Raw genomic sequence first — 72,089 nt, forward strand, 5'->3', positions numbered from 1 at the left:
CAATCAATAAATAAATTAATGGAATTGGTTCCATTTAGTTCCATTCCAATTTGGTGAATTGTATACTAAATTTCAAACCCCTCCCATATTTTGATAAAAGATCTCAATTCTAAAAAGTGTAATTCAATCTTATCCCTTTATTAAAAGAAATGAATTTACTTACTTTCAACTCACTCTTATGCTGTTTAGTCAGACTCTTCTTCATGACCCCAATTAGGGTTTTCTAGACTAGAAAATATACTAGAGTGGCTTGCCATTTCCTTCTCAGCTACTTTAGGGATGAAGAAACTGAGGCAAACAGAGATAAATGGCTTGTCCAGGATTACATAATTAATAAGTGATGATGAATTTGATCTCATGTCTTTCCATCTCCAGGTCTGACACTGTGCTGCCACCTAGCTCCTCCTCCTATATACTCCAAATCAATAATGATCCTTGAATTTGATGTGCAATGTAAGGTCACTTTTTTTATATATATTTTGGCAAGGTAAATGGGGTTAAGTGGCTTGCCCAAGGCCACACAGCTAGTAAATTATTAAGTGTCTGAGACCGGATTTGAACCCAGGTACTTCTGACTCCAGGGCCGGTGCTTTATCTACTGTACCACCTAGCCACCCCGAGGTCACTTATTTTTGACATCAGAGGTTCTGAATTTAAAGTATAGCTCTGCTATTTGCTTCCTGTGTTACCTTGAACAAACCAACTCACCTCTTTGTAATTCAGTTTTCTCATCTATAAAATAAAGGATCTAGAATCAAATCAATCCAGCTATAACACTGGGTTAAATTAGAGGCTCTGGCTTCCAATTCCAGTCAGCTAACATTTTGTGTGAACTTGCATAAGTCTGGGCTTTTTGCCTTTCAAAAAAAAAACCTAAATAAAAAACAAAATAGGGAAAGATTGGGGAAAAAAATGATCTCAAAACTCGCTCTGACTGGCTTTACCAGGAGTAGTGGCTCCTTCAATATCTACTTTTGACCACTTCTTTTATAATCCTTTTTTTTTGCAAGGCAAAAAAGTGACCTGCCCAAGGTCATACAGCTAGGTAATTATTAAGTTTCTTAGGTCCAATTTAAGCTCAGGTCATCCTGACTCCTGGGCCAGTGCTCTATCTGCTGTGCCACCTAACCACTCCTAACCTCTTCTTTTAAAGTAGACAGTTTCTTTCGAACTAAACCAACAAATGGGGTATTTGCCTGATGATTGATGGGGTTAACCTGAACTTTTTCTCCTTTTACAGAGGGAATAAAAGAAAATAGAATAGCTGTAAATGCCCATTCTTAAAGATTTTGCCAAAGTGCCATAAGTGTTTACTGTGACTACCTTGTTTTGGGTTACAATTGACAAGAGCTTTTATTTTAAACTTTTTTAAAATGGAATACTGAAAAATAATGGATATACCATGTATGGCCATCTTTGTAAGGTGCTCAATAAGTATTTTAAGTAGAAAGATATTGGAAAGAATTCTGGGCTAAGAGTTATAAGTTCTAAGGTTTAGTCTTAGCTCTGCCTCTAAATAGCTTTGTGATTTTGGACAATTAAAATTAGATTGTCACATTTTCATGTAGCATCTGAGGGTTCTTACAACCAAGGATTCTCCATCAGTCATTCCATATTTATGGAGCCTTATGAATCGAAATCCTCTTCAAACCATAGCTCATGAGCCCCCACTGATGTATTTCCTTTTATTAACTCATCAGAGAACACATTTTGTTCACAGTAAAGATATTTTAATTAAATAACAATAATATCATACCATAAACTTTGAGCTTATACTCCCATGTGGGAAGAGACTCTCTGTAAGATAAGCAGGGCACATACATTTATGGAATAGACTTGACAAGGGCACATACATAGTGGGGCAATTTCTGTTTTTGACAATACACTCAGACATTTAGGATAATACCAATTATATAGATAATGTTTTGTATTTATATAACATATATATATTTAACATTACATGTCTAAGAAGGGTGATATTTTTAAGCTTTTTAAAATTGAATAATAAAGAATACTGGATGTGATTTGTATTGCTATTTTTGCAAGGTACTAATTCTTCAAAAGAAAAAGAAACTCAGTGAAAATATATATAGAAAGGAAAATCTTAATTACTCAATATTCTCCTTTATTTTATACATATAAGAATTTGGACTGACTAAAGAAGATGTATGTAAGAATTTGACCCACTTCTTACCCTGGTCTCTTCCAGGTCTCATTTTATTAGTAAGATAACTGAAAATCTAGAGAAATTCAGAGGAATGCAACAAACACCAAGACTGAGAAGAGCACCAAGAGCATGCCAGACGAAAGTTGTTAAAGAAACCAGGAATTTTTAGACAATGAAAGTAAAGATGGAGAGGGTGGGACAGAAATGATAACTATCTGCATATAATTGAAGAATTGTCATATGGAAGGTAAATTAAGTCCATTTTTTAAATCCTATAGGTCTTCAAATGAGACAATTTTAGTTAGTGAAGAGCTAGAAGAACTAGCCCCAGGGAGGCTAGGTGGCACAGTGGATAAAGCACCGGCCCTGGAGTCAGGAGTACCTGGGTTCAAATCCCGTCTCAGACACTTAATAATTACCTAGCTGTGTGGCCTTGGGCAAGTCACTTAACCCCATCTACCGTGCAAAAAAAACTAAAAAAAAAAAGGAACTAGACCCATCTAAACTCAGGATTGTGTGTCTCAAGAACTAATGTTTCTGCTAACTGGAGGTGTTCTACTTGTTTGGTATGTTGTAGAGGTTATTAGCTGTATGATCTTGGACAAGTTCCTTGCCTCAGTTTTCTCCTCTGTAAAAATCTGAAGAAGGAATTGGTAAGCAACCCTATTCTCTCTGACAAGAAAACCCCAAATAAGGCACAAAGAGTCAAACAGAACTAAAAACAACTAAACAAAAAGGGCTACTCTTATTCAGGTATGGATTCGGTTTAGTAGCCTCTGATGTTCCTTCTGACTCAGATTCTGGTATCACTGGGGTTCAGTTTTCTTATCGTAAAGCCTGGATATTGAGCACCATCACCTCTAAGTTACCATCCAAATTTAGCATTTTATGACTTTAATACTGACATTTTTAATCATTCATTTTACTAATGGAGAGAGAAATGAAATAAGGAAAACTGTTCATCATTCCAAATGCCAAGTTATCTTTCTTTTAAAAAACCCTCATTGTATCTATTATGACTAATGATGAAATAAAATCTATACCAGGGAGGAATAATTATCTAGAGCATTGATCAGGGTTCTATTTATACTTGTATTATGTTAGCTTAAGCAAAAGTCTATTCCTTGATTAAGACCTGATAATAACTGGTATTTATATAGCACTTTAGATTTGAAAAACACTTTACATGTATTATCTAAATTGAGATTCATAACAATATTCCTAGATAAATGAAACCAGCTTTAGTAAATCCAGTAATACAGATGAAGAAACTGAGGACCAGAGAGCATAGCAAATTTCTCATAGTCATGGACTTATTTGAACCTACATCTATGGGTCCAAATCCAGGACTCTTTCCAATGAGAACATTGTCCCTGTCTCTTCCTTAATAAGTCATCACTGGTAACACTCTAAAAAATATATTCAGCCATCATATTCTTTGAACAATCCACATTTTTGATTCTTTGGAAGTCATGGAGCTTTTCCCCCAATTTGTAGGTATATAGTATCACCACAGATGATAGAGAAATGAGTTTTGATATCAGGCAGAAATTTGTGATGAAAAGTTCTATAGATTTTTCCCACATGTAACATACTCCCTTTTTTCCTATTTAATTCTGATTCAACTATAGTCTACTCTAGTATCTGCCCAACATATATGTGCTAATGGGCTGTCCATCCAACTGCCTGTCACAAGTTGGGTATATGTTACCTTCATCCATTCCATCTTTTTTTAATGTTATCAATTGCTAGAATGACCTCAAGCAGCTTGATGGGAAGCCATCAAACACTGGCATGCTCTGGGACCTGATGCATAATCAAATACCTTGTTTGAAAAGTCTGAGGATTTGGAAAATGTGATCCACTGAAGAAAATCACCTTTACGAGTTCTATCACCTCTGAGAGCTGTCTGATTGATTCACTGTAAACCTATTTGGTTGGGGGGATTTTTTTGGCAAAAGAAACATGAGTGATTTATCAATTCCTTCTCCTGCTCATTTTACCTATGAGGAACTGAATCAAACAGGGGTAAGTGACATGGCCAGAGTCACACAGCTATTAAGTGTCTGAGGTGCAATTGAAGTCACATGCTGCTCTAAAAGTAAATAAGGATTGCTGATGTCCTTTTAAAAACTGAATTTCGTGAATAGGATAATAATAATTAGTATGCATTATATATATTATATCTATATCTATATCTATATCTATATATCTATATATCTATATCTATATATCTATATCTATATATCTATATATCTATATATCTATATATATATATATATATATATATATATATATATATATAATCACTCTGGGTTTTGAGGTAGCAGAGTGAAAATAGTGCCAGACCAGGAAGACTCTCGAATTCAAATCTGACCTCAGACACTTGCTAGATGTGTGACCCTGGGCAAATCACCGTTCTTCTTGCTTTATTTTCTAATCTGGAAAACAAGTTGGAGAGGGAAATGGCAAACCACTTCAGTGTCTTTGCCAAGAAAACCCCAAATGGGGACATGAAGAGTCAACCAGTACTGGAAAACAACTGAATAATGACAACATATAGCTCTCCAAGGTTTTTTAAATGCTTTACCAATATTATCTAATTTATTCTCACATCGCTGAAAGGTAGAATGTCATTGTTATTTTCATTTTAGTTGAGGAAACTGAGGCAGATAGAGGTTAAGTGACTTGCTCAGGGCCATAGAGCTAGTAGTTATCTGAGGCCGTATTTAAATAATGAGCTTCCTAACTCCAGATCTAACTCAATATATACAGGGTCACCTTGATGTCTCTAGCTGGGCAAGGGCTGTAGTAGTCAAGTCCAACCAGTGCATGAAAAATAATGCTTTCCACAATAAACCCAAACAGTCATTTGACTTTTGCTTGAGGACCTCTAATGAATCTGTACCCACCACCTGGGATAGTCCAATACTCATTTAATTGTTAATTATCATTAATTTTTTTCCTTACATCAAAACTGAATTTGCTTATAGGTAATTTCTGTCCTTTGTCCCATGTCTACCCTCTTGACTGCCTTTTTTTGTAATAATGTCATTTATCATCTTTCCCATGGAGATGGTAGGAAGAAAAGGGAGAAGAGAACTTATCTCAGAGTAATCTTGAAAATCAATCCCAGCATGCCTTTAGTAATTTCCTAGGGCCATTAATACTTTCCAGACATTGAAATATCATGTAATGGTCTTGGCATCTTCTTATGGATTCACACAGAGAATGAGAGCTGATTTCCCCTCTGCATGAACAAAATGACTCTCAGTAGCATCACTCCATTCCTTCATAGATGCAAGTACTTCTCTTCCAAAAAGGGCATTTGTTACAAGGGCAGAGCCTAGAGCCAGGATTATGTGGAGTTTCTACTCTCTCATGGCAGCCACCATTCAAGTCCCCAGAAAGTGTTGTCTCACACTGACTGGAAATCAAATAACAAAATGCCTTTGCCAGCAGCCCATGGAACTGCTGGCAAGTGAGAGATAATTCTGCCCTAGAGCTCAATATAAACCTGACTCTGGGGAGAATGTATGGGAGGGAGGCAGAAGGGGGCTCTTCTCCCCTCTGAGTCCATTGGGGCTCAGAGGGAAAAGTGAGCCCATTAAATGTTCTCAGTGTACACAACTAATAATGATTCTCAAGATTTGCCAGGAAACATTCATACATGCCCCTCCACTGGGGTTTATAAAGCACATATTTCCAAACTCCCCATTTTTTATTTCTCCGAGCAGCTGTTCCAAACCTTTACCACTCTTCACAAACCCACCCTCTAATCCACTCCTCTTTATTGGATAGCCCTTCTTCATTTTTTACAGAGATAAAGGTCATTCAAAGTAAGGGTCCTCGATTCTCCCCTTCTCCATGCTTCAAAGCTTCTCTGTGAAGCAGAGCAAGAATAATGAATCAAATAACATTTATTGAGCATCTATTAGATTCCAAGCGTTGCCATAGTCACTGAAGACAGAGAGACAAAAAGGAAAGACTGTTTGCCCTTAAGGAGCTTACATTCTATCAAGGGAAACAAAAACAACATTGCGGGGAGGAAAGAAAGAGAGAAAAAGGGGGGGGGGGGGAGAGGAAGAGAGAGAAGATAAGAAAGAGAGAAAATGAAAGAGGATAGATAGATAGATAGATAGATAGATAGATAGATAGATAGATAGATAGATAGATAGATAGAGGAATGGATAGCTAGGCAGATAAATGAATGGATAGAGAAAAAGATAGATAGTCAGTTTATATGAATGATATACAAAGAAAATTCAAAGTAAAATTTACTGGGAGGTAGAGTGACTTCAGTAGCGAAGGAGCAGCTTGTGTTTGAGTTTATTATAAAAGCATTTCCAAAGGCAGAGGTAAGGAGAAGGGCATTCTAGACAGAGGAAAACCTGTATAAAGGCACATGAATGGCAGAAGGAATGACACATTAGCTAGTTTAGTTGTGCTGTAGAGTCTATGAAGGGAAGTGATAAGTGATAAGGCAGTTTGTGAAGGATTTTTAGAGCCCCTCCCCCCAAAAAGGAATTTTAATAGGCAGCCAAAAAGGATGCCTGAATAGGGCAGTGGCATGGCATGCTTTATGCACATTATGATCTTTACTATCTATGTGAAGGATGGAGAGGAGAGGTGAGAAACTTAAAACTATTGTAATTAGCAAAATTGTATAATAGGACAGATAAGAGATGATGGGAGTTGAAACAGGAAATATGAGTGAAAGTGTCCTCTTATCTTCCATGATGAGCAAATTTTTCCAAATGAACCCCTGTCTCTGTCTCTCTGTCTTTGTTTATGTCTCTGTTTCTCTCTGTCTCTTTCTATGTGTACCTCTCCTTCTCTGTCTCTCTGTCTCTATCTCTGTGTCTCTGAGTCTCTGTATATCTGTCTCTTTCTCTATGTCTCTCTTATCTCTGTGTCTCTCTCTGTCTCTGTGAGTCTCTGTGTGTGCCTCTGTGTCTCTTCTCTCTCTCTCTCTCTCTCTCTCTCTCACACACACACACACACACACACACACACACACACATACATACACACACACAAACATTTTCAGTGAATTCCTTTCTATTAATACATTTCCCCACTACCTCCAAAAAATTCAAGGTCTTCCATCTCTAAATCATAGGATCAAAGATTTAGCGATTGAAGGAACCTTAAGAGTTTATTTAGCCCAACCTTCTCATTTTACAGATGAAGAAATTGAGATCCAGAGAGGCTAAATAAGCCATCCAAATTCACAAAGTACTAAGAGACAGAGTATTTCAACTGAAGTTCCCTGAATCTAAGTCCATCACTCAACTTTTCATCCTTGCTGATCTCCTTTTAAGCTGCAGGTTCCATTTTTCTCTTTCTCCTAAACTCCTAAGGGAAAAAATAGTCTACTTGCTTCCTCATGTCCTTCTCATGGCCAATTCTGTAGCTGCTTACAATTACTATTTTACTGAACTTTTAATCTCAGAGGTCAGCAATGATTTATTTTTATTAAATATATTTAAAAACAACAATGAATAACAATACAATCAAATAAATCACAAATAGTCATATTTAAGTTAGTTCATTTCAGTATGTGATATTTTAATAAGTTTTCCAGTCACTACCTCTGAGTCTTCAGCAAGTTCTTTTGTCCATTCATCTCATTCACTGTTCTTTTAATAATGTTTGTAATTAGTATGTAATTCTTTTTCTGATTTAAATATTGTTTTAATTATTTCATAAATGCCTTTCCAAATTTCTTTGCATTCCTCATCTTTATCATTCACAGTTGCATTATAGCACTCTATTATATTAATGCACTACCATTTATTTAACTATTCTCTATTGATGGACATTTATTTATTTTAATTTGCCAATATATACAAGAATCCTTAAACAGGTGGTTCTTTCTCTTTCTTTTTTGTTGATAAGGGGATGCTCCCAAGAATGGAATTATTGGGTCAAAGGAGATGATTATTTTTGTAACTCTTACTATGCTGCCAGATTGTTCTACAAAAAAGATTTTGTTTTCAATGCAATACAAGTAATGAATGAGTGTATACATTTCCCCACCAACTTCACCAGTATTAGATTTCATTAGATTTTTTATTTTTTGGCATGTGAGGTATTTTAAATTGCATTTTTTGATTATTACTGAGGTTAAGCATTTTTCAGATGATGATTAACAATGTATGTCTCCTCCTTTAAAAATTGACTGTTCAAACCTTTGATGCCATTTACATAGTCAATGACTTCTTAATTGCCCACTACCATGATCTCATACCTCATTCTCTTTGCCTTTTTTTTCAAAATACAATTCTGTTGAATACTCCTTCCTAAAACACTCATTTAGTGAATTGTGTGATACTCAGCTATTCCTATTTTCTCCCTAGTTCTTTAATTGCTCCTCTAGTTCCTACATTGGCATTTTTTTCCTTCCCCTAAATCCTAAAAGCAGGCATAATCCAAAACACACAATTTCTTCTTGTCATCTTTTCACCTTCTCCTTGGAGATTAAATCTTCACTTAGGATCATATAATCATAGATTTAGAGCCAGAAAAGACTTTAGAGGCCACCAGGTTCAATCCTCTCATTTTATAAATGAGGAAAGAGGCACAGAGAAGTCATAAGAGCTCCTATGTCCAGGGTACTATCTACCTTGCTGTATCACTTCTCCAAAAGTGCTACTTTTTTGCCAGACTTTAATTCTTTCCACTATGTAGATAACTCCTAAATCTTTCAATGTATATTTTCAATTACCTATAAACCATTTTCATCTGAATGTCTGACTTCAAATTAAACACATTTGAAAACAAAATCATCTTCCATCAAAAACCTGTTCCTTCGCCTCACTTCACAATTTCTCATGATGATATCAACATCAGCATCACCATTACCCAACGTGAGAATCTTGGGATCATCTTTGACTTTTGTACCTCCCTCCCGTTCCATGTACCAGTCACCCATTCTTAAGACTGTGCTAGTTTTCTGCACTCCTCTTCTATACATAAAATAACTCTATATTACAAGCTCCTTTGGCAAAGAGATTCTCTCTTCTTTCATATACATGCCCACTTGCTTAGTATTGGTTTGGCATACCAGAAGTACATAATAAATGTTCTTCTCCATTTATTGTTTTCATGAGAAACACAAGTTTCCCTTAATATATCAACAGATCACCTCTCTCCTCTAGCAACCAAGGGATCTGACTGACTGTTGTTGTCATTGCTGCTGCTGTCACTGTTGTTTTTGTCTTCTACCCTCTACCCTTGAAGATAGAGAATTGTTTTTATTTATCTTCATATCTTTCCAAGCACCTAAAGTCATATTGCTTTCATTTATAACAGCCACTCTATAAATGTTTGCTGAATGGAACTGAATTCAAGATTTTCCCTAAATTGGAATTATGCTGTTGAGTATATAGACTTGAGGGAGCTAGGTGTCTTAGTAAAGAGAGTACTGGACCTAGAATCAGGAAGATCTGAATTCAAATGCAGCCTCAGATACTCACTAGCTAGGTGACCTTGGTCAAGTCATTAACTGCTGTCAATTCACTAGAAAAGGAAATGGTAAATCACTCTAGTATCTTCACCAAGAAAAAAAATCTATAAAAGATCATGAAGAGATGACTGAGGGGTGGCTAGGTGGTGTAGTGGATAAAGCACCGGCCCTGGAGTCAGGAGTACCTGGGTTCAAATCTGGTCTCAGACACTTAATAATTACCTAGCTGTGTGGCCTTGGGCAAGCCACTTAACCCTGTTTGCCTTAAATAAATAAAACATTTTAAAAAAAGAGATGACTGAACAATTAAACAAGAATGTATGGATTCAAATAAAATATCAGAATATGTTTAACAGGATAGAAATGGAATATGTTTATCAATCCCACTAAATTGAAAACCTTTCAGAATCACTGAATACCTAATGATTGCCAGTAGGATAGAATTCATATTCTTCATTTAAAATTCTCCCCAATCTGCCTCTGACCTGTCCTTTCTGAAATTCCATATTATTCCCTTACGTTCCAAACAACTATTCTCATTTATAATTCTCCACACTCAGCATCCCATTTCCTACCTCTGGACATTTGTATAGGCTGTTCCTTATGTCTGAAAGACTATTCTTTCCTACTTGTGCCTCTTAGAATCCTTAGCTTCCAATCAGGCTCAGCTCATGTATCACCTTCACCCCAAAACCTTTCCTGAGACCTCTAGCTTATTCAAACCCTCTCACTCCTCAGATTAGAGTGCTGAATTATCCATTTATATTTTGTATTCTCAAGGCAGACATAAGCCCCTTGAAAGAAAGGACAGTTTCATTTCTGTTTTTTGTTTGTTTTTTAATCCTAGCACTTAGTATTGTGCCTCGAAAATGGTAGCTGCTCAATAAATGCTCATTGTTCAATTGAAATTGGTAAAAACAAGAAATCATTCTTAAGGTGTGTGAACAAAATTTGACATGTTATGAATTTAGAAGGATCTATGGTTTCTGGAAATTCAAATTTCTCTAAGCAGGAATTCCCTGCTGATGAAATCACAGAGAAGAAACCTTAGCTCCCTATATTCCCCTTACTCCCTCCAAAAAAGAAAAATTGAAAAGTTCATTTGCCTTCAATTTATATTATTATTGAAAAGATTAAAATCTCTACTTACCACTGAAGTTCTATTAAGTTGCCTTATTGTGATATAGAACTCTGACAGGTTGGAAGTCCTACAAAAATGAATGATTCTGAGTTTGATGCTGCTGCCAATGAGGCAAGTCATGAGATATCTGTTATACAAAAAATTTCCTTCAATATGAAGATTATTTAGCTGAAAAGAGCAAAGCTGTAATTTGTGTGTGCAGAAGGAAACACATCAAAAAATAAGCAAACAAAAAAGATCACTGAATAAGAAAGAATTTTAAGAAGTATATAATGGGATACCATGGAATGACAAGGCATGGGATAGGAAAGCATGGGCTAGGCTAGGCTAGGATTTGGATTAAGGAAAAAAATCATGGGATAAAACAGAATAGGACAGAATTGAGTAGGTAGAATCTCCAAGTCTGGAGGGGCCCTGGAGATCTAGGGATGTCTAATTCAATATTCTTTTGCCTTATTTCTCCGCTGACTCTCTTGTTATGTTCATTTGAGATTGGGTTGTTGGATATTTGAATCACAGAATCATAAGATTTGGATTGAACAGGGCCATAGAACTATATAGTCTGAGCCTTTCAGTTTACAGTTTACTTAACCCTTTCAGTTTACCTCGATGGCAATCAAAAAGAAAAAAGATGTCCGAAAGAAGGAGTTTGAGTTCTTAGGGCTTCAACTTTTTCTGGTCTTTCTGACCTTCAGGAAGGTTAATAGAAACAGGTAAGAAAACTGAGGCCCACAAAGGAAATGACTTCCTGTACTGTCTGTAGAATCAGAGGACTTGGGATCAAATTGTGCTTTTAGGCAACCCCAGTAATATTGGGCAAATCACTTGGCTTCCTTGTGATTCAATTTCCTCATCTCTAAAAGAAGGGGAGCTGCCCTAGAAAGCCCCTGAAATCTCTTCCAGGTCTGTATTTATGATCCTTTGATCTTCTGCCTCCAAAACCAACTGCCATTCCACAGGACCACTATCTTCTAAAGTTCAAAAGAAAGTCAAAAAATTTGCATGTGGGCAGGCAAGCAAGAGAACATAAGGAAGGAAGGAAGGAAGGAAGGAAGGAAGGAAGGAAGGAAGGAAGGAAGGAAGGAAGGAAGGAAGGAAGGAAGGAAGGAAGGAAGGAAGGAAGGAAAGAAGGGAAGAAGGGAAGGAGGGAGGAAAGAAGGGAAAAAGGGAGGAAAGAAGAAGGAAAGGAAATATTAGATACCTTCTCTGTGCTAGGCACTCTGATAAGTGCTTTATAAATATTGTGCCATTTTATCCCCACAAGAGCCATAGGTGCTTTTATTATCCTCATTTTACAAAGGAGAAAACCAAGGCAGACAGAGGTTAAGTGACTTGCCCAGGGTCAGACAGGTATCAAAATTACTGAGGCTGATTTGAACTCAGGTCTTTCTTACCACAGGTTCAGAAATATTAGATGATAAATGTTTGCTGAGTTGAATAAAAATTAAAAATCTTTTTCTTTGCCATCACCCTATAAAGATTTTAGGGCAAATGTGATTATCCTTGTTTTGAAGATGATTCCATTGAGACTCAAAGTTGTGAAATCATTTGTCCAAACATCTGATCAATGACAGGTCCAATATGCTGCTTGAATTTTTGACCCTTATTAAGTATAACATTCAACTTTTCTAAACCTCTTTACCCAACTATAAAGTGGGAATAATAATACTATAATATATCTACCTCACAACAACCCTTTGGGTACAACCATACTGAAAACTATCATTCAGATCCCTGAGCCCGGGGAAGCCAATCTGACATTTCAGGAAGGCAGGACCAGAGAGCTGAGAGGAGGCTGGGATTCTGACACGTCCAGTGCTTGGTCCCACCAGACTCTTTGATCTTCAAAAGATATTGTGACCTTTGAGTGAATGATTGAATTTGCAAACAATATTTGGGTTATAGAAGAAGCTTAATAAATGTTTGCTGATTAAACTAGTGAACTAATTTGATTGAACTGGTGAAAATGCCAAAGACTTATTTGCTAAGAAATTTTGCCATTTTTCTCAGCATTTTTAGGTATTGTATTTATAGGGCATGACATAGGAATTGTCCCCCAGATCACTATACCAAAATTTATGTTTATAGATATTGTACATATGCATATATATATATATATGGATATATATATATGTGTGTGTGTGTGTGTGTGTGTGTGTGTGTGTGTGTGTGTGATGTGGTGGCGACCCTGGATTTCTGAAGGATATGCCTTCAAGCTCTGGCTTTCAAGAATTATCCCAAAAACAGACTGAGTTTGCTTCATGAAGATCTACCCAGATATTTCCAGAGAAACTCATTATCTGTAGGCTGCCCCTTGGTGAGGGAATCTTTGACAAATAATGTAGTACAATATAAAACTAGAACATAATCTTACAACTTTTATAGAGGAGGAATTATGACCCAAAGAGTCCCTTGACTGAGGTCACATAGATAGCCATAGTCAGAATCAAGATTAGAACTAAGGTCTTCTGCTCCCTAACTACTGCTCTTTCTACCATGCCAGATCAAAATAAATGTTTTGTCCTAACTCCCAAGATGTCAGTGCCTTTTCCCCTCCCTCCTCAGAATTTACCTTATATTTATATTTTTACTCTTTTTAAGGTTTTTGCAAGGCAAATGGAGTTAAGTGGCTTGCCAAAGGCCACACAACTAGTTAATTATCAAGTGTCTGAGACTGGATTTGAACCCAGGTACTCCTGACTCCAGGGCCGGTGCTTATCCACTGCACCACCTAGCCACCCCATATGTTTACTTTTAATATATTTTGAATATCTTTATATCCAAACATGTTTTTTCTCCCATTAGAATATAAGTTCCTTCAGGGAAGGCCTATTAGATTTTTGTCTTTGTATTCCTGAAGCTTGCACAGTGTTAGTGCAAGAATATACATGTATTATTAATTATTAATATTAATTATTAATACATATTTAATGAGTCTGTGACCTTGAACAGGTCATCTCATTTCTTTGGAATATTTCTTCCTTTACAAAATGAATACACTAGACTAAATGATGTCTGAGATCTTTCTACCCTTTAATTCTAGGATTCAATAAATTGGGAGTCAGTTTTCACTCTCAATTAAAATGATGGTCTGCTATCAGGAATAAAAGAGAAGGGATTCCTGCTTTTGATAGGGAGTTTTATGAGATGATTAATTCATAGAATTTAGAGCATCCACCCCAACCCCATAGATTTAGAGATAACAAATGTGATACCCATTAAGGGAAAAGGAATAATTCCAGGTTTCAGTCAGTAGAAAGTTTCTGAGCAGAGACTTAAACCCTGGTCCTCTATTTCCAGATCAGTATATTTTTTGACAGGATGACAACTCCTTCCAGGCAAGGGATATTTCATTATTTATCTTCTTATTGGAAGCACCTAATCCAGCGCTATGCCCAACACATTGTTTATGCTTAATAAATATGTCCTGGTTGACTGATTATTTCCCCAGGACCCTATAGATTTCAAAGACCCCTTCCAACTCTGAGATTCTATATGCATCATCCCATGGTTAGACTGGTGATGAACCAAGGTTGATCTTTTAACCACAGCTGTACCATCCTTCTCTGGGACTGTGCTCATCAGCCTTGGTAGAACCTAGAAGAAATTATGTTCTATTGGTAAAATCTTTGAGATTCCATCTGACATGATGACATATCAGAAGAGGCCTCTAGAAAGGATCCACCAGGTCCAAGTCTCCAATGTCCTCCCCAAGATGCATGTGACCCGGGGAAAGTCACAGCTTCTTAATCTCCAACCCCCTAAGTTACAGATGAGTAGCCAATCTGTTTTAATGGAGGGAGACTTCTTACTGGGAATTCTCTACCGATGAAATCATAAATTTAATTTCCACTCCTACCACCGAAATCAAAAAGTAAATATTAATAGTAGAAGTTAAAAGGCCTCAACCAGTTTCTTCTTCTATAACATAAAGAAGGGTGGGAGGATAAGGAAGTGGACCAGATGGTCTCTCAGTACCCACTCCCATCCACTTCTAATGTTCTGTTTCTGTGATTCTAAAAAAGAAGCACCAATTTTTCCCAACCACATTCTGGTTTTTGGTATAAAAGCTTCCATTAGCATTAATAGTTCATGGGCCTCAATTCCCAATCCAATGTGCAGCTTATCACTGTGCCTGATATCTTTACACTTGTTATAACATTAAGACTGCAAAGTAAACAACTACTGGCCTCACACTGATAACTAAATGAAGCCTAATCATCTGCTTTGGGGCCCAATGAGAAGAGCTGAAAATATGGTAGGCCTTAAACATTTTCACAGATAAATAAATAACCCTTAAAAAGCAGAGCCTTTGATCAGGCTCTGATTAAGATTTTCAGAGCTTTAGGCTAAAACTCTCCTCTGTAGAGAGAGATCCTAAGAGCTTTTGAACAACTAGTGACATCTGAATCTCTACAGCCCACCCACCCCCAACCCCACTGTCCAATCTCACCAGATTTGGGGCATGAATGATGAGACAGAGTTTGCTAGAAAATATAGGATCTTCAAGAGGAAAGATGATATTTAAATAGCAATGGATTACAATTTCAGGGTCCAATAGGGGATCCACCACAAACCTTGACCCTTCAATCAAATATCATGGAATAATGGATTGAGGTTCCTAGTGACTTCCTCTCATGAACAGGGAAATTACAAACACCCCTTTGGAATTCCAGGCTTCCCCTGCTGCCATCTGAAATGCATCAAATCCATTACAGTATACACCAAAGGGAAAAGCAGCGTCTTTAATAACATTTCCCCTTCTCATGCTGCCAGACGAATAAAACAAACCCAACACCATCAGAGGAGGTTCCTATGCTCCAGGTGGCCCCAGGCAGGGGTTCACTGATAAACACTCCATGGCCAACACCATGCAGAGTCTCAATCAAGTCTTTCTGGTGACTGTTTAAGAGGCTCCGGCAAAGTGAGCTATTGTCCATTACAACTAAGCATTTACACCTTTAAATGCTCATTTCTCCTTATGAGACAATAAAGTACTTCCTCCAGCAGCAGCAGGTGAGCTGGGACGGCCTCTTAAATATCTGACCCCGGAGTCCTATGGATGCTTAATAATCTTTAAAGTTAGCAACAATATTGTTTCCTCCCTGTTACCAGGATGTTGTAAAGTGTTCTAATTAGTCTTTATGATAACACAGACACCTCAGCAGCACATTAAAAAGGACTTTTTAATTTTTTAAAGGACAACTCTGGTTGTCTTGATTTTTATCTCTAATTGGCCCATAAAGTCTGTTTCCCTGGCCAAGTTTATTTTAAAAGGTAACACATAAACTTCAGAAGATGTGGTCACTGAGTACAATTAAGAAGATTACTAAGTTCTAGAGACATGGTTAGCCTGATCCCAGTAATAATGATGATGATGATGATGATGATGATGATGATGATGATGATAATGGTGATGATGTAGTTATTATTATTTTATATAGCACTTTGTTTTACAAAGCATTTTGACCATATTATCTCATTTGATCCTTATAGCAGCCCTTTGAGATAGGTAATCTTATTATCTTAAATCATATATGAGGAAACTGAATTGCCCAAGGTCATATACAGGAAACGTGTGTCTCCAGTAGAATATGAATCATATGCAATCTAGGACCATCACTGCCCAAGCTTATTCCAAAAGGTAACTTTTCATAAATGAGCCTCTTCTATCCACATTGAGATAAGAAACCAGAGTTCTTCTCATTCTCCTTCTGAGTTCTTCCACTAGAATTTCCACTAGATAGATCAAAGATTTAGAACTGGAAGAGATCATAGAAATGACTTTAGGATTTCTTGACAGGGTTGTGCTCTAAAAACATGATTGCCAAAGATAAAGTAAATAAATTATGAGAACAGAGTAGGAAAGATCAAAGATTTAAACTGGAAGATATCCTAGAAATGATCTAGTCTCACTTTGACCTTCCTCTTTTTACAGATGAAGAGATTGATTTCCAGACAATTTAGGTGACTTTGCAATGATATATAACCTCAGGCATCCTCTTGTCCAAATCTGAACTGAAGTTATCCTTTGTTTTTTGTACCTTATATTCTGAGCAAATGTCATAGTAGGCACCTAAAAATGCTTGTTGGATTGAAAATTAGATAATCCCAGAAGCTTTAGCCTCCAAATTCCCCCCTCCATCTTTGCTTCGTTTCCAACTTAAGCAATGTCAATAAAGAGATCCAGGCTGGGGTCATTTTGTCCAAGAAGAGTCCCCGTAATCCACTTGTACCTTGTTGGGGAAGATAAAAAGGAGAGAAAGGAGAAGAGAGAGGGAGTGAAGAATAACATTTTCTAACTCTGATATAGAATTATTGGATTTAAAGCTCTAAGGAGCCTTAGGTATCAACTAACCCAAATCATTTTATGGAAGAAACAATTGTGACTGGAGCAAGATCACAAAAGTGATTCACTCAAGACTCTCTCTCTCTCTCTCTCTCTCTCTCTCTCTCTCTCTCTCTCTCTCTCTCTCTCTCAATCCAGTACTCTTTCCTCCAAATTCCTTCCCTCCTCCAGCCTCTAAGCCTCTAAATCAATAAATTTAGGATAATCCATCCTCTCCTTTCTTGGAGGAAGAATCTTATTCAATTTGGTCAATATTATTCAACCACTGTAGATAGATACAGGCTCATCTTTCAGATTTGATGTGAATCAGCCATTGCCTATGGGGGGCTAAAAGCTCCTATCACCATCACCATCACTTCATTCTTCATTTCTAGTCTTAGTATATGTTTACATTTGAAAGCATTTAACCCTGTAGAATCCAAAAAGAACATCAAGGTAGGGAGCGGGGCTAAAATAATATACCATAGGACCTTGGAATGAAGTTTTCCTTTCTTTCTACACCCTTTGTCAAACTGTAGAGACACAGAAGACAGATGGGAGAAGAACAAACCACATAATGAACCCCAAAAGACAAAGTAGTTGATTCTGTGTGCTCGGCACAGGTATGTTCAGAGAGCAGAGACCTACTTTCTTAATTTCCCCTTTGGTTTGAATTTAGAATGTAATAAATTGTACTTATGATGCTGGCATTTTCCATAGCTTTGTCACATCTCTCCTTGAAGCATCTGCATTTTCAAGTAAAGTTCCAGAATGTAATGAGCCTGGTTATTTTTGTTCTTGTTGTTCATATGTTTGGTTTTAGGGGATGTTTGTTTATTTTATCATGGTATAGCTAGCATCTATAACAAATGCTATATTGTGGACTTTAGGATTTCTTGACAGGGGGTGTGCTCTTAAGAAATGATTACCAAAAATAAAGTAAATAAATAATGAGAACAGAATGTAAAAGATCAAAGATTTAAAACTGGAAGAGACCATAGAAATGATTTAGTCTCACCTCAAACCTCCTCATTTTACAGAGGAAGAGATTGATTTCCTGAGAACTTAAGTGACTTTACAATGGTGTGTAACCCCAGATATCCTCTATTCCCACCTTTTAATATATTGATAGGGAAAATGAATGTATAGACAGAGGAAGTAATGTATAGACAGGAAAGGTCCAAAGAAGTAATCTGTTTGAAGTTATACAGCAAATCAATAATACTGCCATGGCTAGAACTCAGGCCTCTTGACTATGTCTCTTCTTCTACTCCAAAGCACATAGCTGATAATTAAATAGTCAAAATATCCCATTTCTATTTCAGACTACTATTTTTCAAAAAACTTGTAACGTGACCTGGTCTAAACAAAGGGGATGGAAATACCCTCAAATATCAATATCCAGTCCTTTGCCCTCCTGGGAGAAAAAGTAACTACAGATAAATGGAACTCAACACCTGTAAATCCCCAACTAGTGGCTTTTATTTCCTACAATCTAGGATCTTAATAAAAGAAGCATAATTCCTAACCATATGTGACCACCCAAGGTCAGCCAAGAGATTCTAGCAAAGTCTTTGATCTTCCATGAATCAAGAGGCTGACAAGTGATACTCCTTTACTGTGTTCACAAGCACATCTGTCCTCCCGGAATCACTAGAAAAGAATAGGGTAGAAGAAACAATTAACACTGTTGATTAAAAAAAGAAAGTTTTTCCCCCTCCCCAAATTGAGAAAACCACACAGTTTTCTTTATCATTCAAATGCTTCAATTTATATTATTACATCTAATGGCATCACTATTGCCAAACCACTTGCCATCGGGAGTCATCTCACATAACTTCACAAGTCAATCTAATGGGCAGGAATGGACATTTAGAAGTTGTTGTCTTACTCCAGCAATCTACTGGAAATTAAATAAATGTCCCACTCCAATTTCAGTTTCTGCTGTTAGGAGAATTATACTCTAGGCTATTTCAGAGGGTATCTGTGAACTCAATCATTCTGTTAAACACATTAACACACACACACACACACACACACACACACACACACACACACACTTTTTTTTTCTAACACCACAAAGTCTGGAACAATACACATGAAATTAAACTTTAAGCCACATTTTCCCTTAGACTCAGCTAGGTCTCTTCCAAACTCTTGCATACACCCTATTTATTACTCCTCCTGCCTCAGTCTCTTTGAACAAGGTCTAATTAAGTAAAGTTTATCTGGGGTATGGAAGAGAGGTCTAATCTACATAAAAAGAGTGGACAATGAGAAAAGTTTGATTTCTAAAATTTAAGATGACACTGAAGTTCCCCCCTTCTCTACTGCTAAGAGAATTGGTATCAGGAGACCATATGGAATTCATCAGTTTAAACTCAAAATCCTTTCTGGTTTGTTTTTTGTTGTTGTTCTTGTCCTTTTGGGGACAAATGTAATCACCACTTTACCATAGTTTGAGGTATGCTGATTTAAAGTGTTCCTTAGTCAGAAGGCTTAATAACAAAGGCTAAATCCCACACCGAGATGCTTAAACCTTGGAGCAACAATTGTCGGAGTCTTCCATGGGGGGAAGGAGTAGTAATGCGAATATTTGTGGAGTTGTATGGGACATATTGAGCCATGAAGAACAGATTTGCATATCCCAACCCCACGGATAAAAAAATAATTCAATGCTAAATTTACTTTGTGACTTATGAATATATTAATCCAGTCTGAATAAGATCTGGAATTGAAGAGATCAAAGTTAGATGACAGCCTACCCAAAGGAAAATTATATACAGTCTGAAGTTTTCATCATCTCCATCAATTATAGTTAGCATTATGTAATTGCAAAGAATTTTTCACATATTAACTCGCTTGATCATCACTACAAACTCAGGAGGTAGATATTATTATGAACTCCATCATATAGACGAGATAACTGAAGCCAAAAGTGGTTAAATGATTTGTCCAGGATCACTCATCTAAAGTGTCTGAATCATGATTAAAACTTGTCTTCTTGACTCCAAATCCAATACTCTATCTGCCATACCTCTTAGCTCTCTTTAGCCACCACTGGATCTGATTAAAAAAGCCATATGCTGCCCAGAAGTAGTCTAATTGACAAAGAAAGAGAGGAACCTGATTTTTTTCCTTTTAAAAAGAACACTGAGGTGGGGGGAGAGTATGGCATGCACGGTAAGAGAACATTTCAGAACTCCATAATCCATCCATTAATGTAGATCACAGTCATTCCATACCTTTTCATCCCCAATTGCCAGCATGGCATAGTTATAGGGGGTGCAGGGTTGCACCTGGTGTCAGGAGAATCCAAATCTGAAATTCTTCCTCTGATTCTTACTGGATCCATGAAAGTGGATATCTATTGGTCCCACTTTCTAATCCATGCTGTTGTGAGTCTCCAGAGATATATTGAATGTGGTCTATGTAAAGAGTAGATTAATGTCAACCGCTATCATTAGTATTGTTGTCCTGTGTTATGATTGCTTATGTTTCACCCAATGGATATGATGTTGGACTTGGAGTATGGAGGACACAAGTTAACTAATTAAGAATCATCATCCTTGAATCTGGTCTAACTCCAACTTGGTCATAATGAATACTTTTTTGGAACATATTACTTAAGCTCTCTCAGACTCAGTTCTTCCATCTGTAAGATGGGGATGATAATAAATTGTACCTATATCACAAAGTCACTGTGATAATTAAGTGAGTAAATATGTATAAAACACTTCACAAATCTTAAAACATTAGGTACATGATAGCAATCGTTATTACCCAATTTGTTGGAAACGTGTCTTTTTTTTATATCGGCAGTAAACAACTCAAACTTCACATCCCCCTCTGGGGAAAAAAAGTATGGCATTGATTCAGCTGAATTCAACAGTTTAAAGAATGGGGACTGAGTACAGTCTTCTATGCTAATTGAAATTCAATTTAAAAGCTGGTGCAATGGATAGTCCTTGAGTCAGAGAGACCTGAGTTCAAATTTGACCTCAGAAATCTAGCTGTATAAAGCCAGACAACCTTGCCTTAGTTTCCCCATTGGCAAAAATAAATAAATAAATAAATAAATAAATAAATAAGCTGGAGGTTGCAAACTACTGCAATATTTTTACAAAGAAAGTCCCACCTGTGTTAATAGAGAGACAAACTTGAATGAACAACAGTGTACCAATGTACTAGACTGTCACAATACCAACCATGATTGCTAGAAGCTAATGACAAAAACAATCACTGCCCTCAGAAAGTGTATATTCTATTAGAATGACAGAATGTGGATGATGTGGATGCAAATACATAAATGCAAAGTAACTTGAACAGGAGAATAAAAATAACTGTAGACTTTAGAGTAAATTCAACAATGGAAATACAACCTGAGTTGAGCACTGAAGGAAGAGAAGGATCCTCTGAATCTGAATGAGGTGAAGTTGGAGGGTTGAAGTTTAGGAGAAGTCTATAGTCCAAGTTGGCTGAACCACACAGTCTATGATTAAGAACAATATAAATTTAAAAACTGTGTTTGAAAACTTTGCATTTTATTCCGAAGTCAAAAGAGAATTACCAAGGATTCTGAGTAGAACCTTGACCTGCTATAGTCATCACCTGGTCTAACTTCAGTGTAATTGGAACTGGGTCATATATATCTCTTTTGTTCTATTTCTATAACATTCTATTTCTGCCTCAAATGAGCACATGGACTATTTATGCCCAACTTGTGGTAGAGCATTCTGAGCTCCTATTGATCTGATCAACCACAGCTGGACACACTGTAACTTGACTCTAGCATAGTGATATCATTTTGGTCCTCATTGAGAGCAAAGAACAACTTATGTTGCTGCAAAACTGCAAGTCATGTAACACCAGTCTCAAATGAATTAAATATTAATATCATTCATAGAACAATAGAGATAGATATAGATTTCAAAACTCAGATTGGAGGATGGCACCCAAAAAATGTAGGATGAGAAAAAAGATGTGCTTGAGATAGCCAATGGACGTGTGCATATGGACTCCCCTGTTATACTTGCAAAGAGAAATCAAGGATGATCCTCTATGGATTCATTATGGTAAATTTATGGTAGAATATAAACAAGACCAGCAGGACCAACAAATATTAATGAACTACAATTTGTACATGTGGAGGAAATACTCACATCAGTGAGATCTTGAATCCTCTTGAGTATTTTATAATTCTATTTCCTCCTTTCTTGCTATTGATGCAGTTGTGTCTACCTCTCTGAGTCCCCATTTGGGGTTTTCTTAGCAGAGCTACTAGAGTGATTTACCATTTCCTTCTCTAGATCATGTTACAGATGAGAAAACTGAGACAAAAAGGGTTAAGTGACTTGCCCAGAATCACAAGGTAATAAGTATTTGAGGTCAAATTTCAACTCAAATCCTCCTGTTTCCACACTCAAGGATCTATCCACTGAATCATCTACCTGCCACTTTGACTCAAATGACTGTCTCCTCATGTCTATTTGTTAGTTAAATAAGGTGAATGGTAGATATAACCATGAAAGAGGAAATCAGGAGTAGGAACCCAAATAGGTACCCTATTTTATACACCATATATCCTTTTATTATAATATTGTAAACTCTCAAAAACAGAACTTTAGAAGAAAAATTGGGAATCTTTCACTCTATAAGTAAAAGAACCTAAGAGTTATGCTTGAGTCATCAGACTGGGTAATATGCTCTAGGAGCCATGGAACCCTGAGACCCTTCTGCCCTTCCCATATTTCTTAAGGTGGGAAGAGTAGAAAACACCACTCCAGTTATTCTCAATGAAAAATTCAAACTCACCCCTAACACAAACCTCCTTGCTCCACAGTGCCACCTAGCGTTATACTCGCATATATGCACTGTTGTCTCTTGTACTATGTTTATACCGGTAGAATGGCTAGCATAAGACACTTTTGTAGGCATTTCTATCTTTTTATGAGATGGCAAAAGCAGAGGGCTTGAAGCACTTTTGTCCTATTCCCTGAGATTGCTATAGGCTTGGGAGAGGTTGCAGCAGTTCAGTAGATTTCCCCAGTGATTTTAGGTACAAATTTAATGAGTTAGGCAGAAATGTTAACATTATCCTAGAGGCAGGGCTATTAGAATTCCCGAACAAAGACAAAGTATATTTTGAATTGCCCCCCAACTGGGTTTAATTACTCATATGTAATAATGGGATTATCTATAAAAAATATTTTTAGAATGCAAGTTAACAAAACAAATTTAGGAATTGTGAACAACGCAATCTCAAAAAATAAAATAAAAAATAAAGCAAACAAATTTTAAATAAACTGTGAAAGAAAAATCACTGATCAGAAAGATTTGTTAGCAAATTATATCAAACTTTTAAATAAAAGTTAAGTTTTTGCTGCAAAATTTATACTCAATTATTAAGAAAGTATTAATTATACAAACTCCTTTTACGATACAAATATAATTTTGATATTCAGTCCAAGAAAGAATACAACAGAGAATACTGTTAACCAATTTTACTAATGAACAAAGGTATAAAATATTCCATTAAAATATTAGCAAAAGGCTACAGTAATATGTTCCAAAAAAGTATTCATTATAACCAAGTTGGAGTTAGACCAGATTCAAGGATGATGATTCATAATTAGGAAACAATTAGCATAGTTAATTACAAAATAACAAAAACCATGTAATTATAGCAATGGACTCAGGAAAGGCTTTAACAAGATACTGCATGCATTTATTATTTTAAAAAATTCTAAAAAGCATAGGCACAGAAGGTTTTTTGATATCATAAAGAGTATACTTCTATACTCGAGAATTATTATGATTTATAATAGAGAAACACTGGGAAATTCTTCATTAAATACAAGGGCAAAACAAGTATGTCCCCGTTCCTCACTATTATTTAAAATAGTTTTAGAAATGTTAGTTATACTAATAAAACAAGAGAAAATTTAGACATAAACATTAACAAAAAGATTGCAAAATTATACATATTTACAGATGACAAGATGTTTTACTTAGAAAATTCCAAAGAATAATGAATGAATAAAGTTATTAATAAGATTAATAGCATCAGTAAAGTAAGCATAAATAAAAATAAGCATATTAATAAAAATATATAAATCACCAGCATTACTTTGTAGAATGAACAAAAATCAATACAAAATAATAAAAAAGAAATTTCACTTAAAAATAACTGAGACACCCATAAAAATTTTGAGAATTAGTATATGAAGGGATCGTAGCATTAATTAAAAACAAATATGAAGCCCTATTTACAAAAATTAATAAAGAAACCATTTTAGAGGAACTTCATGGTTTATAGACTTAGTTTATAAAAATAAATCAATAGCATTATATTAATTTATAGTGTCAGTGATTTGCTAAACAGACTATCAAAAAGTTCATTTATAAAACTAGATTAGTAGCAATTAACTTGGAGGAACAAAAGGTCTAGATGTCAATAAGAATAAAAAAAGAGAGTAGGATTGAAAGGGCAAAATATTACTAGATATTAAACTATATTATAACATCCTGAACCGATACTGTCTGAATGAGTTTAGTTCATTAAAGAGAGGGTTTATGTGTAACTATCTGATGAGGAATTTCTTTGCATAATATCTGGTGAAGGTCTTAAGGAGGCAAAAAAGTATCAGTTTTCTACAGTGAGGTAGTCAATTTAAATAATGTGATCTTTTCTTCATAAAAAGTAGATTAATTGAACAAACTATATTAATACGATCAATATATTTCAGTGTTTGACAAACTAAAATAAAACCATAATTGTTCTAGAACTTTTGGTAAAACTGGAAAAGATTTTGACAGAAATTTGACTTAGACCAGCTTCTTATACTACTTACAAAAGATAAACTCCAAATGTATAAGGAACTAGATAAAGGACATTTTTTAGTTAGAGAAAAATGGAAGGAAGTATCTTTTAGGATTTTAATTAAGAGGTGAATTAATGATCAAACAAGAGATAAAGGAGCTGGCAAAAGACCAAATACATAATATTGATTATACCAAAAAGAAACTTTCTTCAAGAACAAAAGCCAAAGCAACCAGAATAAGAAGAGTAACTATCAAGTTGGGGGTCAGCATAGGTTGGCTCCATTACTATCGTTGACAAAAGTCTAACATTCAAAATGGGCAATTAAAAAAATCTATTCCACAATTTTTAAATAATCAAAAGATCTGAACAATTTTCAAACTAAACAAGTATTAAAGCAATGCTTTTTAAAAAATGAAAAAACTACAGCAAATACTAGTAAGGAGAAAATGCAAATTAAAACTTCACTGAGAATTCAACTCACAGCCATAAAATTGGTAAGGAGATAAAAGTCAGAAAGTGTTGGAGGAATGGTGTGAAGACAGCCACACTGTTACACTGTTAGTGAAATTGTGAACCATTTAGGAAAACAATTTAAATATAAATGAGAAAAGTCACTAAACATTTCATATACTTCGACCCAGCAGCTCCCACTACTGTGTATAAATCTCAAGGATGTCAAAGATGAAAAAAAGAAGGTGAAGGGTGACATATAATAATAGTAATAACATTTAGAGAAGTGCTTTTAAAGAAAGAAAAAACTGAAAACAAAATGTGTACCCATTGATTGAAGAATGACTGAAGAATTTGTGTGATTTAAATATAATTGAATACTACTGCCTCATAAGAGACAATGAAAATGAAGAACTCAGAGAAACATGGAAAAATTCTATGAATTTAAGAAAAGGAAAAACAGAAAAGGAATATATGCATTGACTATGATATATGAATGAAAACAATAAAAAGCTATTAATCTTAGATTGAATACAATATCTAATTTTGCTTCCAGAGAACTTAGAGATGGCAAGCCAAGAAGCATATATTAAGGGCTCACTATCATTAATTGTGCCAAATATTGGACAATAAATTCAGCATGATGGAAGATAATACACAAAAAAATAACTGAAAAGTTGGAGCGAAGGAGAGGAAGAAAAGATATTCCAAGGGAACATGAGATCAAAGTCCAGAAAGTGAGGAGAGCCAGGAGGAGAAGGAATCCCGAACACTTCCCAAAAATGAAGGTTCCAGGAGGAACTCACCAATAGAAGAAAGGTGCTGGCAGGGCAGAGGGATGTCCCCGGGTCAGAAGGTCTCAGAGGCAGATGGCTGTTCTATGATGAGGAAGCCCAGGTGCTGAGAGAGGTTCCATGATGAGACTGTGGCTGAGAAATGGTGTTGAAATCCAGAAAAACCATTAGCCCAGCTGGAAAAGGAACGAATGCAGGTGCAGAATTGCATGTGCTCTCCAATGCTATCTTTTATGTCATTCTGTTTTAAGTTGTTTTTTTTGTTGTTATTGTTATAACAGATAATTAGAGTAGAAGAGGGCAAGGTGGTAATACTTTGAAATGATTGGGATGTTTAAAAAACAACATTAATAAAAAATAAAAGTTTGTTTTCATGGGTACAACATGAATTTAGTCTTTTACCCAGTTCCCCTTGAATTCTGCCATCAAGAAATGGAATAAAGCAACATGACCTCATGTCACAAGAAATATCTGGATTATGTAAAGGCCACTCAATCCTAAAACAATCAGTAAGCATTTCTTGAATACCTTTGTTTATATTGAGACCTTTCAATTATGTATCATTCTTCACGACCCCATTTGCTTTTCTTGGCAACCATACTAGTTTGTCATTTCCTTCTCCCAGCTTATTTTACAGATGAGGGAACTGAGGCAAACAGGGTTAAATGATTTGCCAAGAATCACATAACTGATAAGTTTCTGGGGCTGGATTTGAATTCAGGCATTCCTGACTCAAGGGCCAGTGTTCTATCTACTTCATCAGCTAGTTTCCCATTAAATATCTACTCTGTGCTAGATAATAGGGATACAAATATGAAGAATGAAATAATCCTTGTTCACAAGTAACTTACATTCTAACAGAGAAACAAGTAAATAGCTGAATAGAGGAAAGAAGAGATGAATGGATGAAAAAAGACATCTATTAAGAGAGAAAGGGGGACTCATTGGAAAATACCTTGAAATTGGGAAAGATTGAAGGCAAATGGAAAGGGAGTTGGCAGAGGATGACCTAGATAGTGTCATGAAAACAATGAATTTGGACAGATTGAGAAATGGAGGAGGATAGAAGGTCCTGATTTGCTATGGTCCATGGGATCATGAAGAGTCAGATACAACTGAACATCAGAACAAGAAAAATATTTCAAGTATTATTCAGAATTTCAAGGACTAACATTGAAATGGGAGTAGTAACACCTTTGGGAGAGTGGGGCTGAGGAACACTTTAGCCAGGAAAGTTACAAGGATGATTATTGGAGACATTCTGGAATAGATTGACACCAAGAACAGTAGCAGATTTGACTTCTTTTATACTCTTGGTTCCAAAACTCATGGGGAGGTGGGAAGGGCTTTGTAACTTTTCAGCTGCAAGGTGGTTGGCAGGGGAAGTATTGAGGAGGTAACCAGAGAAGTAGGGGTGAAGTGAAGCATATTGGGGTTTTCCTGAAAGAGGATATATGTAATTAAATGAAAAACACATTTAGTTGGAGAATTAACAAGGTAGTTAGGAAAGGAATTAATAGTTGAGGGAATCATGAAGAATTTCCTATACAGAAAAAAGTTCTATAAATATAGAAATTGAATCATACTTTGAAGAAAGATGGATTCTGTAAGACAGAATAGAAAAGGGAACAGGCAGGGGAAAGGCAGAGAAATGAGGAATGGAGTGTTGTGTATTGAAAACAGAAAGAAGGTCAGTTAGGCTAGGTCTTAATAGAGTGGGACTGGGAGAGTAATATATAAAGGGTCTAGAAAGTGCTGGCACTCAGTTTACAAAGGGGCTTTTCCATCTACCTCTGTGTCTCCCCATCACAGTGTGAGTCCCTTGCAAGCAATCTGTTCTGGCTTCTCTATATCTCCATACAGTCTTTCACATGATGGGTGTTTAATTTAAAAACTAAACATGAGAGTATAGACACACATATAAATTTATATGTATATAGAATAGAATAGAATAGAATAGAATAGAATAGAATATAGAATATAATGGAATATAATGGAATATAATGGAATATAATATAATTTCCCTAGAGGTCATAGGCTACGGAAGGCTATGATTTGGGAAAGAGATGAGCAGCAATAGGATAAGAGCTATTGTGTTATTGTTACTGCTTTTGTTGAAGAGTGACAACTATGACTGACAGTTCCCCCAGAGGAAGGGATGGGAACTTGAAGCCAATGAGGAAAGCTCATACTTTTTCACTGACATCACTCCTCCTAATGGTGATCAGGCTTAGGAATGATTATGTACTTATATATATAGATTATATGGTTTGACCTGATACATTTTCTAGTTTGTATGTGCAGACAGGGAGGAGGAGTAGCTTGCAATATAGAAGTTTATGTCAAAGTAGAAGGTAAAATTATCATTCATTTTTTTCCTTTTAAATTTATTTTTTATTCTCATTTTGTACAAATGTTTTTTTACTTTAATAAAATATTCTTGTTTACAAGTAAACAAAATACCCCTCCTCCCCCATGAATATAGATAGACTTGTTTGGGCGAAAAAGGTAAAGGGGAAAGAAAAAAAATTAAAATAAAAAAACAATAATAGTAATAATTGTAGGTATGGCCAGGTGGCGCAATGGACGAAGCACCAGCCCTGGAGCCACGAGCCTTGTAAACCCAACAATCACCCAGCCGTGTGACATGCAAGCCACCCTATCCCCACTGCCCTGCAAAAACCAAAAAAAAAAGAAAGAAAAAAAAGACCCAAAATAAAATAAAATGGTAATAATAGTAGGGGTGGCTGGGTGGCAGACAGAGCATTGGCCCTTGAGCCAGGAGCACCTGGGTCCAAATCCAGCCCCAGACACCCAAAGATCACCCTGCCATGTGGCCCCAGGCAGGCCATCCAGCCCTACTTACCCTGCACCCTCCCCCAAATAATCATAACAAAAAATGTGCTTGAGTCTTTGTTCCAACAGCAACAACTCTGTCATGGGTGGATCTCATTCTTTATGATAAGTCCATCACAAAAGTTATTTCCATATTTTTCCACCATTGCCACTGCTGATCACAACTCCCTCCTTTCTTATTTCTCCACTACCATGCACTCTATTTTCTCTCTCCTTTCACTATGACTCTGCTGTAGGGTAGCTGAGTGGCGCAGCAGACAGATCCCTGGTCTTGGGGCCAAGAAGCCCTGAGCCCCCATACCACCCCTTAGGCCCAGAATCCACCTGGCCCTGTGGTCCTGGGCAGGCCCTCCATTCCCAGGCCCTTGCAAGAAGTAAGAAAGAAAATGTGTTATATCTGGCCACTCTCCCACCATGGTCCATCCTCTCCTCCTTTATTCACATCCCCACCCCTTCCCGCTGCTCCCCCCACCTTCTTACTCCAGATGTCTATACCCCATTGAGTATATTTGCTGTTTCCTCTCCTAGCTATGTCTGATGAGAGCAAAGTTTCCCTCATTCCCCCTTGCCTCCCCCCTTCCATATCATTGCAATAGCTCATTGTAATAAAAAAAATCTTAAGTGAAATATCTTGGACTATTCCCCCTCTCCTTTTTCTTTCTCCCATTCCATTTCCCTTTTTTTCTATTGACTCCATTTTTACACCACTTCGAATTTTACACACTGTGAATTCAGCTTTCTCCTGTGCTTCAACTATAAAAGCTCTCTCTACCTGCTCTATTAATTGAGAAGGTTCATATGAGTATTATCAGTGTCATTTTTCTATGCAGGAATACATACAGTTCAGCCTCATTAAGTCCCTCATATTTCCCCCCTCTCCTCCAATCTCCATGCTTCACCTGAGTCCTGTATCTGAAGATCAAACCTTCTGTTCAGCTCTGGCCATTCCAAAAGGAACCTTTGAAATTCCCCTGGTTCATTGAAAGTCCATCTTTTTCCCTGGAAGAGGACATTCAGCCTTGCTGGGTAGTTCATTCTTGGCTGCATTCTAGGCTCTTTTGCCTTCCAGTATATTGTATTCCAAGCCCTATGAGCTTCCATTGTAGTTGCTGCTAAGTCCTGTGTGATACTGACTGCAGCTCCACGATATTTGAACTGTGTCCTTCTGGCTGCTTGTAATATTTTCTCTTTGACTTGGGAGTTCTGGAACTTGGCTATAATATTCCTAGGGGTTGGCTTTTTGGGATCTCTTTCTCTGGGGGATTGGTGGATTCTCTCCATTTCTGTTTTGCCCTCTTCTTCTAGAATATCAGGGCAATTTTCCTGTAGTAATTCTTTGAAAATGATGTCAAGGCTCTTTTCCTGATCATGACTTTCAGGTATTCCATAATTTTTAAATTATCTTTCTTAAGTCTGTTTTCCATATCAGTTGTTTTTTCAATGAGATATTTCACATTTTCTTCTAATTTTTCATTTTTTGGTTTTGAAGTATTGATTCCTGAATTCTAGTAAATTCATCAATCTCCCCGAATTCTATTCTTTGTCTGAAGGATTTGTTCTCCTCAAAGAGTTTTCTTATCCCTTTTTCCATCTGGCCAATTTTGCTTTTTAAAGCATTCTTCTCCTCAATAACTTTTTTAACTGTTTTATCCATTTGACCTAAGCTGGTTTTTTAGCATGCTATTTTCTTCAGCATTTTTTTGGATTTCCTTGACTAAGCTGCTGACTTCATTTTCATGTTTTTCCTGCATCTCTCTCCTTTCTTTTCCCAGTTTTTCTTCCAACTCCCTCATTTTGATTTCCAAAGTCTTTTTTGAGCTCTATCATAGCCTGAGCCCAATTTCAGTTTTTCTTGGAGTCTTTAGATGCAGGAGCTTGTGCTTCCTCATCTTCAGACTGAGTATTTTGGTCCTTCTTGGGCTCATTTGCAAAATATTTCTCAATAGTCTTCTTTTTGTTTCTTTGCTTGCTCATTTTCCCAGCCTGGGCCTGGTTTGGGGTGTTTCTTGAGCTTTTGGGACACTCCCACAAGGGTCTCAGTGTGTGAGGCTCTGTCCTCCCTCCTGGTCTGTGAATGACCATAAGCGCCCCCCTCTGCCAAGGGGCTGAGGTGGGGGGAGCTGTTCTATGGGGGGGCCTAGACTGTGATCAGGATCTGAATGTGGTCAGAGCCCCAGAGTCCTATTTCAGGGGCAGAGGACAGAGCTAGGCAGTCTCTCTTCACTCCCCTCCCTCAGCTCAATGGGCTCATGCCCTGGGGGCTCCTGCTTACCAGCTCCACCTGCTTCTGTTTCCTGGATTAGGGCTGGGGAAAGACAATGCTGCTTGCTGTGTGCCCTGAGGGCTGAGCTCCAAGTGCTGGATCTGGCAGAGGTCCCCTGCTGTTCCCCCACTTTGTGCTTGGTGCTCCTTGGGGTGCGACTCAGGAGACTCCCCCGCTGCTGTGAGCTGAAACTCCCAGCGCCCTGGGGCTGCCTCCAGGAGGCTGAAGTTCTTTGGCTCTGGCGGTCCACCCCTCTGGTGGGCTGCCTCTCCGGCCCCGGGGAGCAGAGCCTTTCTGCTCTTTTCCTGGTTACTTTGAGTAGGAGAATTGCCTCACTGGGTCCCTTTGTGGGTTCTGTCTCTTGAAAGTTTAGTTAGAGTCCTTAGCTGATGAATTTTATCAGAGAGCTCCTAAGACTAGATCCCTTCTTGTTGCCATCTTGGCTCCGCCCCTCTAAAATTATCATTTAAATCAAGGGTTCTTATATTTAAAAAAAATTAAATACTCATAATATACTTTAAAGTTTATTCTCAATTATAAACATTTTCTTCATCACTTTTTGACAGTCGACAACACCAACCTTAATTTGTAGCTTTTGCTCATTTCCAAGGTAGAAAAGTTCCCACTGAAAATTTAAACAATCAACTCTCCAGTGGGTTCAAACTGTTTTCAGTATCCACTGTGCACAGGTCATGTAGCTGAGGACCCAGAGGAGGAAAAAATATTTAAAGCAAAATCAAAACCAAGATCACAAAACCTGAGGGATCTATCAGAGAGCTCAATCCTAAGGCTGGTCTTTGATTTTGTTATATTAAGGACAGGAAAGAGAAATTGAGTTTGACAGAAAGTTGTCTCAATTTGCTGAAGTCAATCTTCCTATATATGAGCATGTGTTCTTGTGGTTGGCCACAGAGGACTGGCCTTGTCCTCCATCTTCCTCTGAATCTCTGTCTGTATATGGCACACTCAGCTGGAAGTCTCTTGCTACCACTATCTAATTTGTCTCCATAGCAATGGCCAACTTTAAGCCATGGTAAGCACAGCTGGCCATGGAGCCCAAGGTTTCCCTGTGTACCTAAGAAGGCTCAGGAAATTGAATGTAGTAAATCTTCAACAATCCATTAGAATCTTTTTTGTCCAGATGTATTTCTTCCATAAGAGCAGGTGATACAGGTTATGACCAGGATTTGCAGAACCCTCATTCACAACACTCCACACCCTATCTCTGGGCCTCCATGTCTTGTTTTTTCTCTTTTTGATTCTGTCTCAAAGGATTCTTCTGTTTCTTTCAGATGCAGCTGAGCCATCAACTTCTTTTTTAAAACAATACTTCATTTTTTTTAAATTAACAAGCACTTTTAATTAGTCTCTCTCTCTATCTACTCACTCACTCCCACTGAGAAATTTCAAAATAAGAAAGCCCTTGATATATAGTTGCACAGTACAGGAAAACAAATTCCTACATTAATCAGGTGCCACCTTCTGCACAAAATTTCTCTAGATCACCCCAAGCACCAATGCCCTCCCAGACTACCTGGCATTTAACTACTGTATATACTGACAAATATAGTTATTAACTGTATCTATATATCTATAATATATCTATAATATGTGATATATTTATACATATATATATTTATACTATGCTATACTATATAGAGTTGTATGATATATATATATATACATATATATATACATATATATATATGTATATATATATGCTAATACATGGAAGGGTACCATATCTTTCTTCTCGAATAAGACCACAACATCAGGGAGGTAATGCCATGACAAGCATGTGAATTGGATTTGAGGGAGGGGTGCTGTGCTAAGTCACCAGCCTCACTTTCTCCTTCAGAACCATCTGGGTCCAGTGGCCAGATATGAATCAGGACCACTGGAGATGACCCTGGATATACAGCAAGCAGGTTAAGTGGCTTGCCCAAAGTCACACTGCTAGTTATCATTGAGTGTCTGAGGTGGGATTCAAACTTCTGTCCTCCTGATTCCAAGGCCAATACTCTATCCACTGCACCACCTAGTAACCATACAGCTAAAACTATAGCTATTTTGTTGCCTCAGTCATTGTCCTCATAGACATTTTCATGTGACTAGATCACTCAGTTGATCAGGAATTCTTGATGAAACATCTCTGCCAATCGGCCAGTGACTTGTTCTTCTCTTCATCTCAAAGAAAAAGTATTTGCCTTGCAGCATCACTTTTGAGCAGAGACAAATACAAATCTTACTGTCTTTTCAGTCTGAGAGAACTTCAACCTTGAAAAATACAAGCCTAACAGTCATGGGGTAGAGTGCCAGTCACATCTTGGTAGTATATAGAAGACACCAACTTTCACTGGCAAAATCTTTAAAATAGCACTTAGTACTCCCAAACCCTAGGACTATCACACTCCCACATTCATTCACTGCCCTTCAATGAGTTCCAATTCAGTCCAGAAAGACTGTCAGTGGTTGCCCTGAATTAATTAAGAGAGCTTTCTCCAATCCCGCCCCTCCCCTGTTCCAATGTTGAGAAATGGGGGAGGTGGGTTGGGGTCGAGGGACCACTCAGAAATTATGCTACTGATCAGCAGCAGTTGGTTTGGAAAGTTGGTTTGGAACAAGAATCTTTGTATTCAAATGCAAAGATGAAAGTTTGAAAAAAAAGGCTAATTTGGGCCAAATGTTAAGCTTAGATTGATTGTCGGTCTCTTTTGTGTTCATAAACTCCTATAAACCATTTGTTCTCATGTGACATTTAACTTAGATGTAATTCACAATACCCATATAGTATTTCCCATGTACAATGTCTTCCAGCTTATAATTCATTTTAGTTCTTCAAAAGAGGGCATAAAACAGCTCCAGAACTTAGACTTTTTTGCAATTAGACAAAGAAGGAATGGGAAGAGTTTTTACAACTGAGAAAATCCAGATTTCTTATTCGTCATGGTCTAAAATTGACAATTGCCTGTCCATGCTACTTTCTCCAGTTTCTATGCTTTGTAGAATGTTGTCACTGACTGTATTTTTTTGCCTGGAAATTAGACTGAAATTGAGAGTGAGGAACTTGGTTTGGGCATTGAGGTTTCCTCTTTGTCTCAGGAGCTGAATGAACCCACCATCCAAGACATAGAAGAGAATATGCCACAGTCATGGAAGAATGTCCAGATCTAGTTCTCTCTTTGAGGCAATGGCACCAGGTCACTCATCTCCTTTCGGGATGCAGAGTGAGAATCAGGAACCAGACCACATCCATGATCTATGCCACATAGCAACTGGCCTCTTCCTGGTGCCATCACCAACAAGACATAGAACTCCTCAACAACCCCCATATTTTATACTTTTATTGAAACCAGAGACTGACTGGAAAATATGTCAGAAAAAGAGTGACTTTCCTAGGGGAAATGGCCCCTAGTAGGGTCCTGGCCTTCTAGGTGGAGTCGGCTAATTTTAGGAACATCTAGTAGAAACCTTAGACCTATAGAAAGAGCTACCTAAAAGTATCTGGGTAGCCCAATAGGAATGTGTTGTTGCTGCTGCTCTGTTGTTGTTTAGTGGAGCATCAAGGCAGAGTCATGAAAGCTATTTGGAAGCCAAGGCACTTTTATCAAAACTTTCAAAAATTCATCATTATGAATAACTATATAGGGAAAGTTGTCACTTTGAGTCAGTTTTGTCATCTGCAAAATGGGGGCAATAATCAGAGATGAAAGGAAAATATGTAAAATACTTAAAACATTGCATCCATGCAAGCTATTTTTGTCTGAGAGACAGTATGGAGAATAGTTCAGGTCCCACCAATGACAAATACCATATGGGTAAGTTGCTACCATTTTTTTCATCATATACATACTGCCTGACAAATGGGTGGCCCTTAACAAATGTTCATTAAATTAAAATGAATCAAACTTAACCCCTCCAAGATTAGAAGTTACCCATCCACTTTGGTAGAAGGATTTCATATCAGAAGATGCCTATACCAATGAAATTGTGTCCAAATAGGCAAAAAATTATAGAAATAAAATTACTAATTCACCTCTCAATAATGACAGATTTTGTAGGTATGTGCAAATATCTAAAGGTGGATGCTCACCCATAAATAAGAGGAGGTCGATTTTTTTTGGACAATATGGGAAGACTTGGGTGAAAAGAAAAGCTCTGTGTGAAATCAATGACTGAGCATTTCTTAAAATAAACATTTACTAAAGCCAAGTCAGACAGGGAATTGCCTGGAATTATGGCTTCCATGTGTAGCATTAAGACTCTTAATGGACTTGTAGTTTCATTTAGAGCTGGAGTATGTATTAATATCCCCACTGAGTCCATTTTCTACTCTAAATTCTATTCAAATGCTATTTTTCCAGTGTCTTTATTATATTCATTAAATGGCATAAAGACATCTTATGGAATTATACAGAAACTTCTGGAAGTTGTTTTTTAAATGTCTATTTTTGTTTTGTAGAGTTAATTGAATTTGCCCTTGTAATATCTAAATTATGTAGAGGATAATGAAAATAAGTTGTCAATTGAAACTCTATTTGGACCACAGTATTAGGAATTATCTCCCTAAGTGCCATCAAGTCCATGCTACCAAAATGGTCATGCCATCTTTGCCTCTTCAATTTGACAGCTGCATTTTATTTATAGTTGCTTAATATAAATATTCAACTCTATCTAGAAAAGTACAGACATTGGAATGCCATAATTTTCTCTAATGGTTCTGGCCCACCAATCACCTAGATGAATGATTTGGGTCCCTAGGCATTGATATTAAAAGGATTCATAATTTTTAATGATGATCTGTTTTCTCATACATCATGAATGGGATCAATTTGCAAACCTTCTCTTTCTATAGCATGACTTCTCCAGTGATGCCCCTTTTAAAAATCTCATCATAGATTGGGAGAGGGGTTGAGGGAGTCTACTCTAGGGAAACAAAAACTCTGGTACCTCCAGCAATCAAGACTGAATGCTTTTTGTCCGAAGATGAGCTTAGCCAAAGTTTGGAGAGGCACAGCATTGTATAGACAATAGGGGTTAAGTCTTTTTGCCACAAGGACCTCTACTGAGTTCAGCATTCTATAAATCATACTATGAGTCTCCTTATCCTTCATGGAGATGGAGATTTTTATTGTCTCCTCCAGGTTTCCAAAAATACTTTTTCCAGATCTCTTCTATACCCTAAATATTCTATACCTTACATTATATATATATATACTTGAATATGTATCTATTCTCTCTCTCTCTCTCTCCCCATCTCTAACACAAATATACACACACATAAACACCCAAAACGTTCCCTAACTTCCATGTAAATATTAAGTCCTTGAAGCAGTGACTGACATTTTTTCTTTTCATTTCTAATATCTAGATCAATGCCTTAGACCTAGAGGTTGCTAATAAATATTTATTGACTTGAATCATGCCATTAGTCGGGTGTGCTATAAGGGATAAAGAGAGAAACTCAGCATGAGGAAGACATCAGTTCAATTCCCACTTGTTACACAATCTCTCTTATGACATAGGACAGGTCATTTAAATTCCCCCAGATCTAAGCAATTATCTAACCCTAGAAGTTGTTGCAAAGGGGTTAGCATGCAGTGGTAGATGGAGTCTGAGTTCCCCATACAAATGAAGTTATAAGTCTATCCATATCCCCATTCCCACTAGAAAGAAAAAATTTTGAAATTGCATAGGAAAAATAGTAGACACTATAGATGGACCTCGATCTTAAAAAATGAATAGGACAAGAAATTTTGGGAAAATGTTTGGTCTTTTCAAAAATCTCAAGATACTCTGTGCCATAGGAAAAGTACCTCCTTAAACACAATTTCTTTCCCTGTGATGTACAGTTATGAATCCTAAAAACACTACAGTCTCAAAGAACCAAAATTATGGATAACACAAAAGTCATTGGAAAGTGGGCACAAGTTACCAAAAGCACATTCCATTGGTGCCAGAACCCAAAAAGAAGCCTAAATTCTATCACTGGGGAAGCATAATCAGAAAAGAATGTGGTTCATCATTTGTACAGTCAATGGATAGATAAACAGCTTAAGCACTGTACTAGTAAAAAAAGAACTAGAAAAAGGCATTTGATGGATGCTTTGTGGAAGACTTACATAAGAACATTGGAGAAGAAGAACTTATACAACATAAGTCAGCAACTGTAGGATTGATATTGCAAAAACGTACTGGAAGGGGGACCTTGAATTAACAAAAATAAAAAGATAACCCCAACCCCTCAGGTATACCCTAAGACACTGAGTGAAAGATGTAGCCAACCTCTTCCTGAGGACCCTACTTATCAGTGTAGTATGAGTTAGGATAAACACAAATAGAATATTATTTTGGTTATAAAGGGAACTTTCAGGAATGAGACAAAAAATTCAAAACAAAAACAACAATGTGTTGGCTTCTTTCCCTAAGAGCACTGAGAGGTCTATGGTTATAAATTCAGACTCTAATTTAGGCCACAAGTAAGAAATGCCAGCTCATGAAGGAGTTCTGCAGTCTTAGCCTCAAGACACAGAAGTATCAAGGACACATGGGGAACCAAAATATAGGCCAAATAGGCTATGTATTCATACATTCACATTTCCATTCACCCTGTATGAGGCAAAGGGCTGCCTAGACTTTCTGGGCAATGTAAAATGATTAGCAGCTTGACTTGGTTGTTCAGAGCTTTATGACAAAAAGGAACTTGCAGATAAGACTCATATCAATGCCATAATGAAATGTCTGCGGTAAAATCAGTTCCCTTGGAAGGAAAATAGTAGAAAGGTGTGTTATATGTATGTTGTTCTTTTTGAATCCACAAATATTTTTTTAATTTTTGATTAAGGAAAAAATAGTCATTGGGATCCAACCATGAGCCATGATCTGCCATTTTGTTAGTAATCTATTGGAACCTGAGTTGAGAATAAGGAAATAGCTCCCATGTTGCTTGGCCTGTGTTTATTTCCATTGGCTTAGCTCAGCTTGGTCAATAATTGAGGATCATTAGAATCCTTCAGGATCCAAAAAAGATGGTGATTGATCTGGAATAAGAAGGTCATATTGTAGTTAGAATTTAGAAACTAATCTCAGAGAAGCCTTTGAGGAGGAAAAGAACCAAAATCTACATAGATCCAAGGTGGAAAAGACATGGTAACATGCAGTAGCAAGAAAATGAGATTTGTATCCTGTCACTAATTAGCTGTGGGACCTCAAGTAAGTCATTTCATCTCTCTCAGCTTCATTTTCCCTATTTGAAAAATTAGTTATTTCTAAATTATCATCCAGTTCTAAATCTTATGACCACCAGGAACCAACAAGCAAAAAAGATTCTTATCCTGAAATTTATTTCAAACAGATCACCTAAATAGAGGAAATAAATTAAGGAGAGAGAAACAAAAAGATAAAGTGAGAGACAGATAAAGAGAGACAGAGACAGACACAGAAATAGCAACAGGAAAAAGACAGACACAGAGGCAGCAATGACAGAGATAGACATACTCACAGATGTTACTCTGAAATTATCAATTAGAGACAGACAAATAAATAAAGGTAGAGACAGACAGAAAGCTGCTTCTTAGATATATCACAGTATGTAGAATCCCAGAGTCAAGGTAGGTTGTATAAGGTTTAAAATTCTAAAGAAGGGTAAAGCAAATGAAGGGAAATAGAACTTTGGCACCCAGACTGGGAAAAATATATATTTCAGATCTCTTCTATAGCCTTAATAGGAGAGACTTAAGAGTGTAAGGGTTTAATAATGAGGAAAACCACTTTTCCAGGCTATAGCCAGTAGGTTAAGGGTGCTGTAACCTGAGAAATGACAGAACTACTGACTCAGTAATTCCATTCTTTGAAATTTACCCTGAAAGTGTTATCAAAAGCAAAGGAAAAATAAAGAGAGAGATAGAGGAGGGGAGGGAAGCTGTCTATACAAAGATTATATAGCAGTATTATATGCAATTGAAAAAACCTTTGAAACAGTCTCAATGCCCACCAGTAGGGGAATGATTAAATATTGTGGTACATTAATGTAATGGAATACTAAATAATGCAATTAAGACAAGAAAGTATAAAGAATAAAAAGAAATCAGGGGGAAATCTTAATGAGATAATACAAAGTAAAAAAATAGATATTGAAGAATAGGGAATATATGACCTATGATCATAGAAGAAAGTAATTCAAAATGCAATGACAAAGAATATAGATAAGAATTTGGAAGGAATGGCTGAAAAATTGTTACAAAATTTTTTGGATTGTCATTAATTCACTTAAATGTAAATAGTTGTTCAAGGAGTTTATTTTATTTTATTGATAGTGTTAAGCTTTCAATACAACCTTTCACCTTTTTTTTAAAAGAAAAGTGTGCTCACACTGAGTGGGTTTTAAGAAAGAAGTAACATCCAGAGCCTGCTTTCCTGCCATATTAATTAAGGGTAGGAGAGACAGATTTCCGAAGTCTGTGATGCAGCAGCTTGGCCAATCAAATCCATAGTAAAATCTAGAACTGGGGTTAACATCAAGGTCAACTCATAGTTGGACGTCAAGCATGGGGAAACAGGAAATTAAGAAGAATGGATTTAGTGTTCTCCAGTTAGTGCTTTAGAAATGGGATTAAATAATGAGAACCTTTTAACAGGTAAAATTTCTGTCTCCCCTCCATTACCCCACCCTCATTATAACTTACAATATGAATTATATAAATTTATTTAATTTTGACTAATTTATAGCTTAAAATGACACCAATATGTATGTCATGGAACACTATTGTTCTATTAGAAACCAGGAGGGATGGGAATTCAGGGAAGCCTGGAGGTATTTCCATGAACTGATGCTGAATGAGATGAGCACAATCAGAAAAGCACTGTACACCCAAACAGCAACATGGGGGTGATGATCAATCTTGATGGACTTGTTGTTCCATCAGTGCTACAATCATGGACAATTTGGGGCTGTCTGCAATGGAGAATACCATCTGTATCCAGAGAAAAACTGTGGAGTTTGAACAAAGTTCAAGGACTATTCCCTTTAATTTAGGTAAAAAAAATAGATATCTTATTGTCTGATTTTGTTATCTCTTATACTTTTTTTTCTTCCTTAAGGATGTGATTTCTCTCTCATCACACTCAGTTTGGATCAATGTACAACAGGAAACAAAATAAAGACTGACAGATGGCTTTCCTTGGGGGAATGGGGGGAAGGGGAGAAAAATTGTAAAACTCAAATAAAAATCTTTTTAAAAAAATGACACCAAGGGGCGGCTAGGTGGTGCAGTGGATAAAGCACCGGCCCTGGAGTCAGGAGTACCTGGGTTCAAATCTGGTCTCAGATACTTAATAATTACCTAGCTGTGTGGCCTTGGGCAAGCCACTTAACCCCATTTGCCTTGAAAAAACCTAAAAAAAATGACACCAAGAGTTTTGAAACTTACTGTACCTTTTTTTAGCAATACTTTGTAATAGGATTGAACTATATATAAATATATATATATATATATATATATATATATATATATATATATAATCATCATCACTGGAGTATTAGATGATCAGAACCCTGGTAGCAAGGGAACAAGAAAAGCTAGGGAAATTGTTCAGAGTCAAGTCTTAGAATGTGGTTCTTACAACTAGTTCTGGCTTGATTAGGGGTAGGGTAGAGCAGAAGCGAGTGGGGTGAAACTTGGAGACCATCCAATCCAACCCCTTTATTTTTCAGATGAGGAGTTGAAGCCTAGAGAGAGTAATGATTCACTTAGGCTTATAAAGCTAATGAACATCTGAGATGGAATTTGAACCCAATTCTTCCTGAGTCTAAGTCCTTAGAAACTCAGTCCAGTTTGCCATGCTTCATGGAGGAGTCAGTAGCAACTCTCTATTTTCCAGGTCTAGACCTTCATGGCGCCACAGGCTGCCTCTAAAAATCTAGGGGCAATTAGTTTAGAAGCCTAACAGTGTATTATGGATCACTTGGCTTCCTCCCAAAATGATCACGTTTAGAATATTAAATTTAAAAGTATAATCTGTTCAGACAATAGTTACAAATTTGCTAATTGAGTTTACTTTGAAATGTTTTTCATTTTCAATACAAATGATATTGCACACTGTTGAATTTTAAGGAATCTCATATCTCTGAGGTGAGGTTATATTCCACTTTGTGAGAAGCAATAAAACTATGAGAACAAAAAAAATTACATTATAGTAAAGCCAAAGTCATATATTTTCTGGATTGGCATGTTCGAGAGTGTGAAACAGATAAAGAAATATCCATTTCCAACAAAGAGCTGAGAAAACAAAGAACCTCCCTACCCCCAGCCTCCCCTTTACCACACTGAATGAGCCTGCCACATGGATCTCTGTCTAATTAGTCTCATTGTACTATCCCTATCATCACTGATACTTCTATTTTTCATTATCTTCATAGGTTTCTGAAAAAAAAAATTTTCCCCAGATTGAAATGTCTATTTAATTTCTCACGGATTAACACCTTTCTGGAGTTGACTTATTTCCAATCATAGAAAGGTTTGGATTTTGCAGTCAGAGGAGCTAAGCTCCAATTTTACCTCTATCACTCCCTGAATGACCGCAGGTAAGTGATTTAACTTCCCTGGGGCTCAGTTCCTTCATATGTGAATTTAGGAGATTAGACTAGAAAATATCTAAGGTCCTTTTTAGCTCTAAATACATGCCCTATTCCTCAAATTCAATATGTCCAAAGTCATTCTCATCACCATCCTCCCAGACCCGACTTCCCCATTTCTATGAAAGGAATTAACATCATTCCAGGCACTCAGGTCCAAAATCTCAGAATTGACTTTTGACTCTTTCCTTTCCCTCACACCTTTTATCTGCTATAAATTATAACCAATCTGAGTTGATGAAGAGATTTTCCATCTACTTGGCTATAGATGTAGTCATTTAGATAGATAAAAGCACAAATCTAGGCCAACATGTTTCTGAGTTTAGCTGCCCCAGGAAGGGACTACCTAGGGTGCAAATTACACTGTGAGTATACAATGACCATAAACTATCACCTATCGTGAGTTTACCTATAACTGTCAACCAATAGACTCAGTTGGCATTTACTGAGGTGGTGTCATGACAACAATAACTATAAAACATCTTCACAATCCAATAGCTACATATAGTTTCCCCGTTGTCAGTGGAAAAAAATGAATAAACACTTCAAGTAATTTAGAAGAAAGTTTCACTTGAAATATTAAAAGTACCCATTGACATGAAAATTGTGTTGAAATTATGACCAAGGAGGTGGCTAGGTGGTGCGGTGGATAAGAGCATCGGCCCTGGAATCAGGAGTACCTGAGTTCAAATCCAGCCTCAGACATTTAATAATTACCTAGCTGTGTGGCCTTAGGCAAGCCACTTAACTCCATTGCCTTGCAAAAATCTAAAAAAGGAAAAAAGAAAAAAAAAAGAAATTATGACCAAGACAACTCAAACACTCCAAAATTTCAGGGTCCTATGTTACAAATTCTCCACTGGACAAATCACTCAGAATGTTCTCTGTAGTTCACCTCTTACTGTCCACGGAGGACCCTCTTCTCAAGTCACAGAAATTATATTTTTTTAGAACTCTCTCCTACAAATTTCCTTAATTTCTACCACCACAATGTCTCCTGAAGACAGCCTTGGCTGCATGGTGGCTGTTGGGGGAAAAAAAAAAGAAGAGAGTAATCCCATCCCTACAACTTCCATCTGGTAAAGGTACAAGAGGAAAAACAAAGAGTTAGGTTCTACTTTTCTAGCTGGGTCTAATTCATGCTGCCCCAGGTTACCCTCCTCAGAGCTATCGCCTGCCCCTTCCAAATCCTTGAGTGACCCCTTAATGGCTAAAAGAGATATGGCAAATCCTTGGTCAACCAATGGCCAGCTATCCTCTAATTCCATCAACTTTGATCAGAGAACCTGTTCACACATTTTAAAGGAGTAACAAAGTATTGACCCATCTCTATAGTTTAAGATCTTAACATCTTACTGTTTCTATTATTTATCCCTTATTTTCTGTGAATTCATCAAGTGACCTGGGGAGAGGAGGGGGATCCAGGGTATCCTGTGTGAGTGTGTGTGTGCATTTGTGGATTCCAGGGGGAAAAAAGTAAAATAAAATTATTTTAAGCTCCAAATCAAAATGTCCCAAAATCTTGGTTCCATTATGTATGGGATATGCCCTCAGAATTGAGATTTTTTTTTCATATGTGCAGAGAGAAACTCTGAAAAAGAAAAACAATAAATGAAATGCATAAATTGAAAAGAACTGGGATTTTTTTTAAGGCTCCTGCATAACATTCTCCAAGGGTGATTTTTAGACTAAACCTTGACAGCGTGATATTGTGAATGTAAAAGTGAGCCTTTGTCAATCAGAAGGCACTTCTGCCGAAATAAGTTTCTCGGGAGAAACTGAAGGGAATTTCAAAGATCTAGTTTGTATTCACTATGTTTTCATGCCCATTTTCTTGGGATTAAAGAAAGCATGAGAATCTAAGAGTCTCAAGTAGCTTTTCAAATTGCTGCTTATGATGTTTTCATTACCAAGTATCCCCACCAAGGTGTTATTAAAATCCATCTTAGCCCATCCTGAGGTGTTATTAAAACTCATCAAAAATCAGTTGTTCTACTCCCTTCCCCTTCCAACCCAGAAAATTGTTCAATTCATTTCACTGTTATATGTCCTCTTCATCTGAAGAATAGGGAGCAATAATAAAGTCCTACCTACATCCATAGACCATAACAGAAATGAAGAAGTTCAGGAAATGCCCATGGAGAGAAGAAAAGGTCACAGAGTGATATCCCCAAACCAAGCAAGTGGATAGTTCAGATCCAGTGAGTCTCCTAGTGATCCTAAAGCCTATGCCCCTGCCCCTGGTGAGGGACAAGATTCTCCAGTTGATCTCTAGTCTAACCTGGGCTCCTGATCAAACCAAACAATAATTCAACAAACATCTGTCAATGACCTAGTATGAGCTTTGGACTGAATTAAATACTGAATCTCCTAGTTCACCTAAGTTTATTTTTGTCTCTATCCGGCTTGCTTCTCTGATATGCTTTGTCTATCTACACCTGACTTTAGAGAAGATCAGAATGATATATCTATTTAAAGGTCCCTGGTGAAGCAATTTTTCCATGAGTTACCTTTTCTGTAAGAAGACTGAAAAAGAAAACCACAACCTGAGTCAGCTCTGTGAGGCCTCAGATGCTCTAACTAACTGACATTTTAAAAAACAGAAATGGAAACTCATACTTCTTGTATGAGTGGGCTCTTACCTACTCTGTTCTTAAAATTCTCTATAAACTCATCTCATGAATACAAGATACTCCATGTGTTCTATATATGAAGCACAAAATAATCTTTAATTTATTCTATATAACTATAAATTCTCAATTATAGACAATTATGGAGGTTTCCATTCAAGGGCACAAAGAAAGGCAATGAAGTTATAAATAATCATCCCCTCATTAGTTCAATAAGCTGCTAAATGGCACAATGGATAGAACACAAAGCCTGAAGTCAGGAAGACTCGCCTGAGTTCAAATCTGTCCTGAGACATTAACTGTGTGACTCTTGGGAAAGTCACTTAACCCTATTTGCCTCAGTTCCTTCATCTATAAAATGAATAGGAGAAGGAAAAGGAAATCTTCTCCAAGAAAACGCCAAATGGGGTAATGAAAAGTTGGACCCAACTGAACAACAATTATTAATCTACTTGGGTTTCTACTATCTTCCAATTGCATATTATCAGATATTCTCTCAAAGTAATTCTCTCCAGAACCACATGAACTTAAAAAAAAAAAAAAACAGGATTGTGATAAAGTTTCAAAAATAATTTTTTCCATTGTTTAAGGTAAGTAACTTAAGGAAGTTACTGATAATAACCTTCAAGTCCTCTAAACTAATCAGTCAAAAGAAATTAATGGCTTCTTTCCATTTCTGAGACTATCAGAGGGACAGCTCACTCTCATTTGAAAATTAAAGTTCATTCTTCTTTGTATTAATCCAAACAGGGATATTTGTTAAAATACATATTTCCATTACCTAAACTTTTATAAATCAAGAGTAGTATTTTTTTCCTTTGGTTTAGAGGTACCATTTCTCTTATATTTGATGAACACTACAAGAACAAGTCACATTCCTCCCCAATCCATTTCCAGTTAATAGCCAAAAAAAAAAGAAAGAAAGAAAGCCCTGTTTTTATTTTGCTAAAGAGAATTTACTTTCAGTAAAGAAATATAGCATAAGACAAAAGCATATAGAAAGTCAAGTGATTTCCCTTTCTTAAAGACATATTAAAATTATACCTTATAATTTTATGCTTTCTTCCCAACTGTTAGAAATAACACAGAGAGAAATCAGATGTAAGTCTAAAGTCTTACACACCTTAAAGGAAACACTCTGCTTCCCCATCTTTTTTCCAATAAGCATTTTCCTATACATTTCAGAATGGGACCCAGATAACTATACCTCAAAATTTTCCTTGATAACTTTGACAACAGATATATACATTTTATTCAAGAACTGTTTTCATTTTCTGGCATGGATGCCGATTTTCCTCAAAAGGCACTCATCTAGAAAACATTTGCTGATATCCTCAGACCATTTATCATTAGGGAATGGCTCTTATTCTTATAAATTTGAATTTGTCCCCTTTATATCTTGCAAATGAGATCTTTTTTCTTTTTTATGTTTTTTTTTTGCAAGGCAATGGGGAGTAAAGTGACTTGCTCAAGGTCACACAGCTAGGCCATTATTGATTTGATTATTTGATGGATTTGATCTCAGGTCCTCCTGACTGTGCTCTATTCCCTGCACCACCCAGCTGCCCCTTCTTGAGACCATTTGTCTAAGAACTTTTTTGGGTAAGGAATTTTTTCACGCAGTTTATTGTTACTACTTTCTTCCTAATTATAGCTGTATCTGATTTGTTTGTGCAAAATCTTTTTAGTTTTACCAAATCAAAATCATCGCCCTTATCTGCTGTAACTTTCTCTATCCCTTGGTTGGATATGAAAACTTTCCCTTTCCAAAGATTTGAAAGGCTGAAATCTTTCCTTGCTCTTCTAATCTGTTTATGATGTGACTTTTTTATATCTAAGACATGTATCCATTTAAAGATTGTCTGTTATATGATATCAGATGTTAGTTTAAACTTAAGTTCTGCCAAACCATCTTCCAGAAATTTATTTTTTATAGACAAAACTACCACTGGAGGACTGGAGATGCAAAAAGCATGCAGAAAATTTTGAGTGAAGGATAAAAATTCATTTCATTTCAAATTCTTCACAATTTTATATAATATCAAGTAACTCTCTCTCTCTCTCTCTCTCTCTCTCTCTCTCTCTCTCTCTCTCTCTCTTTCTCTCTCTCATTTTCCACTTTATTTACTAAGATAACTTTTAGACCTAAAATTCAATGTTGAGTTACACCCATGTGGAAAAACTGGACAACTCTGCATTTTCATCAAACCACAGACACTCACAGGTTCTTGTGTCTGGTAAGTCTGTCTGACACTATGACAATATTTACATGACAAAGGGGATCAGAAAATGACAAAATCTCAGAGTTGGAAGGAACCATCCAGCTCATGCCCCAACATTTGAGTATCCAGTATCCAGGCTGGATATTCTCCAGTGCCAATGACACTCTAGCTTCCTAGAGAACCCATTCCATTTATAAATAACTCTAAAATCATTGAGAAGTTTCTTCCTAAATTTGACCCTCTGAAACTTTTACCCATTTATTTTAGTTTTACTTCTTGGGACCAAGCAAAAGTAGTTATTCATGTGTCAACATTTTAAATACCTTAAAATAACTTTTCTATTCTACCTAAGTCCTCTCTTCTCCATGCTTCACACATTCAATCCCTCAACAGATGCACACACACACACACACACACACACACACACACAATCTTAAAACCTCCAAGAATCCTATTTGCTTTCCTCTGGACAGCCTCCAGGATATTAATTTCATTCTAAAAATGCTTCTAGAATAGACCATCCTACTCTGTTCATGACATCTTAAAGGCAAAGTCTAGCAAAACTCTTACCTTTCTAAGTCTGGAAGCCATGCCTCTCTTTAATGGTGGCCAAGATGTCAATAGTTTTTTTGGTTACAACATCATCTTGCTAACTTATAATGAACTTGAAGTCCAGTAAAGCCCCCAGATATTTTTCAGACTAAGTTCTATCTTTTTGGTAGAATTCTCTTATATTGAACTTGTGAAAATTTCTCTTCATATTTGTAAGTTAAGCCTTTACATTTTTCCTATTAAATTTCATCTTGTTCAATTTGGCCCAACGTTCTAGCCTGTCAAGATCTTTTTGAATTCTGTCATCCATCACTTGAGTTAGCCCTTCCAGATTTGTGTCATCTGCAAATCTGATAAACTTACCATCTGTGCTTTTATTCAAATGACTGATAAAATTGCTTAACAGCATAGGGTCAAGCAGAGATCCCTGGGACTTTCCACTGAAGACCTTCCTGCCAAGTTGACATTGATCCATAGTCTTTGAGTATGGACTTTCAACCAGCTCTGAAATGCATACAGTCATAGCACTGTCTAACCCACATGGTAACATATTTCACAATGTCAAATGCTTTTCAAAAGTCTAGGTAAAGTATAGCTATGGTATTCTCCTAGTTTTAGTAAGCCTGTCCAAAAAAAAAAGGAAATAAAGTTAATTATGCATGATCTGTCCTTGATGAGGCCCTGCTTATTTAATTGATTTCTGGAGCATCTTAATCACTTTCAGGCTGTATGGAGCTGATCCAGAACCTCTTGTGCAATTAAGATAGCCACAGATGAAACATTTTATCTGGTGTTTCAGTTGCATAGACTTAGTATTTGACACAATTTGTCATAGACAAAAGCCCCCCCAAAAATTTAGGAGGGCAGGAGCTGTCTCTGTTCACTATTTCCTTCTGATATAAATTCTCAATCACCAACTTAAAACAACAAGTTGTATTTCAAAAGTTCACTTTTTAGGTCAGCTGTCTGAAATTCAGAATATATTTTCCAAAAGAAATAAAGTTCCACCCTAGCTACTCAGATCAGCACACAATTTCAATTTAACTCATAATTTAATTAGTAATGTATTTCCTCTAGATAGGACTAAAGGGGCAACTCTGTCAAAACAAGAACAAAAAAAAGAAATGAAAAATAATTTACCTCAAATATGGTGGAGGAAAAAACAACTTTCATTAGAAAACAATGGGAGATTTGGAGGAATTCTGAATCTGAAGGAAATGTCTGAGCCCTTTCCAAGGGTATTTTCTAGGTTTTTACTTGTATCTCATTTCCCTTCAAAATGCCTGGCTTGCCTTTCCTTTGACAGGCTGTATCACTAGTTTGACTACGTGTATCAGTCATGATTAGAGCTGTTCTTTGGCTCAGAAGCGGAACAAAGAGGGGGGAGGGATGGGGAGAGATTTTCATGAGGTAACTGAGACAGTCAGAAAATGAGGATGAAGGAAAATGAGGATAGATGTGTACATGAGAGAAAGGAATTGTCTGAACCTGTAAGCAGAGGAAAGGGGGGATGGGGTGGGGAGAAGCATCTGGCCATGAGTCCCCTGAGGCTGAGGAGAGTTGTAACCAGGAATTTTTCAATAACGGCAAAAACTGGTGGATGAGGCAGGTAATTGTAGCAGTGGTATCAAGGACAGTATAACTATAGATGCAGTTTTCAAAGGAGCTGAGTTGGTTTAACTGAGTTCAAGTGAGAAGGCATCCCTATCCCCATGGAACCTTGGGATTGAGAGATGATCCAATGAGAGTTGTATTGTGCGGCAGTGTTGAACAGTGGAAGACTCTGAGATGAATTAAGTCAGCAAGTGTGTATTAAGCATCTACTATGCTGGGGATACAAATAGAAACCCAAAAAAGACCCATTTCTTCCCTTGAGGAACTTACTTTCTGACAAAGGAAGACAACATATGGAAAAGAGCTGAAAAGTCAAAGCACAGTAGCAAGTTCAGTGTGAAGCATGATTAATATAGTCTCTTCCTCAAAATGGAGGCTGCAGGAAGAATAAAGGAGAGTAGAAAAGGAAGGGGATGAAGGCAGCTGACGTATTTTGGCAAAGTTCATAGAAACTTCGAGGCCCCAAAGGATAATGATGTGACGTGATGGAGAGGAAATAATTACCCTACCCTATGCATCTCTAAAGTTCCTTTTGTCCCATGTCAGAGTTGTGGGATGGGGAGGAGAGAGAAGAAGATGTAGCTTCAAAATGGTGCCATTGGTCCAGGATAGTTTAGCTACGAGGGAAAGGAAAAGAAGAAAAGATCTGGTGCATTCCACTATTGCATAGAGGAAATATTCACAAGTGGAACAAAGAGGTGAGAAGAACCTCATGAGGTAACTGAGATAGAGGTAGAAAAGGGAATGAGAAAATAAGGATGAATGTGAACAAGAAAGGATTTGTCTGAGTTGTGTGGAAAGAAAATAAGCAAAGGTTGGGTGGAAATAACCTAGGTGGTTACTGTAGTAAAAGTCCACACACTTGAGTCAGAAGATCTGGGTTAAAATCCCTTATCCAACACTAACTACTAGCTGTGTAACCTTGGGAGAGGCTTTTAAATTTTGTGACCCTCAATTTTCTGCCTCAACAACCAGACTTGTTTAAGTAAAACTCTGTACACTGTAAAAGACCATATAAAGAAATTTAAGCTATTAATATTTGCAATTAGTTTTTTTTTCTACCTTTATGTTTCACTCACCTCCTCCTAGAAGACAAGGTTTTGCTCTGATATGCCCATGAAGTTTTTATTTGTTGTAGGAAGAGGGAAATGCAACTGCCAGCTTAGTAATTCAATAATTGTATACTAACCAACCACCTTCTATATACCAGTTGTTTTGTGAGGTCCCAGGAAAACATAATCAAAGATGAAATGGTCTCTGCCTTTAAGAAATTGAAGATTTATCATGGAAACAACATGTACACATATCAGAATGTCCAAAACTTATACAAAATAAATTCAAGTAAATTCTGATATTAGCTTATTTACCCTATTAGCAAACATTTCCCAGAATGTGACACAATTCATCACAATGAATATATTATTTACCTTGTTATTTCTGCTTCTGAGCTTCTTAAATGGGATGGGGGAGAGGAAAGGAGGAGGGAATCAGGATTTGGGGATGGGTGCTCCAAAGTGCACCTGGAGTCAGGAAGAGCTGAGTTTAAATCTAACCTCAGACACTTACTAGCTGTATGACCCTGAGCAAGTCATTTGATTTCTGTTTCCCTCAGTTTTCTCACCTAGAAAATGTGGTTAATAATAGCAGCTCCTTCCCAGAGCTATTATGAGGTTCAAAGGAGATAATTATAAATGACTTAATAAATTCACTGGCACATTATAATTGCTAAAAAATGCCACCACCATCATCATCATCACCCTTCAGAACAATGCTTTAAGGGTTTTGACTTATATTGCCATTTTATCTGTAACACTTGTCACAATGCCTTATACATAGTAAGTCTTCAATAAATGCTTCTTGGATAGTATTACATTCCTCACGTTTACTCCAACTTAGCTCAGTTAGTTGGTTGGAGAAGGGGCTAATGGAATATGTAGACAACCTTTTGATGACAATCTAGACCTTTTGACTAAGTTCAAGTTTACACAGCATACTCTGCTTCCCCCCCATTCAGTCACTTCCCAACCCCCTCCACTGCCCACCTCTGCTCTACTAGAGACTTTTTCCTAGAGAACATGTAATATTTTATAATGTTATTCATTTTGTTATGCTTACAGTTCTCATAGTGTTATATTGCATCATCCTGAGCCCTGTCTATTAGAGATGACCCACTCAAATTCTCTGCCATTACATGTTTCAGAAGCTGCTAAAATTCATATTCAAATTTGCAAGATCAAAAAGGCTCAATATTTAAAAGAAACATTTACACAAGTCCCATGGTTTCTTGTGCATGCCAAACAATCTTCTTGGGTTGGTTAGTCTATCCTTCTTTCAAAAGTCCTGATGGTTTACAAGGCAAAATTGACACTTCCAGGTTAAAGAATACCTGTGTCATCAATGACTAATTTTAGGAGAATTTATAAATATCTCCAACCATTCCTGTACATCTTGTTTCTGGTTTATTTTCTCCATTTCTTATCTAGGATGTTACACTGTATTAAGGAGGCACAGAAATAGTGATAAAAATGTTAAATGTAGCCTCATAGTTTTAGATCTAGAAGACTGTGAGTTAGGAAATAAATTAGGCTAGCCTTCTCTTTTTTTTACAGATAAAGAAACTGAGTCCCAGATGATGAAATTTACCCAATGCCACCTCAGGCAAAAGTACCAGACTCTCTGACTCCACGTTTAGAGCTCCTCCCACAACATTCATTATCCTGGCTCCCATTACACTTGGGAGGGGGAAAAGAGAGGGCTTCCTGGTTGGATCCTCAAATATCCAACTATCCCAGTGTTGGTGTAGCCTTGCTCTTCACCCTTCCCTTCTTTATTCTTTTACCTTTTTCTTGATTCTCTGGGTCTGTAAAACCCAATGCTGATACACTCATTCTCTCTCTCTCTCTCTCTCTCTCTCTCTCTCTCTCTCTCTCTCTCTCTCTCTCCTTAATAAGCCAAGGCTGGGGCTGTCAAAAATGTACTCAGTAAATGATGGGGCCCCTCCCATTTTGATGAGTCTTTTCTGAACCTGGTACATAACAACCTTCTCTTAGGATCAAAAGGCTTATAGGAGACTGAATTGCTCAGAACATTCAGGTTGTTGGGAAGGGATTGACTCCTTTCAGACTTAAGAACACATTTCCCCTGACATTTTATTTGGAAAAATAATCAAGAAAAATTTTCCCTTTTCTCTTCACTGAATGCAATTTATCTTTATCAAAACATAAAGAAATTCAGCTCCAACTAGAAGGTTCTCTCAAAGCACTACAGGAAGAAAAGCTCAGTAATAGATACATAAAGCTCCTACTTTTTTTCTTTTTTAATCTGCTCAGAGGTGGTTTCAAATGATTTTTCTCATAAAAGTGAAAAATAAGATATTGTGTTCATGTGTTGCAAGCATTTGTCGGCCTAGCCCAAAATGGAGCCCCCCACTCCTTTATGGCTGACTGCTGCCTCCCTTTGCATTTGATCTCATCCAGGTGCTTGATAATTGTAGTGACTTCTGTAAGCACCTGCTGTATAAACCAAGCAGCCAATTTAGACCCAAGCACCAGCATTCGTTATCTGGCCTGGACAGGAAGCAGGCAAGCCCTGGATTCTGCACAGAACAACTGGAGACAGGGGAGGTGTTGAAATTTTCGTAAATACTCGGATTGATGTTCTGAGGCTTTGTGTCAAATGAAGGAGAGCTATCTGCATGGAAAGTCCTGACCTTGAAAAGCTGGTTAAAATGGCTGATGCGTGGTCTGCGCTTTAGATAGGAGACCACAAAGTAGGTCAGCTAGATTCTATTCTGGCTTCTGTCACTCTTCAGAAAAAAAAAAATGTGTTCTCACACAGAATAAAACCTGTGTGGCTCCAGGCAGCCTGTCTTATTGACAGTCATTCCCCACCTGGCTGAAATGGTCTTCAGAAGCCACTGGATAATAGGTACCATAATAACAAGAATGGCAACAATCATAAGACCAATTCATATTTTTATGGTGCTTTGAAGCGGCAACACACATCCACATACATTATCTTACCTGCTCCTCTACAGCAATCCTATGATAGTATGCAAAGCTGGAACGAATTTTAGCTTTGAACTAAAACTGATATTGGTTCAGATCATAGACTGCCATTTACGATTCCGTGTGACCTTGAGAAAATCACTTCCTTCACTGCTGTTTCTTTTCTGTAATGCACTCCCTCATTCTCTCAACTCTAAATTTATACAAGGTAACTCTCCATATTATTATCCCTCTTTTACGGATTAGGAAACTGAGACTTGAATACAAAAAGAAATAATAGCTCACAAAGGGCTCTGAGGCAAGTCTAGCAAAATCATTAACCCAAGTTTGCAAATTCAAAGAGATTTAATGACTTATACAATTAATCCATCAGCAATATTTATTGAGCATCTTGTAGATTCTAAAGATACAATTAATGACAAAACAATTTTTGAAAGAAAAATGAAGAGAGGGAGAAAATTACGGAATTCAAAATCTTACAAAAAATGAATGTTGAAAACTTTCATTACATGTCAGTGTAAAAAATAAAATCCAAAGGAAAAATAAAAAAGAATGAAACACATCCTCTTCATATTATATTCAAATGGGAAAGTAACAATGAGGGTGATGATGGTGATGATAATAATAACAATAGCAATAGAGGGAAATTATATAGCACTATAAGGATTGCATATATAAGTGATCTCATCTGATTCAAGCACATGCATAAATAAAAAAATTCTCAAATACATAGTGAATAAATAGAAATAAAGTTAACTTCACTATAGTTAAGAAGAGAGGACCCTAGCAGTTGGTGAAATCAGAAACAGCTTCTACAGTAGATAATACCTAAATTGTATCTTAAAATAAGAGGAGCCTCTGAGGCTTAGATAAAGGAAGGAGCTCATTCCAGGCATGGGGAATGGTAAGCCCCAAGTCATGGAGATATTAGAGTGTTGTATATGAGAAACCATAGAGAAAGCCATCAAGAATGCAGTTATAAGGATTCAGAGTCAGAATTCAAATTTGAATTGTTGTGGGTCCAGTTTTTTTCTGATTTTACCACTTGTTCAATTATTATTTATTATTGTTGCTGTTCAGTCATTCAGTCATGCCGACTCTTTTCAACCATATTATTCATGGATTTTTGTTTTTGTTTTTGTTTTTGTTTTTGACTGGAGTGGTTTGTCATTTCCTTCTCCAGGGGATTAAGGCAAACAGAAGTTAAGTGACTTACTCAGGGTCTCATAACTAGTGTCAAGAGTCGGATTTGATCTCAGGTCTTTCTGACTCCGTACCCATCACTCTATCCACTGAGCTACCTAGCTGTTTAATCAATCAGTAAATAACATCTATTAAGTATTTACTAGGTACTTAACAGAAATGTATCTAAAGAAAGAGAAAAGATAGGGCCTATATAGACAGAATAGATGAAGGCAATCTGAAGGTACAAGTATTCATAGTTAGGAGATCAGGAAAGCCCTTACTCAAAAAATGAACATTCAACTAGTTTTGAAGCAAGTCAAAGAAACCAAGATCAAACCTACTCAAGTTAAAAAAATATTAAGATACAAAGAAAGGCAAAAAGAAACAAACCACAAACCCATCTGTTGCTCTCAAGAAGCTAAGAGCCTAAGGAGGAAGAAGAATTGCAGACAACTATGTTCAAATGAGATAAATACAGAAATGATCTCAGAGGGAAGGCAGAGGAACAGACAGTGCAAAGTCACTGAGGTGGGAGATGGAGGGTTCCACTTGAGCAGCTTCAAGATCAGCTTTGCCTCTGATTGGGTAGCTGATGAGTGACAGAGTTGGGATTCTAACCTACATCTTCTAATGTTCATTTCTTTAGACCAATTTCCTCACAAAGCCTAGTGGTAATTTCCAGGCAAACTGTTTACTTCCAGCTCTTTTGGGGGGTCTTGTTTTTATAACTCCTGAAATTCATTTTCTAGTCTCAGTCCCTCTTTTATAGGCTACAGCCCAACCTGGTTCAGTGGGCAGGTAGAGTTTGTGGGCAGGTAGAGCTTATAAACTATTAAACCCTTTCAATTTATGGTACAATGAATCGATTGCCAGACCTAGAGTGAGGAAGACTCAACTTTCTGAGTTCAAATCTTGCCTCAGGCACTTACTAGCTTTAAGCTCCTGGGCAAGTCATTTAACCCTGTTTGTCTCAGTTTTCTCATCTGTAAGATGACTGAAAAAGGAAATGGCAAATAACTCCAGTATCCTTACCAACAAAACCCCTAATCCCTATCCCCCCATGAATGAGCAGCATGGTGGTACAATGGATAACACCTGAAGTCAAGAAAGACTCATCTTTCAGAGGTAAAATCTGACCTCTGACATATACTAGCTGTGAGACCTTGAGCAAGTCATCAGTTTTCTCATCTGTAAAATGAGCTGGAGAAGGAAATGACAAACCACTCTGGTATCTCTACCAAGAAAAACCCAATTGAGATCACAAAGAATTAGACATGACTGAAACTTACTGAACAGCAACTCAGGAAACTGTCTACAGGCAGATAAGATGCATCTTATCATGGCCTCTTTCCCAATCACCCTGTCACACCCTCTGGAAACCCCACAGAGATTATTTGATCCTTTTTATCTCTAGAACTGCATGTTTCCTTTCCAAACACAATATAATTGACTAATTTCTGTAAGTGTCTAATTCCATGGAGATGTTTTGTATTCATGCAATGCTTGTCCTTAATTATTATTGTCAACTAGATCTTCATTGCAGTAGTTTTAATACACTAAAGACCTCTATCTCCCTTTGACCTTCCTTAACACACATCCCTCAACTCACTTCCACCATGTCTTCTCTTCTCTTTTTTGCAATCTAGAAAAAGTGCCAAGTACATAAGTCACATCTAATTTCCTCTACCATATCTTAAAAGTCCTTAACTAGTCTTTCTTGGAAAACTCCTAAGGATTAGGAATCTACTATCTCTAGAGAGAGTCTATTCTTATTTTAAATAGTTCTGATTCTTAAAGAGTTTAACTCTATATCAAACCCAAATTTGTCTCTTTTCAACTTCCATCCATTTCTACTAGTTCCCTCTTGGATGCAAATGCAGTTAACTCTTCCATATTTTCCCTATCATGCTATAGAAGGTCAGCATAAGAAATTAAATGGGAATTTGGGTGAAATTATATGCAAGCTTTATATAAAGGCCAGCATAGAAGAGAGAAAAAGTTTAAAAACTCAGAAATGCATAAAAATGTGTTCAGTATTATATATCAACATATTTTTATCTTTTAATACCATAATAATTCTCTGAAAAAGAGGGTTAAAGAAACTTATGTGAATTTTCCAAATCATAGGGGGCACTGTACCCCTAATCTCAGCACTGTGGAATGGATAACTGCAGAATAAGTCAAATCCCTCTCCAATATCAGAGCATTTTAAATAACTGAAGGTAGCTTTCATACTGCCCCTGAACTTTCTCTAATCCAGGCTAAATGTCTCCATTTCCTTCTATAACATACTTGAAGCTGTTTTGTACTTGAAAGCTATTGCTTTCCTATGATTACTCTCCAGTTTATCAATCAATGTTCTTCCTAAAATGTGAGTCCCAGAAATGAAGATGATAGCCAAGATGAACTCTAATCAAGATAGAAGATAGACTACTCCCTCTCTAGTCCTAGGAATTATGCTGATTAATGCAATCTAAGAATACTTTAGGTTTCTTACCTATCATATTACATCATTGATATGAATAACCATTTTATATCTGAACTGCTTCCACACTCAAATTTACCATGTGACACCACACTCCAACCTTGGGGTGGCTGCAAAACCAGTTGAGTGACCAGTACTTTCCTCATGCTCCCAAGGGTCTTTTGTTTCAGAATCTTCTCTGGATAATATCCCATGTTCTAAACCAGAGGACGCCCCAAAGGATAGATCACTGATGGTTTTGGAAATCTTAACTATAGGACTTTAAAGCCTGACTTTTCCACAGTACAAGGAGCAGGACAACTGACTGGACTTTGTCACAAGGGAAAGAGATTTAGAAGGTACCAAAAGTTTACTTCAAATGAATTCTCAGTCTCTTATGGCAGACTAGAGAAAAATGAAAAATAATTGAGTCACAGATTTTCAAAGCTGAATACTTCAGAAACCATTCAGCCAAACCCTATCTAAATAGCAATCTTTTTTTTTTTCTTCACTAAGTAATGGGCTCCTCAGAATGGTCTCACAATATCCTGGGGTGACCATTTCCCTGCCAGGGATTCTTTCCATAATGTTCTGTGTTCTGAAATTCCCCCACAAATCTAGTATTGAAATTCCGCACAAATCTAGGTGATCTGAGGACATGTGTAATTTCTATTTGTCCTTGGTACAATCTAGCTATGACTGACAGACTAGAAGTAGTTCCAAAGAAGAACACTGCCCATATAAGCCAAAAGCCTTCAAAACCATAAATAATTATGTATCCTTATGGGATGACCAAGTTAGTCAAACCTTTTAGTCCAAAGAACAGAAACCTAAAGCCCTTAGAAGGACAATGAGTTGCTCAATGTTAATACAGATTGAGACTGAACCAGGACTGGTCTTTGTCTGTTGACCCTCTGGAAAATATTCATCCTAGCACACCATGAATTTGCAAGCTAATGAGCTCCCTTAAAGAAGCCACAAAATGCTTCTTTCTCTGTTGGCCTTCAAGAATCCCCAAAGTCAGCATTGCATTGGCTCTCTGGGAAAAATAACTTCTCTGTGTTTGGTAAAGAAAACAGTCAACCTCACTAAGCCAAGCTCCTCTGGCATCCCACAGACAGCTAGAGACCAGTTAGAGAGGGGCACGAACAAAGAATTTTTTTCCTAATTTGAGTTTTGAAAATGATATTAAATACCAAAGTCAAGCATGATTTTTCTATTGTAGATATTTTTTTTAACGAGTGACTTTTCACCCCCTTGTCATTGAACTCCACTTTAGATTTGTATTTATAACCATTTTATGTCCATCTAATCATTTTTCTTTCTGTTTTCCAGGTAATTTGATCCTATAAAAAGTATGAGATCTCTTCATGCACCATGCTTTCAATTAAATGTCAATTTGTCCTTTTACCTAGGTCTTCTGAGGACTTTTATTGTCTTTTCAAAATATGCGCATCTTTTTCTGATGCTATATCCAATTGGGCTCTTTTTTTTAAGAAGACATTTCTTTTCTTGTTTTTAAACAGCTTGAAATGAATTTTGACCAACTCATGACGACCTATAAAAATGAAGCATTTGCTAGTTTTTAGCTATTCAAATTTCCTTCCCAACTATCATAAACACATTCTGTATACTGATATTTCTATATCCAGACCTCCAGGCACATGACACATAACTCAATCCCAAAACTTGAGTAAAATTCTCCATCCCACAAATCTTCCTTACCCCATCCCCAAAACAAGAATCAATGGCTTGTTTCCTGGTTATTTGAAGGCTGATCTATGTCTACGACTTTGTATCTGTGGCAAGAATCCATTTGTTTCATATGACAAATAGGACGGAGAGCACCTGGATATTTGCATAAATGGTCCAGGCTTCATGGTTGAAACATTTGCCGTAGGCACAAAACAATAGTCCTGCCTCCACATTGGCCCCCAGAGCCCTGATGGCCAACCATAGACTTGGCTGCCCTGGGGTGAAGGCTAGAGGGTGGGAGAGACAGAAAGACTGGAGGCTTCCAAAAGGTCCAATTAGACCCAAGTTTGCCTTCAGAATCTGTGCAGGAAGGGGCTTGGTATGGGCAAGTCAAGTTAAGGAAAATTCCATTCATGATGCTTGCATGTGAGGTTGTGTGCATATGTGTGCATTTCTGGCATCTCCCCCAGGGTTTCTCTGTCCTAGCAAGCAGAATTCTTAAAATTACTGAAAGAAGGTGCTTATTGAAACCTATCGTTCTCCCTTCTTTAGCAGCCTTTGATTTGAAAAATTCAAACACATCCCACAGTCTCTGCTTCCCTAAAGGTTTGAGCTTTAATGTTCTAAAAAGGGGGGAAATGGTAAAATAAACCATCAAATCTCCTTATGCCATCCAGATCTGTTTTCTTTCACTCACGAAAGAACAAATAGTTACCCAAAACTTCAAGACCTAAGATCTTGCAACTATGAAGGCAGTTGTTTTTATTATCCCCATTTTACTGATGGGGAAATTAAGTTTCACGTTAAATGATTTTTCCAGTGTCACACAGCTGGCGTCTAAAGTGAGGTTTGAACCCCAGGTCTTCCTAACTCCAAATCTAATATTCTTTTTACTATGCCATGCTGAATTTGAGCAAGTTACTTAGGTCTTCATGATCCTCTGTAAAACAAAAGAGTTGGAGTAGAGAATTTCTCTATCTCCAATATTTCATAATCTTCCCCAGGAGAAGGATGATTCATCTCAAGAGTAGATCACATTTCGGAGAAATGACATTTCAGTACCATAGTGTTGGAAATGACAAATCCCAGAGTAAAAGAGAATGGAGACTAGGGGATAGAATACAATAGAAAAGGAAGTTGATTTTCTAATTTGTACTGATCTGTATAAATGAAAAGCAAAAGACAAGAATGTCCCCAAGATGGTATTAATGTTTATTGTTGTACGCTGGAGATGACCTTGGAGTCCATTTATTGGGAAATATACTGGGCAGGGAAAGGGGGAAGAAGGCAAACAGCCAGTATTGATTAATAAAATATCAGGGGGCAGCTGGGTGGCCCAGTGGATAGAGCACTAACCCTGGAGTCAGGAGTACCTGAGTTCAAATCCGGTCTCAGACACTTAATAATTACCTAGCTGTGTGGCCTTGGGCAAGCCACTTAAGCCCATCTGCCTTGCAAAAACCTAAAAATAAAATAAAATAAAATAAAATAAAATAAAATAAAAAATAAGAAAATATCAGAATTATAGAATTGTAGAGAGAGAAGTGACCTCAAAGGTCTTCTAGTTCAGTCAGTGCTCAATAAGACTTCTCTATGGCTTGCCCACTAAATAGTCATTCAACCTCTTCTCTAAAATCTCTTGTGAGGAATAGGTTGCTATTTCCCAGGGAAGCACATAATCCTTAATTTACTTAATTTACTTCAATCCTCAGCTTAAATATCATTTCCTATATGAAGTCCTCCATGATCCCACATAGGAACTAATGCAAACTTGTCAAAATTACCTTGGGTTTATTTGTTTGTAAGCTTATAAATTTATATATACTTAAAGTTTTAGACACTGGTATAATGTAAGCTCCCTGAAGACAGGAATATTTCATTTTTGTCTTTGAACCATCACCAGCATCTAGAACAATACCTAACAAAAACAGGCACTTAATAAATGTTTGTTGCTTAACTTATTGATTGTTCTTAGGTCTATGCTTTAGGATCAAGCAAATGAATTGGGTTAGGTCAATAATCCCTAATAATTTGCTTGATCTTAATGCATAGACCCTATAAGATTTCTCTTGTCCCCTATAAGCTTTCTCTTGTCCTGGCAAAACATCTCTAGGTAATTCAAGCAGCTTTTATAATGGTTTGGTCTTCAGGTCCTGGAGTTAACCTGAAATAAATAAAGATATGAGTTGAAATCCAGCCTCAGCAAACCTGGTTTCCTCAGTTTCCTTAACTATTAAAACAAGGCTAATAATGACACATAATTCAGGGTTTTGTGACAAAATAATGAAGCAATATTTGCAAAGATCTTGAAAATCTTAAATTACTATATAAATACTAAGTCTTATCATTACTATCATATCCCTCTGGACCCTCTTCAAAAATGACACCCCAAACAGCACGATATTCCAGGAGGGGTCTTCCTGGGACTGAGTAAAATAAGATTATGGTTTTCCTCTTTTTTTGTTTCTGGGATTAGGAGTTCATTTTGTTTCTGGGAATCAATAAAATAGAGAAGTTTTCTATTTACTAAATTTGTTTTTCCATTGTTATTTAAGTGATTGAATTACTGGGTGTCCCAAAAGTCTTAGTACAATTTTAAGCTATTTAAAGGAGCACCTACCCAACTCCTTCCCCTCATTCTTCATCTTACTGTTCAGTTTCATGATGCTGGTAGCATTGAATTCAATTGCTTCTACATCTGGTACTGGAAACTAGTATAAGTGTGTTGAATTGAGTATGTAAGTGGGACCTCTTATACACAAACAACAAACAGGTCAGAAATATTTCTTATCCAAATAAGGGTAAAATTACTCCCATCCCAACTATCTAAATTGGCTCCCACCAAACATCCTAGGTGAGGACAAGCCAAATGTTGATTCTGAACAGTTGAGCATTGAGACATGCCAAGGAGTCTGGTTCTGGAGAATAATGGAAGCCTGGTTTATTAAGCATCTGACTTAGAAGTGTATTGTTTCTCTGGTGCCTTGTAGTTTAGGCAAATCTCCATGAATAACACTTGTGGGCAGGCAGCATTCTGTGTGCTCAGATCTAATTACATCGCAGCAACTTCCATGGGGTCCCTTTTCTTCCTTAACTTACCCCTCCCTCCCAAAAACTTTCTTTGCTGATGTCAAAGTCTGTGGCACCCCCTGTTGGTACTCTCACTTGATCAGCCATGTGGTTTTGCAAAGTTAACCCCCCAGCTGAGCAGCCCTGAAGCCCTGGCACTCCCCCTTAGTATCACTGTCAGCATAAGTCAGTTAGGAAGTCTTGTTGAAACAATGTTCAGCAGAAGGAAAACAGAGAGAAAAATTGATGGGCACAATAGTACCCAAACAAATGGCAGATAGAATGGCATAGGCAATGTGCCATCTTAATAAGGTGGGTAAGAATTGGGGGACCTGCCATCATGAATTATGTGGCTGGGGAGAAAAGAATTCACACAAATATACATTATTTCCTGGAGGATATGGAGAATGACAGGGAACAATTTCAATGACAATGATAATATTGCGAGTATTTCAAAGAGCTCTACTCCTTAGTTCACAGAGATTATTTGATTTTCCCTTATAATCAGGGAAAGGGCTTGGGCTCAGGAGCCTAGTGTACTTCCTTACTGCCAGACTCTCATTCCTTGGGAGAGATTCTGGCCCTTCAGTGAGGGTCAGAGCCATTAAATAAAAGAAAAGAAAAGAAAAAAAATTGAAGAGCTGAGAAAAATGTTTCCTTCCCTTCCCTTTATCAAAGAGAGAGGACAATCAAAGAGACTGAGAAAAAACATCCAGAATCCCTGTCAAATTCTCACAGTCTATGCAACAAGCTCTCTCTTTCTCTCTCCTTCCTTATACTATCTCAAGGTTCCAAGTTCCATTTGCACATACTGAAAAAGAATTTAAAAGAAGGTCCTGCTTTATCAGTCCTTCATTGAGGACAGGCTGAAGAAATACAGAGCTAAACCAGAATGTTCTAGTCTAGGACTAGAGAGATTCTAGGAGTCTCTAGAAAAGTTTAAACAAAATTAAAGATGATGTCTCACCCTGTTCTGTACCCTAGGAATATTACCCTCCCCTTTTACTAGCTGCAGGTCTCCTAGGTACCTGCTCCAATCCAATCCAATCCAATCCAATCTAATTTAATCTAAGAAGCATTTACTAAGATCCTACCATGTCTAAAATACTATTCTCACTACAAAGGGAACAAAGACAAAAAGAAAACTGCCATCAAAGAGCTTACATTCCATAGAGGCTATACCTCACCTAAATCCAGTTCACTTGCATGTCATGGCATCACCTCCCTGATGTATGGCCCTCTTTGAGAATGAAGGACAAACAACAACAAAAGGTAAATAAGTGTTTACATGTTACACTAACAAAAAGGAGATCTTAAATTTAGAAGTAGAAAAACATTATAGTCATCTACCTATCTGCTTCATATAACAAAATGGGGAAACTGAGTAAGAAGAATGAAGTGACTTTCCCCAGACCGGAGCAAGAGGTTAATAGGTGATAATCTCAGTTGGTGCCAGTGTCCTCTGATTTAAACTCCAGGACTCATTCTACTGAGAAGGTGAATTTAGCCTTGAAAGAAGCTAGGTATTCTAGAAGCAAAAAATAAGGAGGGAGTGCATTCCAGGCAAGATAGCCTGTGCCAAAGTCTTAGAGGTAAGAAGATAACAGTGTTGGAGTTCCAAAAGTAGAAAGTAAGATGTGGCTACAATAAAGAGCTCGTGAAAAGGAATAACTTGAAATAAATATAGCAAGGTAGCCCAGAACCAGAATACAAAGAACTTTAAGCATCAGACTGAGGCATATGTATTTGATCTGAGAAGAAATAGGGAGTCGATTAAAATTCTTGAACAGAGGAGAGATACATTCAGATATGCATTAGAAGATTTTTGTGCCAGCTGTGTAGAAGATGGTTTGGTAGAAGTTAGATATCCAGTCAGGAGGTTGTTTCTGTAATCTAAACAAGAAGTGATCATTTCAAGAACTAGAATTGTAATTAAATGAGAGGGGAAAAGGTACAGATGTAAGATATGTTGCAAAATGGAATCAATGATATTTGGCATTTGATTGACTATAAAAGGTGGTGTAGTACGTGGAGTGATAGTGGGTAGTGAGTAGGGGGACTATGAATCTTCCAGTCTCAGACACTTATTAGCTGTGTGACCCTGAGCAAGTTACTTAACCCTGTTTGCCTCAGTTTCCTCATCTAATAATTGAGCTGGAAAAGGAAATGGCAAAACCGCTCTACTATCTCTGCCAAGAATACCCCAAGTGGGGTCCCAAAGAATGGGCCATGATTAAAATGACTGAAAAACAACAAAAAGTGAAGAAGAGAGGAATCAAGAATAAGATGAAATCTTGATTCACTAGAAGGATGATTGTGCCCTCAAAAGAATGGGAAAAGTTTAGAATAGAAATACATAGGTGATGAGCTCCAGAGATATCTATAGGATATGCAAATGGAGATTTACAACAGCCAGTTGGTCAGCCAACATTTACTTAAGGTATGCTTTGAGTCAGGCAGTATTCTAAGCACTGGGAATATTAAAAGAAAAAAAAACAAGTCACTACTTTTAAGGATTTCGGTGTAATAGGGGAGAAAAATTTGCAAACTATACCCAAATATACAGGACAAACTGGGGTTAATCTCAGAGAAAAGGCACTCAGATTAAGGATGACTAAGGAAGACTTCTTGCAGAAGTAGATTTTAGTTGAGAGATGAAGGAAACCAGGGAAGCTAGTAAGCTGAAATAAGAAGGGAGAGGATTCCAGCCAGTGTTTTATGCAAAGAACAGCATAGAGATCAATGTCAGGAGATCACAAAGTACATGGAGATGAGAAAGGTGTAACAAGACTAAAACAGTAGAAAAGATAGCTTATGAATGGCTTGGAAAGCCAGAAGTTTTAATATTTGATATTGGAGGTAATAGTGAGAAAATGGAATTTATTGAGTATTGGCAGGGGTTATCTGGTGAGACTTTCAATTTAGGCAGATTAATTTCTCATCTTAGTGGAGGCTGAATTGGTGATTGAAGATGAGAGCTGAGAATCCAAGGGATGGATATGTAGATTTGTGTGTTATTTGTATAGAGAGATGATAATTGAATCACAGAGATGAGATCAACAAGAGAGGGTATCAAGAGAACAGAATAAGTTCCAGAAAAGAACTTTAGGGGACATCTATGCTCTGGAGGATGGGGGAAGGAGGGGAGTAGATTTGAGCATTGAACCAACAAAGGAGCCTAACTAGGAATGAGTGGTCAGATAAAATAATAGGAGAATTAGAAGGGTGTAGTGTCATAGGAAAGCCAAGGAAGAGAGATTGTCCAGGAGAAGGGGCCATCCCATTGTCTCCAAAGCTATTCCAAGATCCTGGAGAATGGACTGGGAGCTCTCTCTATAGACTAAACCACCATATCAATCATGGCTAACTAGAGAAGCCTCCCACAAACTTGCCATTACCATGGTGGCCTCCATCTGCACCAAGGCAGGACCATTTTGGGAGGCTCCAGTGAATTTCTAGTCATCAACAACAGTAGTAAGCAGTTATTAGAATAATAAAGTATGTGAGGGGTGAATCTATCCACTGTACCCTTGGCCCATTTTCTCTCTTTTTTTAAAACTGTGAATAAGTTTTGTGTACAGAGCAATATTTTTAGTTTAATGTGTGCCCCAACCACCCCATACCCCATGCCAGGTCTGATATTTATAAGTAGGGGCACAATTCTTCCCCAGAGCGCCATTGGGATCAGAATACCCTTTTCTCAGTTGGTATTTCCTTTTTCTTTCTCTCTGAAATAAGGTAAAGGGGGAAAGCAAATGAACAGAGCAGCTGTTCAGTAGATGTAATTTCTCCAAAGGGCATCCAGGGAATCCATCAGAGAGGTTAACCAGAATACCAATAACCAGAAACTCAGAAATTGACTTGTGAATATTAAAAGGTGTTAGAATACCAACCCAATGCTTGTTCAGATAACTAAGACTCCAGCTATCCTGGAATCCAGGACTGGATGGAGGAATTTCATACTAAGGGGCCCCAAAAAGTAGTTTCAGGCTGCTTCAGAAATTTAATAACTAGGGGGAAATTTATTTTGATCCTGCTAAGATTTCTGCCTTAGTTCCCAAAACTACTGATTCTAGTTCTAGGGTCAGAGGACCCAAATTGAGTTACTCCTTGACTTCTTTGGACTTCATTTAATTTGAACAACATGGTCTCTGAGATCTCTATTTCTATTTCTATGATCATCATATGACTGAAATCTCTCTCCTTTAAAGACCACTGGGACCACAAAATAGTCTCCTCCAGGAAATGTGGTCAAGTTATGTGTGGTTGATTTGCTGGCATCATCAATGCTTAGTAACACCAAAATCTCCTAAGCTTCCACCTCCAGAGTTAACTCGCAACCCCTAATTCCTTCTATTCTGGACACTGTTTTCCAAGAATAAAAAGGTAAGTATGGCTATAGAAGGATTAAGTTAAAGTAGAGCTTTTGATTTTCAACATCAAGACCCTGCTTTTGACAGAGAGATCAGAAGAAGACAATTCATGGGATTTTCCTTTAGTAATTACTATTTAGTAATTGTGTTTAATAGCAAATGACTTTTATGCCCTTACATAGGTTACTAATAAAATTAATCAATTGAGAGTCAAAAAAGAAAAAAGGTGCAGGGCAATAGCCTGGGAGAGAAGCCTTTTTAAGTATTTGACCTACCTACTGGTAGAAGAAAAAATACAACCGAGCAAACACCAATATCCCCTCTAAGCAATTTTCTGAACAGTCTGTAAAAAGCCTTTTCAGGAAGCAAGTAAACCATTTTTGAAACAGCTGCCCTGTACTTGGATTAATACCTTGATGCAGTGACAAGGATTTCAAAATGCAAATGGCCATAAATGGATTATGACATACATAAAACTGGAAAAGAGATTCTGGTAAGTCTGGCTCTAAGTATAAGGAGCAGCAATTCCCTGAATTCAATAAGCCTCTCCCAGGGAGGAGAATGAATTTGGACTGCATCAGAATTAGGATTTTAAAGGGTGGCAATGCCCCCTCTAACTGTAGTGGGCTTCATTCTTGGAGTAAACCATCAACCAGGTAATGAAAGGTGTGAAAAATAGTCTTAGGGTCATAAATCTGGAAGAGACATCCAAGGTCATTTACCCCAATGCCTTCTTTTCAAGGATTCAGAAAGTGAGACTCAAAGTTGGTAAGTAGCAATAACAGAGTTAGAATTCAAACTTAGTTTCACTGGCTACAAAACCAATGTCTTTTCATTTTATCACATCATCCCTAAGCCAGATGAACTGAATTCATAATATATTCTTGGGTGTTTGGAAACTTCTCCGCCAAAGACCAAATTTCTCCATTGTTTATGAACATTTGAAAAGACCTTTTCTGACAGTTTTCTTCCTTAAGCAAAACATTTCCTACCAGCATAAAGATCTGAGTGAAATGTGTGCCAAAAAAATGATGGAATTGATAAACACAGCCACATGATTTTTTACAGGGGACAGAAAGATGAAATACGGTGTAATTTCTGACAACCTACCATTAAAGTCAATTCTCAATCATCCATTTTTTGCATTATTGGTTGGGTAGATTAGCTATGATGTTATGGGACTGTTTTCCTATTTTAGCTCCCTTTATCCCTTCTCGTCCCCAAACCCCATCAGTACCCCTAACTCAGCATGGTTCCATACCATTTCGATACCACCTCCCTGTGTTGCCCAGATGACACATGTTCAGGGAATGTAGAAGAATCTTAATATTAGTCTAAGCAAAGCATTATTAACAAGAGAAACCGGCTGTACAAGCAAAAATGGCATTCCAAAGATTGCATGGAAAATTTTTTGTGGCTAAATGTTGTTCTGGATTATTTAAGGGGAAGAGAGAGAGAGAGAGAGAGAGAGAGAGAGAGAGAGAGAGAGAGAGAGAGAGAGAGAGAGAGAGAGAGAGAGAGAACACAGTAAAGCAGATTATGAGTATCAATTCATACCTATGACCAATCATTAATCCTCAAATATTATCTTAAGGTTCCAAATGACTTTTAGAGCTCGAGCCTGTTACCCAGAATGAGCACTCACCTAATTCATGAGACCTGACTCTAAATGACTCAGAACTATGTCCAAGTTTAACTCTAAGTTCAAAAACTGGAGATTCATCACCAAAGTGAAAATTCAGAAGAGAATGCTCTAAGGTCTGAAATGTGATAAAAGATTTGAGTACTGGGAATATGAGTTAAGTGTATGGTCTCCCAAGGAAACTATTCTCAAGGGGTTCATCATAATGTGATAAGTTGATAAGTTCTGGTATCATTGTTTTAAAAGATTCAATCTCCTTAGCTTACAGTCATCCTCATAGATGATGATGTAGGCACACAGATATTCTAACCTCTCACATAAGCACCCATTTCCAAAGGCAGCAATACACAGTCCAAAGGGGATGCCATGGTACATAGAGCACTGAACCTAGAGTCAAAAAAAAACTGAGTTCAAATCTTACTTCAAATGCTTATTAGCTCTGCTCAAGTTATTTAATCTGTCTGTCTCTGTTTCTTCCATTGTAAAATATGCTCACCAATCAGAGATGCTGTCTGGATCAAATAACATAGTTTATCATACAGTAGACACTTAATTAAATGTTTTTCCCCCATCCTTTCTTCTCTGCTCTGGTAGAAGATAGGATCATAGATTGAGAGCTAGAAGGGAGCACAGAGGATATCTACCCCTACCTACTTGTTTTATAATTGAGGAAACTGAGGTCTTGAGAGATAAAGTAACTTCCTTAAGGTTAAAGAGCATTCCTGAAGTAGCATCAGGGAACTATATTGCCTGTTCTTCATTCCTGAATCTGTCGTCTTACTGGACCAATGTTTTCTTCCATTTATCAGGACCCCATCCTGTGAAAATAGAACTTTAAGGTTGATAGATCACTTACACACATTAGCATATTTGTTTCTTCAAAAAACTTTAATAGATGATGTTATCACCCTTGTTTTTGAGAATGAGGAAGCTGAGGTTCTGAACAGATCAATGATGTGCCTGAGATCACATGATTATTTAATATCTAAAATGAAATTCAAGATCAGATCCTCCTGACTCCAACTTCTGAAACCTGACATGAGGATTAATGGCCTTGTACCATTGATCTATCAGTCATAAGAGAATTCAACCCTTGGAAGCAGAATTCCAATTCTCTAGCTATGGAGCAATCATCTACCAGGAAGAAAGGACAACAAAATGTCATGGATTTAGACATATACTAATCAATCAATCAATGAATATGTATCTACTATTTACCAGACTCTGTGTTAAACATTGGAGATTTAAATACAAATATAAGTCCTTTCCCATCCTGCAGAAGCTCACATTCTCTTAAGGGGAGAAAACCTAAACCATCAAGTAAATACAAAATATTTGTCCACTTGCCCTTCCTCCCCCAAAAAACACATAATGAATTGGAGTAGGGAACACAACTGAGAAATCAGAAAAGATCTCTTAGAAAAGACAACTGAATTAAGCCTTGAAGGAAACTCAGGATTTCAAGAGATGAAGGCAAGAGCTGGGATAGGGGAACATTTTAAGCATAGGGACAGCCTGTCCGAGGACATAGAAATGAAAGAGGAAATACCATGTGTGGGAAATAACAAGAAGATTCCCAGTTTCTATTCCATGTATACAGGCCAGTATGCCATACAGAGAATATGTCCAAATCTAGAACATAGAATATATAGTCAATTGGCACACTCCATACTCAGCTTCCATCAGCTTTCATTTCAACCCCACTTATATCATTCAACCATTCTCTATTTTATTTTCTTCCCAAATACTGGTTCTCTCGATACATTAAAAAGCTGGCTATACAAAACCAAGAGGCGTGATGAAAAGTTCATGGACCAAATTATTTTCCTACTGGATTTGCAATGAGAATAATGATGAGGGGGAGGGGACAAGCATTTAATAACTGTCTAGTATATATCAAACACTGTGCTAAGTAGTTTTACATATATCTCATTTGATTGTTTACCATTATATAAAGCTTTACCCTTAGCAAGAGTTTTAATGCAGATAACTATATAAGGTCAGGGTTAGCACAAATATGAAAAGATTAAGGGCAAAGAATAGCCTAGGCACATTCACAAAATATATTTTTTTTAATTTATAGAGTGAAAAGCAACTATTTCCATATCATAGGATAAAAAATATGATTGCATATGAAACTTCCAATCTACTATGCATAACTTACTAATCTTTTCAAAAATATATCAATAAAATAATTTTATGAATACTTCTAATTAGCAGTTCTTTCTCTGGATGCAGATATTATCTCTCTTCATAAGTTATTTATAATTAACTTTTGCATTTATAGTACTCAAAATAACTTATTTACTTAAAGTAGTTGGTAAAAACAATATTACTGTTACTGTATATAATGTTCCCTTGGTTCTGCTCATTTCACTCCACCATTTTGTGCAATTCTTTCTATATTTTTCTAAGCTTTTGTGAGCTTATTTTTTTAAATAACTACTTAAAGAAAGGGAAGGCTTCCAGTGCAGCAGATAGATCCTTCATGGAAGATTTCAGAAAGGAACTAAACCACTCAGCTTGGGGAACTCCCTCCCTGGTATAGAGCACCTTGTTTCACCAGAACCTGTTAGTTCTAGCCAGCTCTGGAACCCCAGCATGCTACACCCTGCTCATCTTCCTACTTCATTGCTGGACTGTTGCTACCACTGCACCCTCCAAAGGCTCCATCTTAATGAGACCCTCACTCAGATTCCTGACCATTCCTCCCATGATGCTATAAACTGTCCCAGTCATCACTATCTCCTACCTCTTGTTCTGATAAATCATATCAATACTATGGAAAGGAAATGTCAACATTGACTTGTTATTGAAGAGCATAAGTCAGACCATATAAAGTCCACAAAATCATTTGATCTAGAGCAACTGCAGATGGGACTTGAAATTCAATAAATCTAGGAATTTTTCAAGGGTAGATTAATTAAATGTTTTAATGTAAATATTTTATTTGTTTTCCAATTACATACAATAGTAGTTTCTACCTATCATTTTTGTAACATTTTGAATTTTACGATTTCCCCCAACCTCCCTTCCCTCTCCCCATCCCTCCACAGAAGGCAGTCTGATAATCTTTACATTGTTTCCATGCTATACATTGATCAAAATTGAATGTGTTTAGAGAAAAAACCATATCCTTGAGGAAAAAATATAATAAAAGAAATAGCAAAATTACGTAGTACATAAGACAACTTTAAAAAAAATTGAAGGTAATAGTCTTTGGTCTTTGTTTAAACTCATTCTTTGGATACAGATAGTATTTTCCATTGCAGATACCCTAAAATTGTTCCTGAGATTAATTAAATGTTTGATCAAATATAGCAAGCTAATTTTTAAGCCAATAACTTCATATGGCCCACAAATGATATTATAATTATCCAAATGACCCTTGGCAGGAAAAAGGTTCCCCACTCCTGCTATTGACGAAATTAGGTGAAACATTATATAGAGATGTGGGTCTTAGAGTCAAGAAGACCTGAAGTCAAATTTACTAGCTGTGTGAGGCTGGGCAGGTCACTTAACCTGTCTACCTCAATTTCCTCCTCTGTAAAATGAGAGTAATAACAGCTCCTACCTACCAAGGTGGTTGTAAAGATCAAAAGAGATAATATTTATAAAACACTTAGCATGGTATCTGGTGTTTAATAAATGCTTCTTTCCTTTCTTTTTTGCTCTACTCATCATCCCTGTGCCCCCTCAGAACATAACTGCCCTTAACACACATAATTCTTCATTAGAATGCAAGCACCTGGAAGGTAGGCAAGATCATCTCTCTATATTTGTAGATCTTGTACTTGGCAGAGTATCTAGAATATAGTAATCACTTAATTTTTTTAAGTCATTTATCCACAACCTAAAAAAAATCACATAGTATGAGAATACTCACACTGAATCCATGAAAGGATGTTGCTATATCAATGTAATTCATAATCTTCATTAAAGTTTCCAAATGAAGAGTTGAAATTTGAGATCAGCAAGGTGAAGCAATTTTCTCAAGTCACCCAGTTTGCCAAGTCTTAAAGTGAATCCTGAACCCACATAGTCTGACTCCAAGTCTAATCTCAGCCTAAATCCCCATGATTGATTCTGTATTTTGTGTCAGTGTATGGTTGATCTATTCTCACTGGAGATGGAGAAGGGATGGCCTCTGCTCCTTACACTCTAATAAACAGAACTTTTAAAACAAGGGGTGAGGGAGGGTTGTGAGAAGGAATCAAATCCCACTTCTTTTGTTGCATAGAAATGCTTTAGACCCAAAGATCTAAGCCCATTAGCAATATGGATTGAAGTGTCAAAAATTCAAAAACCTAAATGTCTCCTGGTCAATCTAATGCACTGAATATTTCCAGCTATTGAGCTTCTGCTTTTCTCAAGCACAGTTGAGTTGGTTAACCCAAAAGATTCCATCATTCCAAGTCATAATGATCTCTCTACCTTATTCACAAACATAGATGAAGCACCACTTAACAGAAGATGTATTTTATTCAATTAAATAAACACTATGCTAGATTCTGGTGATATAAAGATGAATTCAACACAGAGCCTACTTTTAGGGAGCTTATATTCCATTGAAGAGAAAAGATATATCCCAAAATAACTATGATGTAAGAGTCTTGCAAAATAGAAATTCAGGAAAAGAGCTCTAATACATGTGAGAAGAAAATCAATTCTTTTATAAATCCCATAGTGATAAAAGCCCTGGTAGAAC

General features: G+C 37.0%; 1 long non-coding RNA gene across 1 annotated transcript; it reads right to left on the reverse strand.

Annotated features, from left to right (window-relative positions):
- Nucleotides 1-18,637: 18,637 nt before the first annotated feature.
- Nucleotides 18,638-44,147, reverse strand: LOC141491679 (uncharacterized). Its single transcript, XR_012469703.1, has 5 exons — nt 44,019-44,147; nt 26,189-26,311; nt 21,490-21,599; nt 20,353-20,535; nt 18,638-18,760 (listed from the first exon to the last, which is right to left on the reverse strand). It is a non-coding gene; the product is annotated as an uncharacterized LOC141491679 (long non-coding RNA).
- Between the last annotated feature and the right edge of the window lie 27,942 nt (nt 44,148-72,089).

Source organism: Macrotis lagotis, chromosome 6, assembly GCF_037893015.1.
Source record: "Macrotis lagotis isolate mMagLag1 chromosome 6, bilby.v1.9.chrom.fasta, whole genome shotgun sequence".
In the NCBI taxonomy this organism is placed as follows: Eukaryota; Metazoa; Chordata; class Mammalia; order Peramelemorphia; family Peramelidae; genus Macrotis; species Macrotis lagotis.